General features: G+C 40.9%; 2 protein-coding genes across 7 annotated transcripts; both read left to right on the top strand.

The window, feature by feature from the left end:
* The first annotated feature begins 24,980 nt into the window (after nucleotides 1–24,980).
* Nucleotides 24,981–32,972, top strand: AKAP17A (A-kinase anchoring protein 17A). 2 transcript variants are annotated; one of them, XM_079317491.1, is made up of 6 exons: nucleotides 24,981–25,090; nucleotides 25,427–25,558; nucleotides 25,899–26,641; nucleotides 28,667–28,815; nucleotides 29,451–29,691; nucleotides 31,091–32,972. In XM_079317491.1, exons 3-6 carry the CDS (start codon nucleotides 25,967–25,969, stop codon nucleotides 31,964–31,966), a joined length of 1,941 nt encoding a protein of 646 aa, XP_079173617.1. In that variant the 5' UTR covers nucleotides 24,981–25,090; nucleotides 25,427–25,558; nucleotides 25,899–25,966; the 3' UTR covers nucleotides 31,967–32,972. The 2 variants fall into 2 exon arrangements, with proteins under 2 accessions (XP_079173617.1, XP_079173616.1); XM_079317490.1 differs by lacking the exons at nucleotides 24,981–25,090; nucleotides 25,427–25,558 and having other exon boundaries at nucleotides 25,740–26,641.
* A 1,165-nt stretch (nucleotides 32,973–34,137) lies between these two features.
* Nucleotides 34,138–47,436, top strand: ASMT (acetylserotonin O-methyltransferase). Of its 5 annotated transcripts, XM_079312097.1 has the most exons (9): nucleotides 34,352–34,458; nucleotides 39,688–39,864; nucleotides 41,184–41,358; nucleotides 42,526–42,655; nucleotides 43,336–43,404; nucleotides 43,934–44,052; nucleotides 44,784–44,924; nucleotides 46,035–46,157; nucleotides 46,791–47,436. In XM_079312097.1, exons 2-9 carry the CDS (start codon nucleotides 39,793–39,795, stop codon nucleotides 47,000–47,002), a joined length of 1,041 nt encoding a protein of 346 aa, XP_079168223.1. In that variant the 5' UTR covers nucleotides 34,352–34,458; nucleotides 39,688–39,792; the 3' UTR covers nucleotides 47,003–47,436. The 5 variants fall into 5 exon arrangements, with proteins under 5 accessions (XP_079168221.1, XP_079168225.1, XP_079168223.1 ...); XM_079312095.1 differs by lacking the exon at nucleotides 39,688–39,864 and having other exon boundaries at nucleotides 34,138–34,458; nucleotides 46,791–47,366; XM_079312096.1 differs by lacking the exon at nucleotides 34,352–34,458 and having other exon boundaries at nucleotides 39,142–39,864.
* The last annotated feature ends 23,992 nt before the right edge of the window (nucleotides 47,437–71,428 follow it).

Below are 71,428 nucleotides of genomic sequence, written 5' to 3'. Positions count from 1 at the left end.
AGAAAAAGTCTGTGAAGGAAGAGAGGGACAGTGATGACAGATGGCAGAGGAGAGTTAATACTCCATGATGTGCAAGGAGGTGGAGAAAAAAGGGGAAAAGCTCCTAGGTGGGATGAAGCAGGGGGCACAGCCTGCAAATGAGGAACAATCAGGCTCATCAGATGCATTGTGACATGCATCAGAGTGCAATGCAATGCAGCATTTTCCCTTCCGGTTCAGTGTTCTACAAAATACTGAAATACTCTCAGTGCAAAATAAATCTGTGATCTGATGATGACTGCTCCTGGGAGTGAGGTGATGCTTGGAATGAGAACAAGAGGTGTCTCAGTTTCCTGCAGCTGAAACTAAACCCCACTTTGTGAAACACCAGAGCTCTCTTTCCAGGTCTGTAGCTACCACCTCACAGCACTCCTGTGAATCTAGCTGTCCTAGACTCCCTAAAAACAGTTTTAGAAAAAAAATCCCAAATGAAAAAATGCCTCTGGACCGAAACTAAAAATTTAATCAGCACAAAATAAAGTACACATTTCTTGATCTAGTAGAAATGAATGAAATTTTAAACTCTAATCCTCACCATGGTGGTGTTTTTAAGGTTTTAATCACTCTGTCATTGCTGTTGTGATCACTGCCTCCATTGTGATAGTTCAAAAGGTCAGTCTGAATAAATCCACCTGCACAGCACAGCTAGAGCCTTAGCTTGAATTGACTCAGTTTTAAGCAAACCTTTAAGTGCCTTTGAAATAGTTCAGAAAATTACATATTTGCTGACAGACTGCTGGTCTGACTAACTCTTACAAGGCAGATTTCAGTTTGATAATCCTGATAACCAGTCAGCCTTTAAAAGCGACTTGCCCTTTCTCGTATTGTTATTTCAAGGTGTTATCCCTACATAAATGAGTCTCCCTTAATTTTCTAGACATTGTAAAGGAGGAAAAAGAAAAGAGGTACAGAGATCAGGATTTCTTACCTAGTGTGTAGTTATTGAAAGTATTTTTCCACCAGTTGTGTAAAGTCCAATTCTGTTTGTCATTTGTAATTTTTTTAAAAAATGCATCTCAATTTCACCCTTAAGGCCCAGACTCAGGACTGAGAACCTCAAGTGTTAGTTCTGTGGGAGAAGTGTTAGAAGGAGGCAGGATCCATGACCTTGGTCTATCAGGTTACTGCATTTCACAGAGGGAACTTTCTATCAGACAGAGACAAGCAGAGTGATCAGAAATTTACCCACGGTAACTTGGGTTGGGAGAAAATGTAATCAGAGGTTGCCATTTTCCAGGCTCCTGCCCCTAATAGGCAGACATGGCCACATGCCCCATTGCTCTGAAGCTCTCCCAAAGTGTGGGTCACCTCAAGAGACAAATCTCTGTGGTTCTGCAGAAAGAAGGGGTCCTTCTACACTCTTATGGTAGAATGAATTGAGTGTTACCCCAGAACTGAACTCTGTCTTGGGTCTCTGGCCCTTAGTTCTTAGGAGATGCCAGTAAAACCATGTCAGCCAAAGCAGACATAATCTTGGGTCTCAGTTTCTGAGGTCATGCCTTGACACACCTAGGGACTGACCAGCTGAAATCAGCATGGGCAAGGCTTTGGTCAAAGCTGTGTTACTAGGGACAGGATGAGTTAATCTAACCAATTCCTGCTCCACTGAGCAATCCACCCTTTGAGCCCTCCTCCCTCCAGCTTAGAGAGAAAGGATGTAGGAAGGGACCATGTCAAAGGCCTTGCAGAACTTCAGACAGACCATATCTCTTCCCTTGTGCATTGCTGTAGTCACTCCAGTGACAAAGGCCTCCTGGATATTCAGGCAGAGCTTTGGCAGAGCCTTTGGTGGAGCTGTGCAGACTGTCCTGAATCACCTCCCTGCCCTCCATGTGTCTCAGCACAGCTTCTGGGGGGATCTGCTCCATGATCTTCCCAGGCACAGAGGGAAGGCTCACGGCTCTGTAGCTCCCACAGTCCTTTCTATCTTTTTTTTAAAATAGGTATAATGTTTTCTCTTTTTCCAGTTACCAGGAAAATCACATGATTATCGTGAGTTTTGGAATATCATAGAGAGGGGCTTGGCAACTGGAATGGCCAATTCCCTCAGGACTTGGGATGCATCTCATCAGGTTCCATAGTTCTAAGTACAGCCAGGTTCCTCAAGTGGTTTGCTCCCCCAGTCCCTCGTTATCAAGACTGTTTGGTCCCTTACCCACCAGACTTGTTTCCTGACAGACCTCAGTAGCCAGCCCAAATACTTTAGTGGCTAGTGGGCAGGAAACCAAAGATTTCTGTCTGCCTATTCTCTGATTAACCAAGGTGATAGATATAATACAAGGTTTGGGTTGGAAGAGACCTTTAAAGATCACCTAGTCCAATCCCAAACAAAGCATATGCAAGTGGGAAAGCCTTTCCTCAGGCTGACTATCTTCCTAGAACCTGTAACCACTCTTGGAGAAAACCAGCAGGAAAATAGTCAGCCCCTGCAAAAGTCAAAACTTAGGGAAGCAAAGTATCCTAGGTGTTTGGAAAAAAAATATAATGCTTTGGGTTTGTTTTTACTTTTTGGTTTATCAACTGAAGTGTTTCAGGGTTTGGGTTTTTTAAGCTATTTGAAAAGTGTTTTTTTTTAAATTTGTTGCCCTGATGTATACGTGACAAATTGAAATATGGTCACAGGATGCTTCAGAGCAGCCGTTTGCTCTCAAGCAAAGGGTGCTGAAAAAGGAGGCTGTGGCTGTTGAATACAGGATGGTGAGGTCCCTGCAGGCTTTGGTTGAGTTTTTCCTCCTTTGTCCCCATCTTGCACCATACAGCTGCTGGGAAAATGTATTCACCCATATTTGGGTAAGCAGACACCATCAAGTCTTGACTGCCACCAAATATACCTTGAAGACAAATTTACTTTTACCCCCAAGACAAGGTGTGCAAGAAGCAAGCCTGCCTGCCTACTGAGCAAGAAGAGAAAATAACAGGTGAAAGAGTTACCAGCTGGTCAGCACCAGCAATTTCACCTACCAAGACAGGGGGTTGACATCAGGGTCTTTAAGAAGACTCATGATTAGGCCTACTAGGGAGATAGGAAAATGCCTTTTTTTTTTTTTAACTGTCAAAAGGTTGTTTTGCAGATGTTGTATAAGACATGCTATTTGTCTCTCACTTTTGACTCGTTACAAACAGTGCAGGAAGGAAGTACTCCACCCAATTTCTTAAATTATCATGAAGCATTGCTTAAAGGTGTCATCTATGTCTCAAGACAAGTCTGTTTCTACCCCTTCTTTTTAAGAAAAAGAAAAGAGGAAAATAAAAAAAAACCCAGATGATCTTACTACTCATTAATTATTCATTGTGTGGCTATTACACTCAGAAAAGCTCTTGATTTTTCTAGACACACATTTGCTAAGAAATCTTTTCCGCAAGTTACAAAAAATATTTTGTGGCATTTATTGAAAAAGGAAATGGGGTGTGTGAGAGGAGGAGGTTAGGTCATGTGTATTTCCAAAGGGCTCTGTATTGCAGTTTAAATCAGGAACCTGGATTCTATTCCTATGATAAATGCATCAGTCTTGTACTATTAGTCTTGTAATTACTCCTGAGACTATCACACACCAAAAATGTGATGGTCCAATTTTGTTCCCAGCTCTGCTAAGATGCAAGTAAGACCATGACAGCTCCTGGAATACTGATTCCAGTATTCCTGGCATCCTCAGAGGACTACAGCCCAGCTCCTGACATCCTCATTTTTGCTTGCAAAGCTGTGCATTCAGAATGCTCCATTCAGGGCAGGGCACGCACTTGGAGGTGACTCAGGATGGCTCCTGTATTGGAAGGGCACTGGGGAGGGAAAGAGGTGAGGAAGTGAGCAGCATGGGTTGGGAAGGCTTTACAGGAGTGCCCAGGCAGCTGGGAGGAGCTGTGTGGGACACTTGCTGTGCCAGCTGTCCCTTTAGCTGCAGGTTTCCAGAGGAGTGGCAGCCTGACGTGCAAACCTGCTGCTTGCACAGCCACAGGGCTCCAGCTGTGCCTCAGCCTGGGCTGCCCCAGGCACAGCTACAGCCCTCAGGGATGCTTCTGAGGCTCAGGCTCCCTGGCAGCAGATGTGCACCTGGAGCAAACCTTGGGCAGCAGTGAGGCTGTAAGGCCAGTGCCTGGAGGGAGGAGAGGTGCAGAGCACCAGGTTGATTTTCTGCTGTGCCGTGCTTTGCCAAACATTCAGACATTTGGGGGTACATAAGGTGGCAGGCTGTGCCCAGAAATGGCTGATAAAGCACAAACATCATTAGGAAATGTACATGCAATGTGCTAACACTCAATGAGCAACAGCACAAGCACTGAGTGCAAAGAGGAAACTAAATTTATGTAGACAGATTGAAGATAATCTGTGAATCTTTCTGCCATTCAGTTTTTAACTGCAGGCTCTGTCAACTCATCTGCACTTTCCCTTGACCCAGGCAACAATGAATTTTGCTCTCAGTCCAGATATTTCTCTGCTCCATGGCTGAATGTTTATTGTATTGTCTTGAGTAATTTCCTTTAGGAATGCAAATGGGAAAGAAGCTTTAGAGGAATTTTTTTAAGAAAATAGAAAGAAATGTAGTCCAACAGGGTGCAGGGAGCCTTACATTTCTAATTGAGAGATATTCATGTGCTGGAGTGTGATGGTACCAAGAAAGATCATACTGAGCTATTTTGTAATGGTAGTTGTCCTCCAAAGAAGTTGCAATTGTTCTGGCAGAGAGCAGCTTGATGTCTTTTTTGCAAATGCAGCTCTGAGATAGCAGTCTTTTCCGGCCCCCCAAAAAAATCATGAAATGTGCATCTACTCCAGATTAAATGCATTTTCAGTTCTGCAATTCTTTTCTCAGGTAGTTCTCAGCATATCTTCATTGCCAATGCATGTGTCAGGAATGTATCTGCAGATCTTCATTTGTAGCACAAACTCTTTGCAGCACAATAACAACCACAGGATCAAAGTGGAAACTATTTAATGCCATCAGAAGCTTATACAAACCCAAACTCTTCGTTTTGGCAATGTAGGCTAACTGGATTATTGTTATCACTGTTTCAGGCATATAGCACATCATAAAAATCCTACACAATACAAAGTTGAAAGCACCAGTGTGCTTTTTGGTTTTCCTGAACTGTGCAAAAGAGGAAGGGAAAAGTTTTCAGTAAGAAGTTTTTGAGTAATTGTGATGCCATTGCTGGTGAGCAGGGAGAAAGCACAGAGACCTGAGAGCCAAAGCAGCATCTCTAATGTAAGCAGTGTTTCTTAATGAAAATGTAGGTCAGAGAAACAAATACATCAGTTAGCTGTTGTCTGTCATTCCTGCACTGAAATGTGTCGTGTTCCTAAATTCAAGAGGAGAAGGTGAGGAGCAGATTTGAACACCTCAAATGGTTGCAATGTCAAGTTACCAATTGCTGGGCAGTGCCTGAGGCTTCTGTGTGCACCTGAACTGCAGTATCACCTCCTTCTGCAGAAGGCAAGAGCTGCAGGGTGACAGACAGCAGGGCTGAGGAGCTGGCTCTTGGCTGGGCACAGCAGGAAACAAGGGCACTTGGGCTGTAAAATGAAGGGCTGCTGATCAGTTTGTGGGGGAGTTTCACAAAGAGAGCCCAAAGCATCAGACAGCTGCAGGATTCCTGCCAGAAGCCTGGGCTGGCAGGGGAACGGGCAGAGGACTGACAGGGCAGTGTGCAGCTTTTGGTCTTGGGCATCTCCTCTGTTTTGGTACCTAATGCTGCCACAGTTGTAGGATGGATTTGGTGATCTCTGCTCAAATTGCTTTACAAGGCAAAAAAAGAAGGTCCTTTTTATGGAAGAATGCCAAATGAGTAAAGAATAAACCCATTATTTTTTTTATTTATATATTATATATTTTTTAGGAACAAGTGCTCTTACAGATCAGAAACCTTTTCACTTCTTCATTTGCATCTCAGAAAATAATATACATTTTCATCCATAAATATTTTTAATAGTCATTTTTGTGGTATTTAATATATCTCCTACTTTTAATAGCATTTTAGGTATTGGTGCATCATGTATCACAAGACTGTGTTCTTTTAGGCACTCTGAATAGCTGTTCCACCAATTGAATATTTCCTTTAAGGTCTGTTTTTACCCCCAGTCAAGGTATTTCTTTCCCTGGAGGGGAAGCACATGCCAACACTGTGCTGGGAACAGCTTTGTGGCACCTGCTTTGCTCTATGCTTGAGGTGTCATTCTCAAAAACAGAGATGGGCAATCAGCCTAAATGCAACCTCTGCTTTTACACCATCCAGCTGCTCATTTTCCTGTGATTCCCATCACCCCTGTGAAGGTGGGCAGGGGTCACTGCTTGCTGCTTCTCACCCCACAGTTTGCCACAACAGAAACAGGAGAGAGAGGTGAGCGGAATTTGGGGGCTGAAAAGCACCATCCCCATGTGACTGCAGGGACAGTCCCTCCATCCCTCCCTGCATTTCCTCCTTGTGCAGTATGTGGGTGCTCACTTTCTTCATCCATCCTCTGAAGAGGACCCATGGTGCTTCCTGGTGGCCTCTGCCATGATGCTGAGCTCCTGAAGCCACAAACACAGGTGTCCTTAGCTAACTATTGGGCACCACAATATAAGAAATATATAAAACCATTATAAAGTGCCCAAGGGAGGGCAATGAAAATGGTGAAATGTCTGGAGGGGAGATTGTGTTAGGAGTGGCTGAGGTCACTTGATTTGTTTAACATATTTTTGTTAAAAAATAGTTCTAATGGAGATATGGGAAGCAACAATAGCTATGCTAGTTAAGGTGGCCAACCTGCTGGCCCAATGTGAGCCACTTCTCCTACATGACCCACACACCTTCAGGGATGCTGGATCCAGTGGAAGAAAAACAAGCCTGTTTGGCTTACTGGGAGCAAAAATTCAGTCCAAAAGCATCTGTAGCAAAATTTTCTTTGACCAATTCTCACTGACCAATTCAGCACTGAACAAACTCCTAAGAAGCAACTAGAAGCCAAATGAGAAAAGTAAAAAAGAAAATATTCAAGAAATTCTTTGTTTCCTATGTAGTGGGCATTATGGCTTTGTGAAAAGGCAAAGATCTAAAACAATTTTTTCTCAGGTTTGATTTCTTTTTGCATATCTAATGAAGTATCTTTAACCTTAATTTAAGGCCTTGATGGAAATTTAAGGATTTTGAACTTGCAGTAGCAGCTAGATTTTCAAATATCTGAGCACATGTAAGCTTCCACAAGAGCAAAATACTTTGTGTTTCCCCAGTTCCCAAAGCATGAACTAATTTCTCCTGGATTTTCTATCCTGCCGATTTCTCCTGCTTCACTTCAGATGTGGGGACATTACTGAGCTTCCTTCTCAACTTCCACACACAGATAGGAGTGGCTGCCTCAGCTTTTACTAACAAATCTAGTGATCTGTTTGTAACCTCTGTGCTTCGAAACAAACCTCAAATGTGAGAGGCTGAATCTTTAACGGGCCCATGGTCGTGGGTGATAAGTCATACTTCCTGCAGATTTCAGCTCCATCTATTGTGTTTTGTAACAATGGAGAAAAATGAGATGTGGTTTTGAAATCAGCAATTTTATGATACATTTAGTTTGCATTTCCTACTGAGAAATCATTAGGGAATATAAACATTTATAAAGGAGAAGGAATATTAGCAAACAGGATAAAAAATAAGGCTAGTGCATCACTAATTGCAGCTCATTAAGCTACACTGAATACACATTTAAATTTAATTATTATGTAGGCTTATCACATGTGTGATAACTGTACAAGAGCATGGACCTTCATGAGCATGAAATCCTGAACCTTTGCTCCCACCTGCTGTAAGATCCTCCTTCTGTGCAGAACTTCCTGCTGCCCAACTTCTGAGATGAGCTGTGCTGTCCTTTCCCTACAGCAAGAGCTGGCACCACAAACATCCTCCTGTTCCTGCCAGAAGGGAAGAGGCACAGCAGGAGGGACAGCCAAGCCAGATGCTACTCCAGGGGTCTGCAATGTTCCTCTGTTGTTGGCCAGCTTCAGGAAAATCAAATGAGCTGACCTCCAAGTCTTTGCTTTTTATCCACAGTCTCCAGCTTTTCCCCCTTCAGCAGGCTCTGGACTGGATGCAAAGTGGAGCTCTGTCCCACAGATTGTATTTTCACACTGCTGCCCCATGAACCCAATGCCAAACTGAAGCATGCCTCTCTCAGAGCAGCTGAGACTGTGACTTGGAGAGCCTGGGATGTCTTCAAGGACTTGTCTGGGCCCTGCTTTGACTGTCAGATGCAACAGAAACCAGAAAACTTTGATCACCAGCAGGGACCTGCCTCCCTTATCTCCCTCACTTCCTCCTTGGCAAGAAATTAAATCTCTTTTCTGGATAGAAGTGTCTATCACTCCCCAGCTGTTAGGATTAATCCAGACTCTTGCCTTTTAGACTGTTTAATTCACATGACTGAATTCCATCCTTCATGACTTACTCCAGAAAGGAAAGCCTTAGCTCATAGGCTTTTTAATGAGTTAAACTCATTACAGCCATTGCTGAGCATATATTCAGGATGTAGGCTCCCAAAACAAGCCTTGGTATGCTCAGTCTATGAAACTAAACTACTTTAGGCTGAATCTTAGATGAAATCTGATAACAGATGAGGATAAAACTGATTTTCTCTCTCTCATCCCCATTTCTCATAAAGTGATGCAACTATGACATTTCTGTGGGTGTATACATTAGAAAAATTGAAACAAGAATTTGAGTTAGTATCAGTTAGTGCAACTGATGCTCTAGAAGTTAAAGTTTGTAATACTGGTAGCTATGTGTAGAGATCTTTCCAATTAAATGTGGCAGAATTAGAGAACAGGACCAGAAAGCAGTGCTTTTTTTATTCTGCCACACCTTTACCTGGAAATCCTACTGCCAGTCTCAGGCATCTAGAAATCCTAGATGTGATAAGTATTAAGAGTTATTTTTAAATAATTTATTTATTTAATATTTATTTCTTAAATAATTATTTTATGGGTTGTCATTCACTGAGATCCATACCTTGAAACCTTTTCCTGCAACTATAGGGGTGGAAAACTTTCCCTTAAGAGCAAAGAATTGGTGAAGATGAAAGTTCAAGCTATAATTATAAAGAACCAAATAATGCAATTGAAAAAAAGGATCTGAGGTAATATGGAGTTGAACCTAAACCCGTTTTGTTTATCCACAAAAGACTTCCCTCCAGTGAAATGAAAAATTCCAGCATCATCAAGAGTTTGGAATATGAGCTGGTGGAAGAATCCCAGGCAGCTGCACTGACACGTCATCCTGATGATGCAAGATGTAGGAGAATCCTTCTCTGAAGGATATTGTGGCAGCTGCAGCACAGAGATATGGACTACAAGCTAAATGTTTCCAGAACAACAGGAAAAACCAAAAGGAAAGTGAGCACCCATTAAATGTAAAATGACACTTTTAGAAGTAGCTTGGAATGTCAAATTGTGTAAACTAGGAGATAATAGTGTGGAAACCACTCTCCCCCTGCACAAACACTATGAAAAAGTTTGCTCTTTAAGTACATAACCATATTCCTCCTCTTCCTTTGACCTTGGTCAGAGGATGCCTATTGCTAGTCTACCTTGGCTCTACTTGCCTCTGTGGATGCACAGGACTACTACTGTCAATCCTACATGTTAAAAAAACAGGTTTTGTTGATACTGCTCATTACAGCAGGAGCTTCATTAATGCACTCCCAGCCCCAAAATTCCATTTCTTTTGTGTCTGCACACAAGACTAGGCACAGTTTTGGCTCATTATCCACAGATAATCAGAACAAATTTGCAAAGGGACGAGCCTGGAGCACACTTGACCTCACCTGTGCCCCATCCTTCCAAAACCTGGAGAAGAGCAGTACGATGGGACAAAATTTTGAAGACTTGGCTACATCTGTGCTCGACCATGGACCAGGGTGCAGGTGTATCTGGGCTCCTTTGAACGACCAGCTGAGGGCAAAATGCAAAAGCTCTCCGGAGAATTGCCATCACACGAGGGATTTGGAAGCTGCAGGGATGAGCAGGTCCCACCAGGTGGTGCCATGAGAGCACAGGAGCTGCCATCCCTGCTTTACACAGTGCCTCCAGCAGGACCTCGGCTCTCCAAACAACAATTTTGAGGGTCTTTCTATTTTTTTCTTTTTTTTAATTTCTTTTTTTTTTTTTTTTAAAGCTGAAATCTACCCCAAGAACTAATTCTTGCAAAATCCGTTTCTACTCTTCTCTCTGGAGTTGTATTCTATTTTTCAGGGAACAGTGTAAAGTAATCTTGAAGGAAAGAATGAGAAAGAAACTACTGAAAGAAACTACTACTACTACTACAAATTAACAGCTTTCTGACCGTGCCTCCATGTGCTTTCTTTCTCGTTTTTCCTGAATACATGAACATGTATTATCTCAGTCCTGAGATAAAAGTTTCAGTTGATGATTCAGAATCGAAAAGCTTGTGCTTATCAGCCATGAGCAGGAGCACTGGTGTTACAATAATGGAAAAGTTCTGGGTTTTGGTCAGTGAATATCAAGACTGACAGAATACAGCTTGGGATGGAAATACGTGTATCTGCAGTCCCAGAGTAGGAGATGAGCTCTGACATCCAGTAATACTCTCTTTCTTCCACTTGTACTCATAATTATTTTTACTAGCCCTTTTACTATGCCCTTCCCCTTTTCCTCTCCTTCCCCCTATCCCCCATCTTAACAATTTTTTTCAGAAATCAAAAAGGTTATCTTCAATCCTTGGCCTTCCATCCCCTTCCTGAGCTCCCCAATAGCACTGTTTACTCATCTATACCAAGCATTTGACTTCCTTTCCATTTGACTCATTCCTTCCAGGTGTCTGTGGATACAGCTGATCCTCAGGGCAAGGAGTCACAAGCTGTAGGAAAATCTGATAGTTTGAAGGCAGGAGATAAATAGTGAAGTTCAGGCAGAAGGTGAAAAGGGATCCTCAAAGGATCTCACTTTAGGGTGGGTGTTTGGAGATTTGATGCAAATGAGAGGAAGTGAGGAAAAAACTGACGAGTCCTGATAGCTTCACCCAGACAGTTCTGAAGTATAATTTAAAAAGCTTAAAAAAATTAAAAATGTTAAAGTCCAAGTAGCAATGAACCACAATGCAGTTCTCAAAGTTAAGTACCATCCAAAGAACAACTTCAAAGGGAGCCAGTTCAATTCACAAATGTTGCAAGGGATGAGCACTTATACAAAGAATTAGCATAGCATACATATAGCCCTTGTGAAGTAGGACCCTGAATACTCAGCTGAGCAGTGACAAGAGTTTTCAGATGCTGAAAGCAAAACCCTTGTACCTACCTCAGAGCTCCTGGGACACTACTGGGCCCAGGGCTGAGTGCAGCTGGCTTGGCTTCACGTCAGAGGAGATCCTTGGGTGAAGGTGCCTGAGGCTGAAGGGCAGAGGCAATGCCCTCATCTCAGCCCATCAGAGAGCTGCCTCAGGTTGAGCAGGGACATAGCAAGAGGTGCTGCTGACTCAGGTCTGGATTCCTGAGCCTGGGGCTGTGGCACCTGCTGAAAACCCCTGCTGTTCACTTTCAAGGAATTGATGCCAAAGCAGGGCAGGAAGAACATCCTTAATGCCATGGCTTTGTTGTATGACTGAATTGTCAGATTTCTTAGCCCCCAGTGGAGGGTCACAACAAAGCTCACTCTTCTAGTAACAGTAACAAAACACCCAAGACACCTCTGAAGAAAGGAACTTTTTTACTCTGACTCAGGCCAGGTCCCTTAGGCTTTTTCCTGTCAATGTCGTGGCTTCATGCAGATTTTATGCCGAGCTTTAAACCCATAAATACAACACAAGGCAAAAAACAGCATTTGTATTTCCTTTTGCTATGTGTTCTTCATAGGTAAGGACTATGAGCATTTTTCAGCTGTATCACAAACAGATTTTGAAAAATGGACTTTGCATCACCTAAACAAGAAGGCAGGAAAAAATGAAACTGTGCTTACACTTTCAACAAAGTTCTGTTTCCTCCCTGTAGGATATCACCAGGAATGGGATGATGATCATTTTCACTTTGTTGTGTCCAGCTGAGGCTAGAGCCCCATCCCTGTGGCAAACTGCCTGAAGTAAAAGCCTTTTAGGAGGGGTCAGATACACACCAGTTCCTGGAATCCATTAAGACTTCTATATTGATGTGGTTTTGGCAATGCAGCTGCTTCTCCACAAAAAAATTTGTCCAAACAATATCCCTACACTTGCCTGTATATGGTGAGGTAGGGATAAATACATAAAAAAATCAAAAAGCTTCTCTGATGAGAAACTAAAAAGCCTTGTATTCTTCATATTAGATCTTCTACCTGAATGTAACATGAGCTACATCACTGCCTGGAAAGAGATTTTAACATCTAAAACAAGTGATACGAAGCTCATTTTCATGGTCATGGCTTATATCCATAGCAATATTCTTTCACACTGAAGTATCAGTTAGCACATTGAAAATTTGTATTGGAATATAAATAAACCACACTATTATCAACTAACATTTCTGTTATGGTCTAACCATTGTCTGGAGAGAGAGATTTTAAAACTGTCTGCTTTTACCCCTTCCTGTTACCAGTAAGTCCATACCACAATAAAGAAGTCATTATCTTTGTGGCTGTACGAAGTAAATGCAAATAAGGGTTATCTCAGCATTCAGGGCTTCTACCTGTTCCAATTTTTTCTGCCTCATTACAGCTTGAGAGTCCTGTTTTTCTCTACTGTGAAAGTCCTTTTTTTTAAAAAAAAATTATTTATATAGATATTCTGTGCTGTAAAGTTCAGTTACAACCACAAGAGAACAATGTACTTCCTGAAAAGGACTTGTGCAGAAATCAATTATTTTTGTTCAAAAGAACAAAATGAGTGGAAACAAAATGTGTGGCAGAGCAGGCCTTCTTACACAAATGACGAGAAAGGGTTCTGAGGTTTCTGGGAAGATCAGGTGCTCTTAAAATTTGAGTTTGGTCTGAGTTCAGAACAAAACTATACACACAATGATAAACCTTTTTCCCTTCATTTCTCAAAAAACAAGGATTCCAAGAAATTATATTTCCTCTGAGGAAACGCCCCCTGCCTCCAGGAGCTTGATGTTTCTGAAAGTTTCAAACCCTCAAGGATTTTACTGAGTATGCCCCTTGCCTGCTGCACAAACACCTTGAATCCTCCACCCCCCAGCCCAGGCTCCCCAGGGCTGGCCATGATCACCATCCCTGTCTCATCCCTGCTCCCTGCTGGGTGCTGATGGATTCACCTGCCACAGGAGAGCATGGCCCTGCCAACCTCACTGCCAGTGGAGCAGCCCAGCCCACAGCATTCTTCATGGAAGCAGAAAGGATGCTTTTCTGCTCATGTTTTAGCTACTGTCATTTGTGAATATACCTGGTTTTACAGGTTCCAGTAATTTCCTAAATAAAAATTGGCGCACAAAACTGAGGGAAAAAAACCCCAGAATACAGCTATTCGGTGTGCATGAAGATGCAAGAACATGATCAAAAGAGCACAGCTGAACAGAAAATGAGTATTTTGGGTATTTCTCATTAAGATTTACCCTTTCACCAGAGAGGTATAGGTTTAGGTTATGATGTGAACTCATTAGCCCTGGCATCATATCAAACAGAAGTGGAAGCCAAAATCTGTAAGGTTCCGGGATCTGCTTTAGTCTCTTATGGGGAGTTTTTACAGAAGGCAGCAATTTCCTTACATAACATTTTATCCTTCTAAAAACAGTAATACAAAAACCAGTGAAAACCACTGGACTTTTTCACTGGCTCCCTAGGGTTTATCCTAAATTGTCAAGTAACTGTCCTGTGAGGAAAACAGAGAAGACAGAAACCAGACTTTTTCACTTTGACTCTTTCAAAAGAAAAACAGCTACCAAAAAACCACTTCTGTACTAGCGTTTCTCTTTGGAAAGAACTTTTTGCCTAGTTATAATTGATTTCTTTATCTGAAATCCTTGAGAAGCTCTATATATTGTCAACTTGAGTATTCATGATCTCTGCATGCAGGAAATATTAATTAAATAATGTCGTCACAATGTTTAAAGTCACATATATCTTTCCAGGAAATGAAAGCTTTCCACAGAAAAGTCAATTTTCTCCCCACACGAATCAGCTGACCATGGCGTGTCAACACCAGCACAGGTAATCTCCCTGTACTCCACTGTCCTTCCATCAGTCACATCTCACCCATCCTCCTTTGTTCTCATCATCCCAATTTGACTTTCCCTCTCAGCACCTGACTGAATGAATATGCATGCAGGAAGACAAGAACAGTCCCTCTCTCTCAGCAAATCTGAGAAGAACAAGCAGAATAAACTGAGCAGCTCTCTGAGTTTTGGGTTTTGTTGTCACACAGTCCTCGTCCCACTCACGTCTGCTATTGCAGGCACCTCGCCCACGTTTAACACTAGCAGGTCTTTCAAAAGAGACACTGAAGAAAACATTTCTTTATGAAGCCTAAGTGACTTCAGAAGGCAAAATCTGACTCGGGCTCTTAAAGTGCAAACGCAATTCTGAAAACTTCAGTCTTTTCTTGAGATGGATTTATGTATGTAAAGTACTTGGCATCATAAAACAAGCAGAATTATACAACTGAGCAAGAGCAAATTGCATAGTTAGATAAAAATAGCAGTAAATATAACAATGAAACCCTGTTTTCAGAAAAGAGCTCTTGCCTTAAACAGGGATTCTTTCACAACTTTATTTAACCATGGTCAAGCCTGAATTCCACACAGACATTTTCAAGATAATGTGGCCTGTTACAGTACAGCTTTACATAATTCCACAATCAATAAAGAAAAATAAAACCACATCACTTGCAATCCATGGGACTTTGGGTAAAATATTTTTGGGGAACACAGAGTTTTACCCTTCTGTAACTTTTTTCACTAACAGAGCAAAGGTAGACCAAAACCTAGATTTACCTTGCATAACTCAAAACAATATTAAGAAATAGCAGCCACAGTTTCACAAAACAAATAGGGTTGGATGGGGTTTTATTTCTTCATATTCTTTCCCTATGGTAGAATCAGTTCAATTTCTGACATTAAAGGTTTATCTAACATTTTCTTAGACAGAATGATGGGGAGTATAATTTTTCAGGCAATTTGTTCAAATGACACCTTTAAATAAGAAAAATGAAAAAAAAATCTTCCAGATGTGACTCTTTACCAGTCTGAAGCCTGGAACTCCTGTTTAACTCATCCTGAACAGAGATAGTGAGTTCCCTCCTACCTAAGGCCTCCAAACGTTCTTCGTCTCCAGTTTAGACAAATTCAATCTTTTTGAACTACAAATATTAAACAAATACTACCACAAATCAAGTACTCCTGCAAGTCAAACAAACTGTGAAAGAGTTATTTTGCTCTTAATGACTTTAGAAATTCTAAATAAATAAATTATTGTCTTACCTGACTTTAATATACATTGAATTTCTTCTGTCTCTTCTTACTGAATGCATTTCTGCTGTAGGATGCCAATACAAACATCTGTTATACTATTACACCTATTTCTTCTTTTCTTTTCTCTTATCACTAACAAAGCTATTTTAGAATATTTGCTAAAATATTCCAGTTCAAAAACCTGTTTCATTACTCATGGAGCACTATATGGCTGTTTCACTCACATGGCATCACAAATGCTGGAGTATCATCAGAGGCATTTTCCCAGAACTGACACATGGTTTGCAGCACTGAAATTCGAATTTATATGTACTTCCCCTTTAAAGAAAGGAAAACTGCACAGAATTTTTTAAAATATTAAGTACTATCCAAGAAGAAGATGGAGATGAGTATGAGGGAAGCAATAAGTTGTTTCTATATTAGCAGCCTGATCTGTTCCTGTTACTCATCCATAAGATTAATTTTCCATAGTGGAAAAAACAGGTAATCTGTCTTAATAGTGCTTCTTGAGGCTAGCTACATGAGGAGTTCTGATCTGTACCAAGGCTCATGCTCTGCAGCTGATCAGACAAATGTCCAATTCAGGATGGCTCCAATATGGCACAGATCTCCAAAGTTCTTTGATCATGCAACCCAAGTAAAAAAAAATTTAAGCACAACCTCTCAATATATGTATGTTTATTTATAAGTAAGTTATGTAGATGTACTACTGTAATAACATATTATGTATATTATAAAACCAACAAGAAATAAGAATGAAAAAAGATGAGATAAAGATGAAAGAAACCCTACTTTAAAACCTCATATTTTTATTTATTTGTTAATGGTACAAAAACATATTCTTCCTGTACTCCACTGAATTTTCTTTTGCACTCTTTGGGGTACAGACACATTGTTTTGGAGACAACTAACAAAGAGATCACATAAAGTAATGCCAGCAATGCCTACAGGATCCTTAGACCTCTACTGTTCCTGTAAAATCCATTTCTATGGTAAAGCTTCTTCCCAATGATAACGTTTGCATTTTTTTCTAATTTATTAAACCAGAGAACTTCTCTGCACTGGTAGTAGTGCCCCAGGCTAAACAGACCAGGTAAGAATCCTTCCTGACTGGTGCAAATGTCTGAGACTAGGAAAAGGTTATCCTCTTTGAGGTCTAGCTGGGATGTTGAAAGAAATTATTACCTCAGGTATTCATTTGTTCCCTAACAGATCAATTGTTTAACATGAACTCCTCTAAGGAAACATTATATATTAAGCAGTAGAAGATAAAAGCAAAATAGATTGGAGCAGTAATATACATAGAAGCTTTCATAAAATTAGCAAAAATGAAAAAAAAAATACATATGTCCAGCATGGCTTTGTTCACGCAAACAAGAAATACAAGAACCTGAAAGCATCAGAGGTGAAAATATTCAGGGTGAGAAGTAAGCTGGGGCTTTCCAAAAAGCAGAAGTTAGAACGCCTGATGATTAAAAACAGTACATACTCAGAGTCCTTAATACAGAGTCAAAAGCTCAATGTTAGTTTTAGGCGTATTCGTCTTGAAAAAAAATTAGAAGTACCTGGTAAAAATAGCAGTGCTAATAATAATTTCCCATAATTAATGCAGTTCTGAATTAGTAATACTTAGTAATGTTCTACTTGCAGATATGTCCCTCTCTCTTCCATTGGGCTAGATTCTATGCTACAGCACCCATTCCTAGCACTCCTCATACCTCTTCTTTACAAGAAATTTTCCTTGCTTTGGTGAAACATCAAAATTTGCAGCCAACTTCCTGCATAGAGAAGTGTTGAGAGGGAGATGGAGAAAGAACAAAGCAAGTTTTGTCTTTCTGCTGTTTCTCAGATCTACTTTAGTGCTCAATTTATGTGATTTTTGAATCTGGCAGCAGTGTAAAACCCAAAGTCACATGAGGAAGGATTGACTTCAATTGCTCAATATAGAATTCAGTGCACTTACAAGTGCTGGCTGCAGCAGACTGAAGTGTGGCATGTGCTCCAGCTCCCACAGTTAAAGAAGCTGGGCTGTGCATGAGAGCAGCAAATACTAACAGTTACTTTTTCTGCTTGTGGTATTTACACTCCAGACACCAGAGATTGGTGCAGATGATAACATCTTAACCTGAGGTAGTGACTTCTGCCTGACTCTGGCTGGAGAAGGCATGGGGCTAGACTCCCCATGACCACAGAAAAAATCAATTAGGTCAGCCAGGCTGGAGCTGGCTGACTGGCTTTAGTCTTTTGTGTGGGAAAGGGCTCATAGGAAGTGTTTCACTGACAGATCAGCAGATGTGGTTTTGGCATCCCTGAGCCCAGCAGGACACCTGGACTTTTATCTGAAATAAAATACCCAAAATAGTTTAAGCCAATGTGAAAAGAATTGAAAAACATTGTATACAAATGAAAATCCTCCCAAGTAACATCACATGGACTTAGACTCATCACCACGCAGGTTTTAGAATATCCCTCACTAGGTTCATGCCCCGAGGTAACTGCTGGCTGAACAACAGACATCACAACAATTGGGCAGTTGAGGTGCTAACCCAATTTTCCTTTATCTTTTAAACTCATCATTTAATAAACACTACCACATTTCTGGTGCCCAGAGCCTGGACTGAAAAGTAGAACTTGCTAGAAATCAAACACCTCAGGTTTATAAGAGCGAACAGTGGCTTCTGTGTTAAGAACATCCTATTCTGACTACATAGCAAAAATGTGCCCTGAAAATTTTGGTTTTTTTCCCCTCTGGGCTGAAATGGGAAATGAGTTCAGGCTTCCCACCTCATCTGAAGAACCCCATAAATCATGAAGGTCCTGTGATCCTCCCACTGAAAGGATCTTAACAAAAAATCAACTGTTTGATCCTCAGGTGGGAGAGATTCAGCACTCATCTCCTGTAGAGAGCTGAAATGAAGATCTCAAATCCTTAACTGACTTCAGTCTTGAGAAGTTTCTCTCCTCCCAATTGACTTTTAAAAACCTCACCTGGTGAGGTGTTTGACTCCCTTCATGCAGGTGTGCCTATGGGAAGCAATAGCTTCACACTTAAAATTTAACCACCACCATGCTTAATTATTTCAGCCAGAAAGTCTTTATAGACAAGTTTTTTCAGGGAAAGAAATTCTGTTTCAGTCTGTTGCACAAACAGTTCAACAATCAAATTGATTTTTTTGCATATTGTGTAGTCACTATCACCTGTCATGAACTTGGATTTCGCAGGCCTTGAGAGTTTATCCTTACTAAGATGCTCCCTTATTCTCAAACTAATGTGCCATATCCCTAAAGTCGCTATTTCAGTAAGACACACCAGAATGCCAGTGAAAGAAAGCTAAGTGGAAAAAGGAGAGTTGAGCTGAGAGTCAGGGTAACTGCAAACATCTGCCTAGAACAATACTTCCTTGCAATCCTCTGATGAGAAGAACTTGGTTAAAAAGAGTCATGGTCCCTGAAAAAGTGATTGTGATCACAGGAATGATATCCATATTTGTAAAGAAAATAGGGACAGCCCAGCTCTGTGGAGAAGGGTGATAAAGTTGTAGATAATCACTGTCATAGAATTTAAATCCTCTTACAATACCATAATCCACAATATGCAATTATTGTGGCCATTGTGTCATATATATGTACAATATTTAAACACATCATGGAAGCACAGCATGGTTTGGAAGTGACCTTAAAAACAGTTTAGTTCCAATCTGCTGCTACAGGCAGAAACACCTTCCACTAGGCCAGGATCTTCAAAGCCCAATTCCACCTGGCTGTAAACATTCCAAGGGATGGGGCATCCACAACTTCTCTGCTGCAAACATGCAGCCCAGGACACGTTTGGCTTTCTGAGCTGCAAACTCACATTGCCAGGTTGTCCAAGCTCTCATCCACCAAGTCCTCCTCAAGATTGCTCTCAATCAATTCTCTGCACAGCTTGTATTTTTGCTTGGGATTGCCCTAATCCAGGTGCAAGGACAGAAGGAAAGAAACATTAAAAAAAAAAAAAAAAAAAGCCATCCCTCAGCTCATTAGGCAAAAGCTTTCTAAAAGAAGTAATAAGTGCTCTGGAATAGTAACAGGCTTGTGAAACCAGAGAAATATCACTGAAATCTAATGGAGATACCCATGTATCATACCATCTCTGTTTGCCAGCAAAGGGTCAAGCAGGCAGTTGAAGCTAAAGATAAAAAGTTTTCAGGCTTTGCAGCTTTGCCCAGACAGATTTATTTCCCACACAGTCTTTCAAATAAAACCATCTGGCTTGTTATGATGCCCTTCCCTTTTTATAGGTCAAAGGATCTTGCAGTCATGACATTTTCCCTTTCTAAATCATACCTTATGGTTCATAATTAGATCCCCTTGTACTAACCTAAATAACTTTCCTTTGGTGCAAAGCTTGCTGCATGTGGTTACTGCATACCAAATCAGTAGTAAGACAACAATTAAACTGTGGTGTAAGTAGATAAAATACAATGTTAAGTTAGAATTAATCACTTATTTTATACTTAAAATTACCTGATAAAATCTTTTTATTCTCTCCCTGCTTGCAGAAAACTGTCACTTTATACAGGACTGATATATTGGAGATAACTACTGCCCAAAAATATGAAATATATGGCAACCTCCCTTTTCCCTCTGTCTTCTCTATTACTGCTAACAGAATAGAGAAGTGCAGGTTAAATAGAAATAATGAAAAAAATACTTATTCCATCCAGTCATTGCACTGTTACGAAAAATAGTTCGCCTACAGTGATGTTGTGGTTTTGCAGCCAGAATACTGGAAACTCCCAGGATTTATGTGAGTGTCTAGACATGGACAGAATAAGTAAATTCTACACAGATATGGGTGAGACTTTTCTGTGGTGCAACTCAAAATAAACTACACTACACCTGAGGCTGATGTCACTGTACCAGCCTTATGTCTCCTTAGTTTTACATTTTCTGCTGCTTCCAGATGACACAACAGTACCTGAATATCTGCTCATTTGTGGCAAGTTCAACCCCCTAATCTTTTTGAGAGCTTTCAGTCTCTGGCTGGAAGTTGTTAGCTATCCAATATTACCCAACATATAGCACTTACATGACTTTCAGAATTTTATTCTGACTACCCAGTCTTTTTTTTTCATATCTAAGTTGTGTCTTTACCTGATGATATACCTGGGGAGGGAAGGGAGGAGAAATTTGCAAATTAATCTTGGGGTGACTTGTCATTCTGCAGCACAGAATCACCAGACACCTGAGGACTTTCCATACAAAAACTTGAGTGTCTCTCTCAGTTGAAAAATGACCTTAGGAGAAAATCACTTTTTATATATACAGGTACAAATGTGTTTATAAACAGATTGATGTATAGTGATGGATACAAAATATACAACAATATAAAATATACATATACATATACATGTATATATACATACAAACACACACACACACACATATATATATATATATATATATATATATATATATATTCATGAGCCAGAAACAAACTTAGATGCAACTTTGTCACTGATTTAGGCTGCCTAATGTTCAACAGTCAGTCTACATCTCAGTGTAAACTTAATATCTGGGAATAGAAATTACAAGAAGACATTGTTTAAGATGTAATTAATGAGCCCTGGCAGCACATTCTGGAGCTTAATGACAGTACCTGCCTGCATGAAAAGAGCAGTGCTATGTGCAAATCAAGTGTGACCTGGCTTGGTCATTCTTCCTTAGTTTAGCTTTTCAGATTTCACAATCAGGGCCTGGGAAATGAAAGAAGGATGCCAGGAGCAGAGTGCAAACTCAGCAGAGCATTCTGCCACTGATCCCCTGACATCCCTGATGAGTGTGTTGGGAAGCAAGGCTAAGCTACAGACCCTGCTGCTGAAACATGGAATTCATGCCAGTCATTTATACTTATGCCAGATCTACCAAAATATCTCTGGTCTTCTTGAATAAGGTGAAAATTTTAGTGGGCAGGGCATGCTGAACCTACAGAGGAGATCTTAAAAGGTCTGCTTAAAAAGTCTTGTCTTCTTCAGAATTGTAATTCTTCAATTTTAATAATACAGTTTTACCTCTTTAAAAAACTCAAGCTCTTGGTGGTGTCAACAGTTGTACTTGAAATTAATCTTTTGGAACTTGTCAAGAGAAATATCCTGCTGAGGAAGGTTAGTGTTATTGACCTGTTGCTCTTTTTTTCTTCAGAAAGGCCAACAGCCCTTCCCTTTAACTCCATAAATTACTAAGAAAATTTTTGGATGTAAAAAATGTACATAAAAGCATGACATACTTTCATGATTAGTATCAATCTGTAACATGCAATACTATGGAGGAAATACTTAATTTTCAAGTATTAATTTGAATCCAATTAAAATATTTTCCCCTAAACAAACAATAGAAAAAAGTAGGAAAAATCTAAGTCTTTTACATTTTGATTTATTTTAAGTGATAGTTCTTGAAATCTGTCATTATGTGAAAACATTTCATGGATGCATGTATAAAAACTGAAATAACCAGCAATGCATCTGACAGCACAGTACTAAAACTTTTTAAAAACCACATCATGCTAACAAGTATAGTACAACGTGTCTTAGCAATTAAATCCAATTTTTATGTTTTATAGGCTACAGCACACTATAATTTGACCATACAGTTCATAAACCAACAGCACAACAGATGCCAATTCTGCCTCAGTGAAAGCAAAAAGCAGAAATGTTGCCATTTCTGTTTAGTGTGAGATAGATGGCAGTGGGTACAGGCACAGAGACAAATTAGTAGAAAATTATCTGCTTTGCATCCTACACAGTGCTTCAAGGCTAATTCTCTGCCATAAGGCTGTGCTAGAGAGAGGGAAACTGGATCTTTATCTTGTCATATTCTATTGCTTTAAGCAGAATGGATTAGTTAGACCTGTAGAGAACTAGGCCCAGGAAGGGATAATTAATTCTAGTTAATTGAAGTTGCCCTACTTCAGCATATGTATTACTTCTAATGTTATGTGTTGTTTCCAAGGCAGATGGACTGTCACACCCACAAACTTCACTAACACACACAACAATCCAAACAAGAAAGAGCAGAGCTAATGAAAGGAAGTGGAAATATTTGTGGAGCTGTTCCTTACCATGGGAAATAAACCAATGTATTTCAGTTTCATTTCTCTGTTCTTACCCACTTAGGGATTAATTTTGTTTTGTGGGGAGAAGCTATTTAGAGCCCAAAACCAACATTGTAATGTCTATTCAAGTTATGCAATCTTTTCATATGATTCTTCTGTGCTCTTGCTTCCACTTCCAATTTCCATTCATAAACTGTTCAACTGCACAGTGAAGCATTCAGCTTTCCCTCTGTGAGAGAGAGAGAGATATTCCCTGATCAGCAACAACAGAAAACCAAAATCATATTCAAAGGAACCACAGGGTGCAACATACTCTGTTTCTAAAAAGATATGTACCATTCCTGGAGTAGTAGCAAAGATTTAGAACACAGGAGATAAATCATCAGAGATACAGCTAAGTTTTAAACTATACAGAGGTTTTTTGTGGTTTTTTTTTCTTCTTGGTGTGTTTCAGAGAGAAGATGGAAGGAAAGGAAATTGAATTATACTGGGTTGGTGGTTTATTCTATTTTATGTAAACACCCATATAACATGCATTTCTGCACATGACCACTAAGGTCAAGAAAATGATGCATTTCAGGAAGAACAGAAGAAATACAGAGATAGGACTGTGTGTAGTTGGGAGGATTATATTCCCTTCCAAGAAAGGAAGAATGATCTGTATTCTGGAATGAATGCAAAGCCTAGTATTTGCTGTTTGTAGCCTATTTTAATTGTTTTTAGAATAGATCTCTTATATGTAAGTAACAACCACTCCCTCTAGTGAACTTTTGTGGGATTTGGCGTTTTAACTACTGAAGGTACAGATGAGAGTTTATAGGTAGAAGTGACATCTTCCCTAAGACTCTCTGTTGAAATCAGGTAGAAAAAAGGTAGAAGCTTTTAGAAATGACAGATGGTTTGTAAGGTCTACAGCACAACGTATTTGACAGAGTTGGAGAAAATCAATGTATTACAATAAAAAACAGATTTACATGCACAGTGGCACTCAGATACTGTCCCTTAGTGATGTTTACTTTGCTGGTTCATCCTTCTGCCTCGTTGGTGCCATATTTTTGCTTTACTGACCTTTACTTCAGACTCTGAAAGCCAAAGGGAGACATTTCATTTACTCATTTATAAGTATCTCTCTGCAAAATAAAAATGGGAATAACACATCTGCCCAACAGAAAAGCAGTTTACCCTTTCTATTCTGCAGTATTGGTGCTTGATTACGTATTTTAAAAGTTGTGTACATTATCAATACTTCCTCTTGCCCATCTAAATATAATGTTTGTAACAGTTCTTTCGAGTACATCAGAAAAATAGTCTGTGATAGCTTTTAAAGTTGTGGCTGATGTCCTGTAATTAGTAACCTCAATGCTGGTATTTTGTAACTTTTCAGAGCACTGTCCTAGTCTTTTAGTTTAAAATCCAGAATATTGATTTCTGGCACAGTCTGGACCAGTGGGGCCATCATTATGCACAGGATTCAAGATCATGGCCATACGCAGGGTCTCCCTGCACTGCTACTGAAACTCCCTGGAACACATCTGGCTTAGCTTTGCGTGCTCCCAAGGGCAGCTTTGCAGCCCAAGGTGTGACATACAATGCAGGGGCTCTCAGACTACAAAGCACAAACTGTTTCAAATGTCTTATGGCAGCTGCAGTTCCTTATTCTGTGTTTATGCTACTACTTAACCATGAGAGAAACAGAGTAGGGCCGAGGTGTGAAATAGCACCTCTGTCAACAGCTGCGGTCCCGCTGCAGCTGCGTGTGACCTCCTGCACTGAGGTCAGCCGTGCTTCAATTATTTACACCCAGCCTGCTGCTGAAGGTTTCTGCTGTCACAGTTTCTCACATGGTGGAATTCAATCCCTAGACCTGGTGCCTGATTTAAAACGGTGGAGCAGGGGCAGGTGACCACAGCCATCCCTGCTCGGCCTTCTAGGGGAAGGGTGGCCTCGTGTCCGGGCTGACAGGGAGCACAGGTTCCACGGAGTGTGTGTCCCATGGAGCTCAGGTCCTGTGAGGAGCGGCTGAGGGAGCTGGGTTGTTAAACATGGAGAAATGGAGGCTCAGGGTGACCTTGTCAGTCTAGAACCCCCTGGAAGGAGGCGGCAGCCAGGCAGGGGTCAGCCTCTTCTGCCAGGCAGCCAGCCACAGGACAAGAGGAAACGGCCTCAGGCTGTGCCAGGGGAGGGTTAGCTTGGATATTAGGAGGAATTTATTCACAGAAAGGTCTATTAGATATTGGCATGGGCTGCCCAGGGCGGCAGTCACCGTCCCTGGAGGCGCTGAAGGAAAGGCTGGATGCGGCATTAAGCGCCACGGTTTGTTGCCGGAGCTGTTCGATCATAGGCTGGACTCGATGACCCCGAGGCCCTTTTCCCACCGAACTGAGTCTGTGCAGCGAGCCGCAGCTGTCCCCAGACGGGCCGGGGTGTGCGCTGAGCACGGCACTCCGAGTGTCCCCGGCCGCGCGGCCCGCCCCGCCGCCAGGCGGCGCCATCCCGCCGCACCGCGGCGCTCCCTCAGGCCGGAGCCTCGCGCCACACGGAAGCGGAAGCGGCGGCTGCGCACGCGGGGCGGCGCGTCCCGGCGGCTGCGGGTGAGGCGGGCGCGGGGGGTCCGGTCCGGTCCGGTCCGGTCCGGTGCGGGCGGCGGCAGCGAGGGACGCGGGCCCGGCTCTGCCTACCGGGGACGCGCAGGAGCCGGCGGCGGGACGTGCAGGTCACCGTGGCATCGGCGAGGGGCGCTTTCCCCGCTGGCGTTTCCCGGGGTGTCCCCCCGCCGCCCGGGCTCCGCCCGCCGGGGACAGCTGCCGGCGGTGGCCGCTGGCTCCGGTGTGATTCGTGTTGCTACCCAGCCTTGTCCTGCTGCCGGCAGGGAGGGGCGGTGGGGCTTCGGGCTTTTAAATAAAAGGGGCGCTTTTCTCTCGTTGCAGACACCTTCCAGGTCTTCTTTCCGGAGAACGTGAGACCCGCCTCGGCGCCAGCCTGCTGGGGTTCACTGGTTGTTAAGTAGATTTGGGAGCGGTGTGACATCGCGCCGCCAGTCCCTTCCCTCCTGAGAAAGGGTAGCTGCTTTCTGAGCAATCACATACCAACTTCATGTATTCCTAAGACTGTCATCAACTCCTAGTTTTTTATTCAGAGGCCTTGCAGAGATTTAATTACTTATAGGCTCTAGTGGTTGTAAAGTAATTTAAGATGTTTATACTACTCGGTTGTAGTTACCTAATTTGCTCTTGTGTTAAGAGACATCGTTTTAACTTGGGAATGGTTAAATCGCCAAAGAATTAAATTATTTATGAATAAGGGCTATTTTATTTGACTACTGTTGGCCTGCAACTTAAACTTGCATCTTTTATTTTTTTATCCTATGCTTTTTCTTTGTTATGGCTGCTGCAACAATAGTTCATGATACATCAGAAGCTGTAGAGCTCTGTGCTCCCTGTGGGTTATACCTTAAACCCATTACAAAAATGACCATCAGTGTGGCACTTCCTCAGCTGAAGCAACCAGGAAAATCCATTTCGAACTGGGAAGTGATGGAAAGATTGAAGGGGATGGTGCAAACTCATCAGTTTTCCACTCTGCGGATTTCTAAAAGCACAATGGATTTCATTCGGTTTGAAGGAGAGGTGGAGAACAAAAGTTTGGTTAAATCTTTTCTGGCGTGCCTTGATGGCAAAACCATAAAGCTGAGCGGCTTCTCTGACATTTTAAAGGTGCGTGCTGCGGAATACAAGATTGACTTTCCTACCAGACACGACTGGGACTCGTTTTTCCGTGATGCAAAAGATATGAACGAAACCTTGCCTGGGGAACGGCCCGATACGATCCACTTGGAGGGATTGCCTTGTAAGTGGTTTGCAGCAAAGGAGACTGGCTCAGAAAAGCCAAGCGAAGAAGTCCTTATAAAAGTTTTCCAGAAGTTTGGAGAAATCCGTAACGTGGACATTCCCATGCTGGACCCTTACAGAGAAGAAATGACGGGCAGGAATTTCCACACGTTCAGCTTTGGAGGCCATTTGAACTTTGAAGCGTATGTCCAGTACCGAGAGTACGCGGGGTTCATCGAGGCCATGAACGCCCTGCGAGGGATGAAGCTCATGTACAAGGGCGACGATGGCAAGGCAGTGGCTTGCAATATAAAGGTGAGAGACTGCAACCTTTCGTGTGGCAACCCACATGAAAGGCCAAGTGCAGCTAAATGTTGTTTCCACAGTGCTTGAATCCTTTATCTTTGTATCATAGTGATAATAACAGGTGGTATGGACAGCAGTAATGTAGGTTTATGGGACAGACATAATACAGTTTTAAAGGAAAATGTTGGTAGAAGAATGTGTTGTTAGACTTCATGACTAAAGTGAGTGGGGATTTGCTTTCTTCATTAACAAAACAGTTCTAGAAATGAGAACTGCTGATGGAAGGATCAAGTTTATGAAAACGATTTTCTAAATTGCTTTAGAAAATAATGTGTGTTTATAAATCGTTATTTCACCTAAAATTCCAGTTCTGAACAAGTTCAGATAAATTTCACCAGAAGATTGACTGTAAAGTGCATTATTATTTCATGTATTCACTACAGAGAGACATTTTGGGGAAGAATTTCCCAGTCTCTGTATTTGGTCCCTGCGTTGATAACTAGGTCTGCCAGTCAAAAGATCAGAACTAAAAGGTTTAGTAGCATGTAGCCTCTCTGGTCTGGGAAGTACACAGTTAATCGTTAGTGTACCTGATCTACAGGAAGGCTCCACACAAATTTAAATAATATTTTCATTTCTAGCACAAGTTACTGTGAACTCCTTATGCTTATTTCATAACATTTACATACAGAGTTTTCCAGAAGTAATTTTCTGTAACCTCATTGTCTTTGAAATCACAGCCATGACAGGAGGGAACAAGGCAGTCTGTTCAGATGTAATGTTTCTGAAAGCACAGCCTCAAGGTAACTTACTCTGTTTGGAGATGGCCTGTGCATTTGCATATTGGTTGAGTGAAATATTTGCAGATGTATTTTGGTATGCTCAGTAGTCATTCATCAAAACAGGGAATGTATTTCAGAAAAAAATCTTGAGTATTCCTTTGTGCAATGCAGATACTTATTCAAATTGTAATTTAGTCAGTGTAGGTAAAATACTGTAATCTTTTATCTTGTTATCGAAGCTTGTCAGTTGTGGAATAGAAACTGTGCCTTGACCTGGTGAAATTCAAACTGTCATTTACGTGCAGGGGATCAGGGTTCCCAAATTTAGTTTGGCTGTGCAAGAAGAGTCATGCCTTCCTGGCAGCTGCCCTGTCAGGACATCAGCTCTCTGTCATACAAGGTCAGCACACCTTGTCTGTTTGTACCTATTTGTCCTCTCAGTCTGTTAGTGAAACATCATTTTGCATAAAGCCTGAGTAGATTAAACTGCAGAGGTTGTGCTCCTTGTTCTCTGCCCCATGGTTCATGACCATGGGTGTGTGAAAATGTGTTATAGATCCCTGCCTGCTTGCACTCAGAACTGGAGACTAGGACACCAGGGCTGTGGTGTCTGGTGGTGTCCTGTTCCAGCATGGACATGACCAAGGTGTGTTCATATATCCTGGAAGCTGAGCACCTCTGGAGTCTCATTTTTCAGATGTTTGTGTCTTCTTTCTGTTCCCATGACTTGGGATCTTCTGCTTAGTGTACCTCAATTTGGGAATCTCGGTTTTAGACATGATGGGGAGGCTTGAACCAGGTGCTGAATGCTGTAGAACTGTGCCTTCTGCTGAATTTAAGAATCACAGTTTTAGACAGAAAGGAAGGCCCCTATTTAAACCTGTTTCTACGTAGTGCTGTACAGTCCCAGCAGCATGCATTAATTAAGAATTCTGTATGTGCCCATTCTGACACATTGAAAACATTGGACAGACAGAGCCTCAGCCACACTGGGGTTTATTTTTGGTTATGAGACACAGAAGTATGGAGTTGTATCTGATTTTGCTACATGTGTGCACACATTTAGTACCCAATTACCTGATTACAATAAGTGGTGCTTTCTCTGGGCACATAGAGAAGTTCCCTTTGTTTTGAAAAAGGCTTTACACATCTGATTGTACTCACATCAAAGTCTTGAGTTGAAATTGTCAGGTTGTGATTTTTGATGTTTTTTCTGTTTCCTTAAAACTGTTTTCAATTGCATCATGTAAAGGTTTCTTTTGACTCAACGAAACACCTCAGTGATGCATCAATTAAGAAGCGTCAACTTGAAAGGCAAAAGCTTCAAGAGCTTGAAAAGCAAAGAGAAGAACAAAAGCGTAAAGAGAAAGAAGCTGAGGAAAAACAAAAAGAAGAGGAAAGGTATTTGTCACTTATTGTTCAGTTTTAACAATCAAGCATAACAAAACTGCTCCTTCATATCAGCATCAAAATGTAGAAAATAACTGAAGCCAAGTTTCCTATAGCTGAAGTGAACCACTTAAAGCTGAGTGTAGTTATATAGTTTACCATTTATGCTTATGTTCAGTTCAAAATATTAAACCTGCAAAATACTCAATTTCCCAAAAATCTTGCCATTAGACACCTAGTTTCAGAGACCCTTGGCCTTTAGCAGAAACTACCATTTTATCCTTGCCACAGAAAAAAAACCCACCACCACTGCATGCATTCATTGGCTTGGTATTTTTCTTCTTGCTATGGTAATTCTCTGCCCAGCTGCCTCATGCATTGTTATTGTCTCTTGTCAAAGTAATTAGAAAAAACAATTCTTTGCTGTAGCCAGTTTTTTTTTCTTTGAATTACAACTTGTTAAAAATAGACAGAGTATGACTGTTTGTTGTCACAAGTAAGGGCTGAAATATTCAATTTTCTATGTTTGTTCTTCACCAATATGACTTACTTAGAAAAAAATGTACTTGAAGTATAAAATGTACCTACAGTAGGAGTTTGAAATTTTGCTTTGCCTAGATAAGGCAAAAATGTTTATCTCTTTTTAGGAAGCAGAGAGAACTTGAAGAATATGAGAGAGAAAGGAAAAGAGAAGAGAAGTTACGCAAGAGAGAGCAGAAACAGAAGGATCGTGAAGTTCGACGGAACAAAAAGCAACTTGAAAAGCTTCAAGCTGAAGAACAGAGAAAACTTCAAGAGAAGATCAAGCTAGAAGAAAGGAAGCTCCTCTTAGCTCAGAGGAATCTTCAGTCTATTAGATTAATAGCAGAACTGCTAAGCAGAGCAAAGGTAACTTCAATATTTATTTCAGAAGCTAATGAAGAACCCAACAGAATAAAACCCTTTACTTGAGAGGAGGTGGGGAGCACCTGTTCATTAAACAGCAGGTTTACTACCTCTGCAGCTGCAATTCCTTAGATCAAAATTTCAGAAAAGTGCAATGAACCACTATTTCTCTCCTTGATAAGAGGTGAACTTGTAGGTAGATGGAAAGTGAACTTAAACATATAGTCCTGAATATCATTTTTAGCTGTAAATTAATTGTCAGGTTTTCTTAAGTCCAGTAAAAGAATGCATGAGCATGATGAAGTGAGCTAACTGCAGAGGATAAGATGCAAGACTCCCTTTCTAATTTCAGTTTGGATGCTGTTTCCCATTTGCCTTGCAGCAGTTCTGTTCACTGTTCTTTGCAGTTTCAGAGATTGAACTTTCATTAGTCAGTGTTTGAAGTGTGCAGAATGTTTCTTCTGTAGGAAAAGTACTGTCAGCAAAGGTTTCAAATGTTAGATCCTGTCTCTCTAACAGTATTGTTATTTTTTTCACTGAAACAATGAAGGTTAAGACTTGGATAAAACCAAATTAGGGTGGACTGTATGTGAAATATTTTCTGTAGAAACAAAAAGCTGTGTGGAAAAGCACAGGTTTTTTTCTTGATGCCAGTGCACTTCAGGAGTGTTTTTGAACTCACAGTGTTATGTACAGATAAGTTACATACTAGAAGAAGGCAGAAATGCCTTTTGCAGGCTTTTTAACTTTGTAGCTGTGGAATAGAAATGTTGTCTGATGAAACGGGGAGTGTTTTTCTTTCATTTAGAGAATTCTGAGGTCTATACTAAGCCACTTGACTAGGTCTGAATAGAAAAAATTTGAACCTTTCAAATTGCAAGTTTTTAAAGTGGTTGACAAAATGACAATCAATTTCTCTCTAATTGTCCATTTAATTACTTGCTGTTTTTTATGGACTCATTGTAAAGTCATCTATGAACCACAGATGGCAATCATCTAAAAGAAGTTCTTAATAAAATTTCAAACATTTTTAATTTGACGGAATTTAAAAATTTTAAATTTGTCTGCAGCCTTCAAGTTTTAACCCTAATAAATGTATTTCAATACTGCAGATTTCACATATTGTTACTTTTGTTATATTGAGTAGCCATGAAGACAAAACTTCTCTCAAGAATTGTGGACAAATAATGTTTCAACTTACAGTAGTTTTGTATTAGTGGGTTTTGTTGGTTGATTTGTTTTGATTATTTTTCCTTTTAAAAAGGAAACACCTTTAAATTTTGGGATGTTCTGTTGGTTAGATTTTATTTTCTTGCCGTGTTGCTGCCTTTGTGTTATGTTGTGACTTGGAAGCTTGAGCAGGTTTTTTTTTTGCTTATTCTTCCTTTTGACTCTCTTTCAGACAGTAAAGCTTTTGGAGCAAGAACAGAATGAAGAAAGGATTTGTCTTCAGCAGCTAGAGGAGAGACGAAGGCTCCAGGAGGCTGAGCTTAAACGTGTGGAAGAGGAAAAAGAGAGAGCACTGGGATTGCAGAGAAAAGAAAAGGAACTGAGGGAGAAGCTACTGAACAATCTTCTGAGCAAGAAAATGGATGCAGTTAATCAAAGCAAGGAAGAACCCGAAGCATCTCAGACTGACGTGCTGAAAAGCCCTGGTGCTGTTCCCCACACTGTGTCATCCAGCTGCATCACGTCTACCTCAGGACAGGCTGTTGCAGGCAAAGTGGCTCCTGGCTCTCAAACAGAAGTACTATCCCCTGAAAGTGTGAACACTCAGTGCAAGTACTTAAATGGTAGCATTAATGACAAAGTTCATGTCAAGGAAGGTCAGAATCTTCATGCTACAAACTCTGAGAGGTGTTCTGACAAAAGAGGTTCGGGGGTACTTCCCTGTGTTCCCACCAGTAACCAGGACCAGAAGAGCCTCTCTAGCTGTGACCAGAGCACTTGCAAGAAAGACAAGCACTGTGAGCAGGACAAACGTGGAGCAGAGACGAGGAGAAGGAAGAGCCGCTCGTGTAGCAGCATAAACAGTGAGGAGAGTAAGGGCAGGCGGGGGAGCAGCAGGCACAGAAGAGACGCGAGTTACCGGGATGAGAAGCACAGGAAGGACAGGAGGTCTTACAGGCGCTCCAGCAGGAGTTACAGCCCTCGCCGCAGCCGCAGCCCCCGGCGCTCCCGCCACGGGAGAACGCGCAGCAGGGAGCGGCGGCGGGACAGGAGGGAGAGGAGCCGCAGCCGCAGGAGCGGCAGCAGGAGACGGAGGCACCGGAGGTGATCACAGAGGAGTGCTTGGAGTGGCTGCTGGAGGCCTTGGCTCCTTTGAAAGGCTGTGCTGGGACAGAAGGCCACAAAACTGGAAACCAGACCTCTTCGGTGTGACTGCTATAGAAAACACAATTGTTTCAACCGGTTCTTGGCTTGTCTTAGTCCCCGAAATCAAGAAAAGAGATGCCTGATTTTTTTTACCTTCCTTTCTTTGTTGTCTCTTTCTAGGTTTCTACCACAATGTAGGTATAATCACGTGTGCTTGTGCTCAAGTTCCTAAAGTGCTAAAAGCCAACCTGTTTTCTTCAGTTTCAGTTTTCTAAACCTTAATTTTAGTGTATTTAGTTTTTATCACCTAATTTGGCTTGAGAAATACATGGGTACCAGTTATAGGAACTTAAGAGGTGACAAGCTATTACATACAGATTTGATTTAAAGTGTTTCCTGGTGCATTCAATGAAATAATGTTTAACAAAGTAGAGTTTTTATTGATTGAGGTGAATAGCAGGATTTTCATATTTTTTCTTAAAACTGACTACGAAGTTATGCAGGATACCTTTTAAACTGCTTTGATTCCTTCATATGTCTGTATGATGCCAAGCTTTGTGGCCCAAATTATTCTGGCATTTAATGCCTTTGTGTAATACTTTCCATGTAAGAGAGGCACATCTGGTGTAGGAATTAACAAGCAGTGGTAAAATGGTTGAAAGTTGTTCCAATATTTTGTTGATGTATTTGACTTTGTAATTATTTCAGGTGGCATAAGGCTACTTGAAACATTTTTCAGGTACTTAAAGAGCTGAACATTGTCTTGAAAAAGGGGCCTTCTTGCTAAATTATTTTTACTCGTGTTGTTGAAGAGTAAGGCTGCAGTGTCTCTTGTTAAATCCATTTAAGAATACTTTTGCTTTTAAAATGCAGCTCAGGAATATTAAAAGCTATAAGGTTACAGTGGAAGAGTTTATTTTGCATTTTTATGGTAAAATTAAAAAGAAAACTGTTTCCAGTGAACTGAAGTTGCTGTTTTCATGTGTCAGTGTATTAAAATCTGCAGAAGTGTTGTGTTAAGAACCTGCTTGTTGAAAGCATCACTTATTTGAATAATGAAATTCAGCTTCTCTTCTTGATGGTCCTGTTATGTTACAGCTATGTCAACTCTAAATTCAGCAGGACGTGCTCTTTAACTGCAAATGCCATTTTCCTCACATTGATGTGTGAAATCCAAGTGCATCCATTTCCTGGAGTGTCTGAGAAGCATATTAGTGCTGCAGCTCAGCTGGATCCTTGGCTGAGTTTGTCTGCCTTACTTTCAGAATCCATGGGTTTGTTTCTTACTGGACCATGCTGCTGAAATCTTGTAGTTACTACCTATGGGCAGAGAAGGTAAGACATTGACAGCACTGAAATGTGAGGAGCTGTTGTGCCCCTCGAAAGCAGAGAGGCACAGACATACCAGAGGGCTGGGCAATCACCAGCCATGTGAAGGACAAGTACTGGATTCTCCTGGATGGGGCAACTGTGGATGTTACAGACAGACTGGGGAAGGAGACATTGGAGAGCAGCCCTGCAGAAAGGCACCTGGGGCTTGTGGCCATGGATCACTGGTTTCAGTGTACACTGTCATCTGTGGGGGTGCACATCAGTTTCAGTGTTGCTGTGTGATCCAGGGAGGGGATTGTTTCTTCTGTGTCCTCATTCCCAGAATCTGGAGTTGTTCCTTTGCAAAGCCAAGAGCTCACCCAGCTTTTTGCCTGCCCCATGCAGCCATACCTGTTAGTTTAAACTTAATTTAAAATCAGGCTTTGTTGGTGGGGAAAGCTCAGGTTCACTCTTAACTGGTAGGTTTTTTTCCTTCACTAGTGGAAAAATTTCCCCAGTGAGCATGATTCTTGTGGTATAAATACAGGGTGTAAATCCTATTAAACCGTGGATTGGGCAACTTCATGCTGCAGCCCTGTGTTTATGCCTGCTGGAAAGCCTGGGCATCAGTGAGAGACCTCTGAGCCCTATTTCATGTACTGAGTCCCAAGAGATGCCCAGTGTTTATTCCAGTGTTCTGCTGTCATTCTTGGTTATTCTTAACTCACATGATGAGCCTGAAGGAGAGTTTTCTTGGTTGTGAGAATGCACCTCAGTTGTGTTATTCAGCTGCAGAAGGGATTTCGCATCTGTCACCACCATGTCTCCTTTATGTCCTTGCCAGAAGGATAGGATCAAGAGGGAACCCACTTTTCTCTTGAGGATGCCTGGGGTTTTGAAGTGTACTGATCATCTAATGATACAAGGGAGCATGCAACCTTTTCCTGTTGCTTTCAGCAAGGTCTGAGCTCAAGAGGGCAGGAAGTTTGTGGGCCAGAGCTCCTGAGCTCCCTTTTCTGGGCAGGAGCTGGTGCATGTGCTCTCTGCATGTGCTGCTGCCTCTGCATAGCTGTTGGCAGTGGCAACCAGGGGTGGTTTTTCTGCAGCCCTTGTGAAGCAAAGAAGAACAGGAGTCTCAAAGGGGTAAGAAATCTAAGTTCCTGTTGCTATGGACAGCATTACTGCACAGTCCTGTTCTTATCCTTGAGGAATATCGCTTGTGTCTGTCTGAGGGCTGATAAGCCTCTGCATGTACCAGCTTTTAACATGTAATTTTCTTTTTCTCTCCTGGCCTCAGCCTGCACTAGGTGGCTTGGGAAGAAGCTTAGTCAAACAACAGCTTTTAATTTACAGCAGCAAGGCCAAACCCCTTCAATATGGTTACTGTGATGTTTTCCATCTGATTACTGCCCACTGTGGTAAAGGAATTTTGATAATGTGTGAGTTAAGTTGCCAGCAGTAATTGGTATTAGTAAAAATTATTGCCAGAGCTGTCACCATATCCAAATCCTGTTTCTAATTGGCTTGAAATAAAGACATGCATAATTAGGTATGTGTATAAAAAATATTTGATATGTTATCTGGAAGCATCATCTTTAAAACTGACAGAGAAAAGGGGAATCACTCCCGACATTTATCATTGCCACAAGGCTATAAAAATAAACTAGTGAGAGTTGATTTGTGATCAGGATTACCTGGATTTTGCACCAATGTCAGCTTTAGGGCAGTTCTTGTATAGGATCATATAGCAGACTATTGTCTGTGGCTGCTCATGTTTGATAGCAGAGTTAGAGATCTTGTTACATTCTATATGACAGCAGTTAAACCAACTAGTTTGGCAAATACCTTAATTTATAATTAATGTGGGCAAAATCAGCCACTGATGTCTTGTATTACTATACAGATCAAATTTGTGTTTATTATGTATTACCTGTGTCTTATCCTGCTTTTGAAGTTTGGTTATTCTGGATACAACACCCATTTCAGTAAGCTTACATTGCATTCTGGCCTTTCCCAAGTCTAATGAATGTATAATTTGCAGAAGATATCTTTTGCTGCTTTGCAGTAAATTTGCAGTTGTCTCTAGTGTTTATATAAAGCAGCAATCTAGTTGCTGTTGATTCTTCAGAACTGGGTGCACAGAATGAGTCAAGTGTCCTATATTAATCTAATACTGGGCTCTAGAGGCTTGTTTGAAGTGATGTTTACTATCATCCTTTCTTCTTTAGTGGCAGCAAAAATAATTAATTTGGTCTGGTTCCCCTTCACATGCCTCCTGAATTGCCTGCTGCAAAAAAAACCCAAAATATTACTTGTAGGTTAATTCAGGCTACTGCTTTGCCATAGCTTATGTTACAAAATTTTTGAAGGGCTAAGGCTGATTGGAATTGCTCTCTAATTGATAATTAATCCACCTGCATGTGCACTGTGGCACCTGCCAGGTAAGCTCTACCTGTTCTGCATGGGATCTTCAGGTGTGCTGTCAATGATATTGGACTATTTGTAGGAAAATATGAAGGGATGTCACTGCTAGGCACTGCCAGCAAGTGTCTGAACAAGAATCAATCACCTTTAGATTAGATTTTCCCTGCAATTCTGCATATGATCCCAGACCTGTTTGTCAACACTCTGAGGAATTGCCTGTTTGTGAATGTTACTTTCTACCTTCTCTGTGAAAGGGAAGGCCTGGAAAAAAATCTTTTCTATTCATTGCACATGGCTTGCTGCTGTGATTTATAGCAGCTGGCAACTCAGCTCCATGCAGCTGTTCATGCACCCTGGTGGGATGGGGTAGAGAATTGTGAGGGTAAAAGTGAGAAAACTCATGGATTGAGATAAACATAATATGCAAGTAAAGCCAAAGCTGCATGCATAAGCAAGGCAAAATGAGGAATTTATTCACCACCTCCCCTGGGCAGGAAAGTGTTTCTGCCATCTCCAGCAAACCCAAGCCTCTAAAATGGCCTGTTTAAGGCAGTTGTATATCCACAATTTTCCTTTGTGATGCTTGACAGGGTAATTTCTGAAATCAGAGTATGCCTCAGCTGCTATCCATCTTGGATTTCTGTTTGCATCTCCTCTCTCTCTCTCTCTCTAAAGTTTCTGCATCTATCACTTCTAGCTGGTGTAGTGACTATCCTCAGAAAGACTATGACTCTTCTTGCTGTGACTTTCCTTTAATAAAAAATCTCAATGACTATTTAGTTAGAGATTATTTGCAGTCCACAAGTTAAACCAAGAACAACTCTGGATTGCCTTAGGTGCACTTTAAAATATGTTTTCAGAGTTTTTACTATAAGTGATCTAAAGAGAAGAGAGTTTGCTTGGAAAGTGAGCTGGAGATACAGATTTTCCTGCCCACTCCAAGTGATTGCCATTAGTATATGAGATAAAAACAGGAAAAAACTAAAATTGATTAGTGCCAAAAGTGATGGAAATAATAGTCATGTTATAATAGTCATGTTATTAACACTAGGAAAATGCATCTATTGTAAAACATGAGAATAATTAGAAGCTACAAAGAAGAAGGGGAGCCTTTTAAACTTGATATTCTATTTCAAAGAAGAAGTATAATACTGAGTATCTTGGTTTTTCAGATTGTTAAAAAAAAAGGCCACAAATTATTACCTTAGTGCCCTTCCAGGGCATGTGTTATAAGCTGGGCATGCTTATGGACTTAGTCATGATAGCAAGGCACAGTTATTTCCCTACTGGCACTGTTGAAACTCATTGTAGTCACATCCCTGGGATTGTAATTTTTACTTATAAGGAAGGTTTCATGTGAGAAGATAGTGTCATCTGCCATTTTTCACTGGCAGACACATTCATTTTACTAAAATCTCCTTTGTTCATAAATAATTTCTTACTTTCAAATGTTATGCAAAAATGACATCATTGTTTTTTCTGTGTAACATTTGACTGTAGTGAGTCATTTAGGCAAAGAAAAATGCTTCATTGAAATAGAACTGTGGTGGTAAAATAAGGGCTTTAGCCTGAATGTGGTCTAAGCCCTATGAGAGAAATCTTGATAGGGTTTTCAGAGAAAGCAAGCCATTGCAATTTCATCTTCATGAATGCATTTCTAGCTTAAAAGGAGCTTAAACTTTAAGCCTCTCTAACAATTTACTTGGAAACAGCCACAGACTGCATGTGGCTTTTTTCAATCTGGTGTGGGTTATTTGTAAGCCTCCTCCCCTACATCTGACTACTAGTGGTAATCCCATTAGATGATTGTAACTGGTGTCCTCAACAGACAGATTTAGTCATAATTGAAAAAGAACTTCAAGTATATCTAATCAACTGCATGGTCATTTTATTAGTGGAGACTCATGTAACTTTGCCTTAAGTGAAGTGCATTTATGGCCTGGGGTTAAATATCTGTAATGTTCCCAGGAGTGGGAAATCCTAAAGCTTGCATGAAATTGCACCAGTTTCTCAGTAGCAGGTAGAATGGGCCTTTAGAAGAGAAATATTTTTATTTTCATATGACTTTCTAATCTCTTTGGCTAACAACAGTTATCTTTGGCTGGTGATGGGTGATTATGTACAATTTAGTTCTCTGTTTTCATTGGAGGAGAGAGAATGGTATTGAGGGAAATAAGTTGACTTAATCACCCATTCAGAGACTTCGTGAGACTTTCTTAAAGTTTCTCCTTCTACAGAGCTGTCTTTGGAATGAAACCAAAGAACTGGAAAAGCTGTAGTGTGTTCACCATGAACAGATCTAGATTTGTCCAAATAATGATTTGTCCAAATGTCTGCTGACAGCTTATTGCAAATGCAGACACAAGTTCATGAATAGTAACTGAGCTCATGTGCCCTTCTTGAGCTGAAGATAGCAGGGGAAGGTTTATATAGCTGTGTATTTGAAAATTTCAGTGTCTTGTTAAATGCAAGCTGCACAGATTCACAGTCACTCTGTCAGAGGTGTGCTGGTGCTGGGGTGTCCAGCCTGCACATAGTAAATACACAGAATATTAGTGTCTAATCTGTACTGAACACTGTATCTCATGCACTAACAAGACAATAGCACTATGTTTATAGGCTATGTTTGCCAGGAGGAGCAGTTCCATAGGCTTCTGCAATTTGGTGTTTGCTGTAATTCTTGTAATGTTGACACCTAGTACTCTGGAAACACAGGGAACTGTGGTGTTAGAACCTGAGAACAGGTCCTGTTCCTGAGCTTGCATGCAGAGGGGGAAAAGGCTGTACACTGCTTAACTAACTTTAATAGCTAACTCTCAAACAAAGTTGCTATTTCACTACTGGCTAAGAGAACTAGAACATCTTCTGGATAAAAGGCAGGGATCTGAATGGAAAAGATAGATTCAGAGAAGTATTATACAATGGAATCTGAAGTGTGGAGAAAGCTGCCACTGAAAAAATGCTGGTGTGTAACATGTTGCCTTCAGTATATTGCCTAAATAAGGTTTAATTTAATATTGTTTTCTGAGGAGTCACTAAATGTGTGATGGAAAATCTGAGTATTTTCCTTGATGGAAAGAATCTTTCCTCACCTGAGTGGAGGTGAGGAAATACCCTGAAATGGGCAAGACATCAGACAGAGACAGAGTGGGGCAGTGAGATTTCAGGAAAGTAATCCAGGGGTTTAATTTTCTGATGAAAACCTATAAGGTATGTCCTGTGTGAAGTTGAAATCCATGCCTCATCTCAAATTTTGCAGTCATTTCATTGTTTCTTCCCAAGGGCCTTCTGCTACCAGTGGTTAATTTTGCAGAGAAGGGGAGGAGGACTCTAGTAGCCAGCTGGAAAATGTCATCTCTCAGCACCATGTCAAAACATGGCACAGCACAAATAGGACAGCCCTGCTGAGGGGCTGCTATCAAACAAGTGTTCCTTTCTAAGCTGGTGTCAGGGTGGGTGGGAGGACCTGCAAAATATAGAAAAGTAACAAATGTAGATTTAACTCCTCGTAGGCTTTTCCTGAGTGATCATCATCAGAGCAAACTAGTCACAGTGAGAAAACAGCAACAGATTCTTACAGCTTGTCTTTGGACTTGCTGCTTCTGCATTTGGGGATGGGATGTACCCTTCTGCCAGCTCAGGATCCCCTGGACTGTTCCCACAGAAAGGTTCAAATCCTAAGATCTGCTTTGTTTTGTGAATGCTGGTGCATTGCAGAGTTCAGGCTCTTGGTATTCTTCTGCACTGGTTCTTGTTTTGCTTGTTACAAGCTTTCAAGTGCTTCTGAGAGTACCAGTGTGTTGCTGACTGATGAACTGAAAATACAAGCTTTCATCCACTGCTTCTTTAGCCTTACACTTGATGATAGAAGATCCAAAGAAACAGCTGAAAGACCCATCAAAGCCAAATAACTCAGCTAACACATTTTGTAACTGGTGTGCTTCTCAGAAGCAATAAGATTATGTGGATCAGCTGGTGTGCTTTGTGTCTGGTGAAAATAAGCTCATTTAAATTAAGAGAGCCAGGATATCTCTGTCTCAGTCCAGAAGGAAGATGGGCTCCACGAAAGACCTTGACTATCCTCAAATCATTGTGCAATACAGCAATGGATTCTTAATCTCAAAGGTAAGAAATATAACTCTTAGAGTATGCAGACAGAAATATTTAGGGATTTCTCTTTAGGTCCTGAATGTAAATCTTTGGAAGAGGTGAAAGCACTGCTTTAATGACTGTTTTTCCAGACATATTTTTGAGGCACAAAGGCAAAACTAGTAATTCCACTCTTTTTATTGTTTACTGATGTTATTTACTTAAGCATATGGGCATAAAAATATTATATCCTGTGCAGTGGATTATTTTTTCCTTGTTTACTGCTTAACTTTCCTACTGTCCCTTGCTATACCTCTGGCCAACATGGTAACATAAAGAATGCTTTTTGGGTTGTGCAAATGCCACTGCACCTTTAGCTCCTGAAAGGCAGAGTTGACAATAAAGAGAGGAAAAATAGATAAAGAAAAATCACTTTGTGAGGAAAAAAAAATGCCCAATGCTTTCCAAATTAACACTGTTAGTACTATGTTTTTGAGAAACTATTTCAACTTTAGTTAAAGCCATATTCTTACTCAGGGTAAAAGGAGCTTCATTGTGCAGGAATCATTATAGATACAGGCAGTCAATTAAATTGATGTCTTTTTTACTGTTTCAAGAGTGTTTATGTGACCAGAGTAATAGGCTAATACTTGTATGGTTGACTGTGCATAGCTAAAGAAAGTTGGTTGGGTTTTTTTGATTTTATTTTTTTTAATGTATGGTTAGCTATGTCTGTCTGAAGATTGACAGATGTTGTTGAAGTTACACAGCTCTGTGGAAAGACTGGGAAATTCTGATGGGTTGAATGGAGCAGTTCTTCTCTATGAGAGGAAAATCCTTGCTTCTGGAAGATCACTGCAGACCTTCATATCAGTCCCTGACAAAATGATCCATAGGATGGGATATTCAGGAAGTCTCCAGGGTTCACTGAAGCATGTGTTAGATCCTTACCTAAAGAACAGAAACATAAACAGAGAACAAGCACCACCACCCAGTCTTCCCTTTGCCCTTTCCAGGGGATTGTGAGAATGTGTTCTTAAACTAAGGAAGAAGCAGGAACATTTACACACAAAATCTGGTCTCTAAATGTGGACTTTTGGAACCAGAAAGCATTGGCTGGCTTCACTGGAAAAGGAAAAAAAAAAAAAAGAGCAATGAGTGCATTGCATGCATAGTATGTTATATCAGTGCTCAGATAAACTACAACTTAATAATTGGACTTTTTTATATGAAACACAAGTTTATCTGAAATAAATACTATTAAATTTATATTTTCCTTAATTAAGCAGCTTATGAAATGCAGTAGGCTTTGTGCTTTCACCTAATCCCTTAGTCCCACCTTTCCCTACCCCCAGGTTATGTTCACTGCCTGTGAGTTGGGGGTGTTTGATCTTCTCCTGGAGTCAGGAAAGCCTCTGCCTTCAGATGTCATTGCTGCACATCTGGGTGCCAGCACCATAGGGATGAAAAGACTACTGGATGCCTGTGTGGGACTGAAGCTCTTGGCAGTAGAGATGACACAAGAAAGAGGTAATAAAGGCAGAGGAAAGGGAATAAGTTGAAAGACTTAAACCTCTGATGGTTTTGAAAGTGATGTAAGATATGTGGGCAAAGGTAATATCAAATATTAAGTCAGTTGATGTAGCTGGAAGAAGGAGAGAATCACTATTGGGATTCACTCTTCAGCTGAAAGAGAAGAGGGAAATCCAGTATGATCACAGGTATAAAGTAGAATACAGGTGCAGGACTCTATACCCCTAAATATCTTTGTGCAAGAACCTCATGTGACCTTGGAGAAGATATTTAGGATCTCTGTGGGTCTTGTCTCAAGAAATCTCTGGGATATGAGCAGAAATTTAAACTTAAAACAAAATGCCAAGGTGGATGGTAACAACATCATTTAAAACATATTTTGTTTTTCTTATGGTTTTTACACATCACATTATTAGGTTGCTGATCAGAATTGAGAGGTGATGTAAGTTTTTCCTTACATCAGAAACATGGAATCCACTTGGACAGAAAGGATCTCTGGCCACCAGACAGAGAATAGCTAGACTCTCACAAGTTGTGTCCCCTGCTCTGCCTTGTGGTGGCATGCTCTGTTTCAGGGATTACAGTTGCTGCCCAATGAGTTTAGGGAGAGCAGTATCTATCTTTTGTATTCCTTTTGTATGCCAGTCCCATGGGCGAGTGATGCTACTGCAGATGCATTGGAGGGAGTGGGGAGGTTTCTGGGGGTCCTTTAGACATTCTCTTCTCTGCATTCTGCTCCTGCCCTAGTGACCTGAGGGAGGCTAGGTGTGGCCTGCTGTTTTGCAGACTTTGGACTCTCCCCCCCACCTGCTGACCTTGTTGAGAAAAAACACTTGTCTGCAAAGCCTTCTCTGTTAATAGAGCACACTGAAAGCTTCCTTTGAGAGCAGAAGCCTATAGTAAATGATAACACAAGGCATTTTTTTGCTCTCCTTGAAAGAAATGTTTGGTGCTGGAGTTAAACGTAGGGAGATAGTGTTTACCTGGATAGAATAGGGCAACACAGATTTCAGTAGCCCTCAGCCACTGCTCATTGCAGTGGAAAGATTTGGCTATAGAAGTAATGTGGCTGTACAGATAAACACCAAGCTGTGTGATAGACTTGGCAAGGTATTATATCATATTAATAAGTATTTTAGTAAATATATTTATTTTACTCTTTAGCCCTCTACAGAAACACAGAAATTTCCAATGTCTACCTTACAAAATCAAGTCCAAAGTCTCAGTATCATATTATGATGTATTACTCCAACACAGTTTACTTGTGCTGGCAGTACCTGGCTGATGCTGTGAGGTAAGGAGGCGTGTGGTGCCCTGTCTGGTGATTTGAAGCATCTGTGTCGCTGCTCTGAGTGGTGTGTTTCTGGGAAAGAGCTCAATAAAGGTGCTGGCTGGTTCTCAGAAACTAAAAACAGCAGATAATTCAGCTGTGGCTAATATGTGTGCTTTTTTCCTCCCCTCATTTTCCATTTGTGTATGTTCTTGTTTTCCTTGTCCCTGTCATTACACAGATGATCTAGAAATCAGATTTCTTTATGTTTCACCTTCAGTAAAGCACTTTATCATTATTGTGACATTAACATTACTGGACATGGCATCAACAAAGTAAACAATAAGTAATAAGGATGCTTCTGTGGCAAAGGTTTACTGGGGAAGTTTAGTATGGGTCTGGAGTCTCACTTGTTCAGTCCATGACCCAACTAATGACCAAACGTGTAGATGATGGTGATGACTGCATCAGTCCTGTACCTTTACTTCAGGTGTGTTCCCATAAATCACAGAATCCTAGAATGGTTTGGGTTGGAAGAGGCTCTGAAGTTACAACCTCCCTGCCATGGATGCCACTCACTAGATGAGGTTGTTCTAAGTGCTATCCTGCCCTGACCTTGAAAAGAACCAGTCATTCTTGTGAGAGGTTGAGAAATATATCAAATATATAAAATATCTCACAGGCTTTTGCAATTGCTGTTTTAGAGAAGGAAGAAACCAATATGAAAGAGCTTTTGGTGTTTCATCTCAAGACCCTTTTGGAGCAATGTACAGGTAATCATTGTAATATTTATAAAGATTTTATTCTTCTTGTTGTGAATAAAACTAATGTTTTTAATTATGGCTTAGGGCAATTAAATATGATGATGTGAGAATTCCTCTCATCAACACCATGCAATGTTTTCATTTTTCAACAATATCAATTACTGGGACACTGTCTGATATTTTAAATATAGAAGTATATAATTTCCTAATCTGAAAAGATCACAGCTCTTGGACAGAGGCAATGGTAGTTGAAGGAAAAAAATCCCTAGGAAATTCTCTTCTGAGAATGAGCTGCGTGATACACTGCTGGATTTCACTGGTCTTAATTCCCTATTTAAATGCATGAATTCATAGCTGTACCCTCCTGATAGAGCAATATTCAAGGTAGGTTTAGATGCAAAGAGGACATATTCTGTGTCAATAAAACCAGAGATTTTTGTTTAAGCTAAACCATGTAGGAATTATAAGAATTTTATAGGAATCAGTGAGGATGTGGTAAGGAACCCTCTCTCACTGCTGTCTCTGTTGGCATTGCTAGATCAGATGAAGAAATGCTAAAATTCATGGCTGGCCAGAACTCAGTGTGGAGTATATGTGGCAGAGATGTTCTTGTTGCATTTGACCTTTCGCCTTTCACGCAGATCTATGACTTGGGAGGTGAGTGCCAGACCTTTAACAAGCCTCTGAACTGTCTTTTATAAGCTCTGTAGAGGAAAACAACTCCTACATTATATGATGGGCAAAACAATGGAAACAGAACATGGCAATATAAGGAGCAGTTTACTAAATTGGTTGGGTTAAAAACAGAAATGTGAGAGTGGTGAGACCATTAGGAAGCTGAATGCTTTTCTCTACAGTCTGATTTATGTAAGTAGTCACTCATCCCCTTGTGGATGTGGCAGCTTGAGCATTTTTTCATGCCTTGCTTGATGCATTCTTTCAGTGCTAGACCCTTTCCTTCCTCCCCTCCAGTCACTGATGTTGAGATACTGCCTACAGCCTCTTGTCCTGCAGCATCTCACTGTCAGGTGAGTGCTGCCAGGATTCATGGGCTGAGGCAGGCTCCCCCCCACAATCTGGTTTAGTGACTCTGTTTTTAATATTTCACCTTCCAGCACCCACAGCTGGTCTGGCTAGGAGGGAGTGTGAGAGCACTGAGTGCTGGGGCTGACCCCACATGCCTGGGTGCTGCTGGCCCTGGATCTTCCTGCAGAGCACTTGGAGACAGTGGCTGCTCCTGCCCCTCCTCTTCCCTCTCAGCAGTGGGTGCAGATGTACCTTGCCAGCTTCCATGGGGCTGCATGCACAATGCCTACATGCTTTCATGGGGGTGCCACTGATCAGGCTGGGTTTGTGTCAGTACTGACCTCCTTTTGCTGTCCCCAAAGGAGGTGGAGGAGCTTTGGCCCAGGAGTGTGTTTCTTTGTATCCAAATTCTACTGTCACCATTTATGACCTGCCCAAAGTTGTGCGAGTGGCCAGAGAACAATTTGTTTCCCCCGAGGAGCGTCAGATCGCTTTCCATGAAGGTAGGTGTGGACAGTGGTGTGCTGTTGTCACAGCTGTTCTGCAAAGCCCTGGCTCTGCTCAGTGTCATACTGGAGGCTCAGGTCTCCAGATGCCCCTTATGGAGACAGCATCTCAGGCTGCAGCCACCCCAACCCAGTCTGCAGCTGCCCCAGCTGTCCGTCAGCAGCTGCCACAGACACAACTCAGTGATTCAGCAACATTCATTCCTGAAGAGAACTATTTCATTCCTTAAGAACAAGGATACATTAGCAAAAAAAAGTATCCTACAGTTTTGAAATCTGCCATGCTTGGTTATTTTCCTAACACTCCCCTGTGCAAACCTCCTGGCAGATGTGTGGGATGCCAGACCTGCTCTGAGCAAGAGTTTTTCCTTCTCTGGTCACAACTGGTTGATCTTCAAGTCCTAAGATACTTTAGACCATGAAAGTGAGTGAGCTAACTCCTATTCCTCTTGCCCAGGCTACTGATCTCATTTTTAATGTTTACCAAAGTCTTCAAAGTTCTGGAAGTGCTTAATATTGCTCAAAGCTCAGAGAGAGAAAAGAAGTCTTGAGGAGAGAAGTGAGTGTATAAAATCAAAGATGCAACAAAATGGGACAAGAAATGAGAAAGTAAAATGCTGAGAAAAAATCTGAATGCAATACACCAGGTGCTAAATGAAAGGAATAACAAAGCTAGTGCTAGGAGGTGAGAGATGTGTGTTTTTACCTATGGATTTATGAAGTAACTCCATGATTATCAAAGATCTTTGAAAACTTTCTTAGAGAAGAGAATATTTCCTTCTTTCTCATGACAGAAGCCATGTGAATCTATCTCCTTAGTGCTTTGTCAATTTGAATTTCTTAGTTGGAGAAAACCTAAGCTCAAATGCTTTCCTGTGCAGCAGTCTGTTCCAGGATGAGTTATTGTCTTTAAATGTTTCAGATATTTTTGAGACTGATCAAGAGCCAAATTCCCTATGCAGAGGACTTCTACCTGGTAACTCCATTGTTGTCTGATATTTCTGAAGGGTATTGCCAGTCTGGAATTGAACAGAACTGAAAATATTTGCATAACTCAGCTCTTAGTGTTGTGGGGACATGTATAATGCATGTATTCTTGCTTTATAGGAGACTTCTTTAATGATTCAATACCTGAAGCTGAACTGTATATTTTATCCAAGATACTGCATGATTGGGATGATGACAAATGCATACAACTGCTTACAAAAGTCTATAAAGCTTGCAAACCTGGTAGGTGTGAACTTTTGAAGAGTAGAGAGACTCTTGCCTATCAGCAATTTAAAGCACACAAGTCTGGATGCTCAGTTTGGGTGGCAGAGTTTCAATGCAAGAGTTTCTTGGATTAGTCCTTTGCTTTCCTCAATCCAGCCACATGCAGCTGAGACAAACAGCACCTGGTTTAAGACCTCGTTGTCTGACTTCCAGTTTTTGTTTCCTCTGCAGGGACTTCTCCTTTAAGGCATAAAGTGTAAGGAATGAGAAATTTGGGTATTATTAAGATAGGTGTATACATCATAATAAAAAATCCTATTAAGTATCACAGTGTTTTTTCTCAGAGTTTCAAAAGCACTGCCCACAGAGCAAAATCAGTAAGGTCCTGTAAATTTTAGCTGGGGAAAATGGGAAATTTCCATCCTAGCCATGGCACCCCCTTCAGCTCTGGGATATCAGTACCTACATAGCCAAGCAAAGTCATGCTCTGATCCTTGGGCTCTTTCATTGTCTTCTGTGATGCTGAAATATGACTTAATGTAGAGACTGCTTCTCCCTAAAAGTAAGGTTAGGATCTGTCCTAGTAACAGCTCAAAAATAGCTTAACTTCTCATTGCTCAGGGTGTGTTTTCTTTCTCTTCTCTCCACCAGGTGGTGGGGTGCTGCTGGTTGAGTCTCTTCTGAATGAAGATAAAAGTGGGCCTGTAGAAACCCAGCTGTACTCCATGAACATGTTGGTGCAGACAGAAGGGAAGGAGCGAACAGCAGCCGAGTACAGCAAGCTCCTGGAGGCAGCTGGCTTTGGAGTGATCCAAGTAAAGAGGACTGGAAAACTCTATGATGCTGTTTTAGGAAGGAAATAGTAATATGTGTTTTGTATGTATGTAACAAGGCAGAAAAAGTGGAGAAATGTGCTATTCTCTTCTTAGGGGACACTGATCAACTTAGCTTTTAGTTAAGGCTGCCAACTTTTTTTGTAAGCTGATACATTGTCAGAAGACTCACTAATGACAGATCTTCAACATGCATGTATTTCAAATCTGCAGTCTAGCTTGGCTTGCCTTTGGATCTGGGAGGGAAAGAAAGAAATCAACACCTGTTCCACAAGAAATAATCCACAAAAGAAATGTTTAATGTGTCTGCTTCAGCTTGTCTCTCTCATTTTAACACTGTATCTGACAAAAGCAAAGCTGAATTTGTACTTGAGTTCCTGCAAAATAAAACTAATCCCTGGACTGAGCTTTCTTGTCTGCATTTTTATTGCTGAGATATTGATATACTAAAATCAGACCAAATTATGTCTCCTTATGGTCTTTTCAGAGTTCCAGGAGAAATCCTGTCTGAGCCTTGGAGAGTTTTGCAATAAAAAAATGATATTAATTTTTTATTTCCTCTAGACTTTGATTTCAATTATGAAAAAGTGTTGTATCTTAGTGACTGGATGAAGCCCAGAGATTCTTATTACAAAACAGATAGAAAGATGATGCAGCCAGGTCATTCTGTTAAGTTTTTGTGTAGTCTTTACTGCATGCCTCCTGCTATTTCTTTAAATCATTTGATCAAACATGGCCTGCCATTACCCATGCAGTTCTTGGAAGCAGAATAACACATTACTGAAGTGAGAAACATTTGGAGAAGGCACTCTGCAGTTGTTTCTGGAACAGTAATTGCATTTGCCCATCAAGCTGGGTACTAGAGGAGCTTGATATAGTTTCAGTACCCATCTACAGGAGTCTCCCACTCATATGCAGGAGAAGGAGAGGGAGAAAGTATCCTCAGGACACACAGGAGGCACAAGGCTTTAGTATTGTTGCAGTTACAGCGACATGGTGGGACTGCTTGCACAACTGGAATGTTGGGCTTCGGGGAGTTGTTTGTTTTTTTTTTTTTTTTCTCCTATATAACAAACACTGCAGAGAGAACCTGAAACAAGTGCTTTGCTACATGCAGGCAAATTAAAATCCTGTTTGTTCTATAGTTTCCATGTTCCATATTTCTGATGACACCTTGCTATATATAAGGTCTCTTGTCCGTGGTTTTTACTTGACCTTGGATATGTTAACTTTAAAAAAGTTTGCGCAGGAACAAAGGAAATAAGGAGGAGGTTTTCAAGTTACTCATGTTTTGATAATGAAAGCTGTTCCCAAGTTTGTGTCCTTTCATGATGGTGCAGTGACAGGTTTTTTTGTTTGAAGCAGATGATGCTGCCAATAGAGCTCTTTACCCCTTCCACAGAGTTTTCTCCTTACAGACAGAAGTTAGTTCCAATATGGCTTAGGAGTAATGAATGAAATCTGGTCATAGCTGGAGGGAATCAGCCCAGAGCAGAAGAATGCCCAGGGCAGGAAACAGCCTGTGAGCTGAGACTGGCTGTGCTTGGCTGGGCTGAGTGAAGTCAGCTGTTCCCCAGGCTGCTCTGTCTAGGAGGACAGAAACTTCCAGCAGGTCCTTGGCCTGATGGCCTGGGAGTTACATGAAGCAGCAGAGGGCAGGAAAAGCCAGGAAATTTGCCATCTTAATGTGCTAAATGGAAGCTGGTGGCTGCTGCTTTTCAGACCTTGCTGATAGTCATGGGTCATTAAAGAAGCACAGCCTTGAGCACTAGTAAAATGCTGCTTCAAATATAACAAAAGAAACAGTACTAGGCAAGAAAAAAACAGGGGAAGTGCAGAGTACCTGCTTAGAAAGACAACAACCCCATTGCAGCAGGATCAGGCATAGGCTGGGGGTAGATGGTGCCTAGAAACATCACATCTTGCCAAAGGAGACCTCGAATGGAGGGCAGAGGGTGGGAAATTGTCCCACGGGATCTGTGGCTGTAGGACCACTATGGGACAGTAGGACCCCCACTCCAGGCTTCCTGCTGGCTCCAAGGTTCAGCTCTCCCTTCTTCCACTGACCTGCTCTAGAGAATCCTTGAGGCACCACGTACCTGTCCACAGGTTATCCTGAACTTTGTGTGGCTTCCATAAATGAGTGTTTTTTCCCCCCAAAATTCTCCACAGTTTTCCCAGCTCTAATGATTCAGCTCTTCAAAAAAGCCTTACTGCAGAGTAGCTTAGTGTCAGGCAACATTTTGAATGAAGCAACATTTTGAATGAATACAAGATTTTGAACGAGGCTCTCTCATGGTTATGGAGAGTGCTCTACACTGAAGGCAGGGGGCCTTCTGGAACTCCATAAGGAAGATCTGCAACAAATGACTTGATAAAGCAACTGTTTTAATAAGAAAGAAGAGGGATATAGATAGCAAATCTTTATGTTGCTTCACATGCCAGGCACCTATGTTCATGCTCCATCTATGCAGCCGTATTGGATTTTCCCATTAGTACGTTTTGTTGCATTTGAGGATACAGGAGAGTGGGCAGGATAATGCAACATAGTTTCTCAAGTAATGGAGAAGCATTTAAAGAAACACTAGATTTATATATATATATGGGGTAGTTGTGCAAAACAGAATAGAAAAGACTTACTGGTCTAAGAAGTCAACACCTCTTTGAAAGCATGCTTTCTGCAAAACATCACAAGACACACAGCTCTCACACACCCTGCAGGTGCATAACCATTGTTATAATTTCTTGTCCTTGTGCAGGATGAAAAGCCCAAGGCTTCAAGGCTGCTTTTCCCTGGTTCCCAGCAGTATCCAACAGACACTCGCTGTACAGACACCGTCCATGGAAGGAGGTGGTTCATTTCAGATTGTTTGGGTTATTATTTTCCCACAAGAAAGAGGCTGTTCTGGCAGTGAGTGGGAACTGTCAGAGCCCCTCCTGCAGCTGAGGGATATTGGTGGCACAGCACAGACCTGAGCCCACCCTGTACAAACCAATACTGCTCAGCATCAATGCCTTCCACCCCTTGGTCCACATGCAGCTTACCTTCCCCAAATATTTAATGGGTTACAGGTAACCTTAGTAGCACATGAGTTTCTCAGGCCCTAAGCACGAGGCCTGGCAGAGCAGATGTGGCCTGTCCAAGACAGTGAGTCCATGAGTGCAATGCCTTCTGCAAGGCTGACAGTAGAGCATCCTTTTCAGAGCTGGGTGTTCTCACACCCTGCAGCTTCTCAAAGAGTGCACTATGCATGTCCAGGCTTGCTAAAAGCAATTTCATTGTTGCAGGGTGAAACAGATCTCTTAAAATAGGAAATAGGTCTTCATGTTACACATTAGTGCAATCAGGTTGTCAGGAGCTGACTTAAAGCACATAAAACTGACTTTTTTTTCCAACATCTCAGTATGAGATTTGAGAATGACTTAACACTCATGTTGTCAGAAGGTTACATATTATGTCTTTATTCTGTGCTGTATCTCATACCTTTAAAAGAGTCAATGCTTTTTTGAAATGGAATATGGTCTTCAACCCATAAACATTCTGTGTGATAAATGAAGCAGTGCCTGTGTTACGCCTTGCTGATTTCTTCTTTCTGCATTTATAGTACAAAAGGAAGACTGCAGTTCTAGACTGTGATAGGAATGCTAAGGATGCCATGGCTTGACAACTGTTCACCTATCAAAGCTTACTAAAAACATGCAAAAATCAAAAATGATAAATGCAAGCTGCACATATTCTGAGCTATGCTATCCAGAATGAGGAATTGTATATTTTTCTAGAGTTTGGAACTTGCTCTGACTTTTGCATGTTTAGGCATAGTATTTTGGTAACAGAGGAGACCCTGTAGTATTAGAAGCTGGGAAACAGATGCTGTTTCTGAGCTGTGTATAGTAGGGCATTTTGAATGTTAAGAATATTAAGAAATCCATCATTTAAGGGTACTTGAGTTTTGAGACAGATCATTAAGGGCTCTTCAGCCTCACAAAGACAAGAGACAAAAACTGTAATCAACCACATCTAGGTACAAAAACCAGCAAACAGGCAATGAGAAACACAGTGACAAATATTAGAACTCCCTGTCCCCTTAGTGGAAGACCACTGGAGGATGCCCACAAAGACATGAAGTTCAGCCAAATATTTTTAACTGAGAAGAAGGGTGGAAACAAAATTATCAAAAGACTTATCAGAGTGAAAACATCATGGGAAGTTAAAGTGGGCTTGTGGTAAATGCTCTGGGACTTGTGGGAAACTTGGAGTATATAGAGAAAGGCCAAAGGCAGGAAATGAAGGAATCAAGGTGGGATGGGGAGGAACCAGCCTAGTGAAATAGAGGAAAGGTGAGGGAAAATACGTAATGATCATGTTTTCCAAGCTGCTGTTGCACACACCTGACTGGCTGAGCTGCATGCCAAACCAATAGAGATTTTCTTCACATTACACTCTATCCCTGGCTATCTTCTGTTTCTTTTTGTGAAACCTTCCCACAACAAAAGCCAGTTCAGTGGATAATCTATGCTTTTGAACAAGCATAAAGTAAGATTCTGCTTTGGTTTATGAACTGTGGTTCATCACACTGAGTTCAGGTTCTTGGTATTCTTCTGTACTGATTCCTGTTTTGCTTTCAAGTGCTTCTGAGGTGCCAGCATGTGTTGACTGATGAATTGGCAATACAAGCCTTTAATCCACACTGCTTCTTTAGCCTTATACTTGATGATGGAAGAAACAGCTGAACCTGACAAAGGAACACATCAAAGCCAAATAACTCAGCTAAGATGTTTTGTAACCAGTGTGTTTCTCAGAAGCAATAAAATTATGGGGATTAGATGCTGTACTCCGTGTCTTGTAGAAAGAAGCTTATTTAAATTAAGACAGCCAGGAATTCTGTGTCTCAGTCCAGAAAGATGAATTCAACAGAAGACCTTGACTATCCTCAAACCACTGTGCAATACATCAGTGGATTGTTAGTCCCCATGGTAAGAAATATAACTCAGTCTTCCATAGATGTCTAAGACTGAAAGGCTCAGGGACCTTCTTCTCAGAGAATAAAATTAATAATAAAGCATCATAATGTAAACTGATTTTGAACTTGTATAAGCATGATAGTTGTTTTTTGGAGTTCTTTTTGCTTTAGGCTTCTGAGGCAGATCTGGCTGTCAGGATGGGCCTAACATTGATTGAGACCCCACTGACCTCTGGAGGCTTGGTTGAACAGACCTTGTCTCTGCATGAAGGTTTAAAAACACAGTGGTTTGTATGTGAGGGCTTGTTGTCTGACTGCCTTAAATGTGGAAGGTTTCTTCTGTAGTGGGATTTCTTTCCACTTTTAATTTTTGACATCTGAGAAACAAGGAGCTGACTTCAATTGCCTTCTCCCCCACTTACACCATCCAAAGAACAAGATTTTTCAACTTTTTTCTTCCCTTTCCTTATTTGTCATACAGATGGCTAAGTTTGATGACATTTGTATATCATATCCCTTCAGATGGAAAGGACTGTGAACACAGTGTCTTATAATGACTCTCTCTGAGACAGCATATCATTAAGGCAGACAGGGAGCAGTTTCAATTTCCTTAATGTTTGCTGATGCTGTTTTCCTGTGTGTATGTGCATTTGCATAAAATTCCTCTATTCAATTTCAGTTTGAATTTTCCTCATTAACAATCTATAGTGATTTCAAAATTCACATCCTTGTCATATTTTTGAGTAGTAATCTCAGCCATGTTCTAACAGAAGATAAAAGAGTCTTCCCTCTGATGGATGTTACCAAGTCATTTGCCAACTCTGCTAAACTAGGTAACTTATGATGCTAATTTAGGGGGAAGCATTGAATCCCCTGAGGGTAGAGAGGACCTACAGAGTTATCTGATAGATTAGACCACTGCACAATCACCAATCATATGAAATTTTAGAAGGATAAATTCCAGATTCTGCACTTGGTACGGTCTAATCCTGGATGCACTTATAGACTGGGGTGCTAACACTAACCCCTGCTGGGCTGCTGAAAGAAGTGGTTGACCCACTATACTCAGGGTGGGTGCAGTCCCATTTTGACCACTATGTGTAGCTTTAGGCTCCACAATACAAGAAGGATAAAAAAACCCTAATGCTTGCCAATTAAACTAATGTTGAAGAGAAATGCTGAAATTCATGACTGGCCAGAATGTATAGACTAAATGTGGCAGAGATGTTCTTGCTGCAGTATACCCATCCCCTTTCAGGCAGGTCTGTGACCTGAGATGTGACTGACAATAGATCTTCCTTAACAAGCCTGTGAATTGTCTTTTACAAACTGTGAAAAGAAAAAATAACTCCTATAATATATGGTTGGTGTGACATTGGAAAACAGGACATATGTCAGAATCTTGTAAGCAGTAAATTGAGCTTTTTACTGTCTTGCTTGGGTTAAAAAGAGGAATGTGAGAGTGATGAGAGCTTTAGGAAGATCAATATTTTTTTTGCCATCTCATTTGTGTGAGTAGTGGTTTTTCCCCTTGCGTACATGGCAGCTGTGGCTTTTCCTCATGCCTTCTTGATACATTTTCCTGGTGCCAGACTTTCCCTTCTGCCCTTCAATCAGTGCCATTAGGTTGAGAGACTGCTGTCCCAGTGCTGCTGAGCACTGCCAGATTCATGAGTCATATGGCTCCCTTGTGGGCTCCATCACTGCTTTCCCAGTGCCTGGCTCAGTGACACTGTTTTCAATTTCCCATCTTTCTAAATGTGCAAAGAGGAAGCCAAACAAGGCTAGTCTGCAGTGACTCCTTTCACGTTGCAGATACCAAAGTTGTGATTCCCAGTGTTTTGATGCCAGGGGGCAGTAAGAATGCTGCCATTATGCTGGAGGTACACAGCTCACTTTCATTAGCCTTTGTCTCTTTGCTCTCATGAGCTCTGTGTCTGCTTGTCTGGCTTGTGGGCTCTGTATGTGCCTCTGATGAGGTTCAGCCATCTCCAAGGGGAGAGACCCTGCAGTGTCTTTGTGCTTCAGGTTCAGCTGCATCTTTTTTGGCTTATTTTTGTACAAGATAATGAAATCTAACAGAGAGGTTATCTCATGTCTACCAATGTGTGTGCCTTTTTGAGCTCTTTAGAAGACATTTTTCTCAGAAGGATTAGTATTTAAATCTTTATTGATATTTTATTTTAAAAATAACTGTTCTCAGAAGGAATATCAGATATGTGCCATGACACTGTGCTGTTAGACAAGTGCATACATCATAGACAAAATCCCATTAAGCATTACATTGAACTCTAGGAGCTTTGAAAGCACTGCCTGCAGAGTTATCTTCTGGGCAAAATCAGTAAGGTCCTGTCAATTTCAGCTGGGGAAAATGGGAAATTTCCATCCCAGCCCTAGCACCCCTTTCTGCCCTGGGACATGAGCACCTACATAGCCAAGCAAAGTCATGCCCTGATGCTTGGGCTCTTTTATTGTTTTCTGTGATGCTGAAATATGACAATGTAGAGACTGCTTCTCATTGCTCAGTTTTCTTTCTCTTCTCTCCACCAGGTGGTGGGGTGCTGCTGGTTGAGTCTCTTCTGAATGAAGATAAAAGTGGGCCTGTAGAACCCCAGCTGCATTTGATGAATATGTTGGTGCAGACAGAAGGGAAGGAGTGAACAGCAGCCGAGTACAGCAAGCTCCTGGAGGCAGCTGGCTTTGGAGTGATCCAAGTAAAGAGGACTGGAAAACTCTGTGATGCTGTTTTAGGAAGGAAATAATTCTCTCTTCTTTTTTATGCCATCCTGCATGCATAAGTGGGAAAATGAAATATGCCATCCACTTAGTTTTTATTTAGGGCAATCATCATTTTGGTAAGCTGATACATTTTCAGAAGAAATACCAACTGTTGAACACATAGGGATTGTTTGTCTGAGAGTGAGAAAAATAAATTAAGATGTATTCCATAAGAAATTGCCTATGAAAAGAAGTCTTCCAAAGAGAGATTATATTTCCTTATCTGTTCAGTCTCTGCTTCACGTTTTACCCCCTTTTTTATGCAACTTTAACACAATACTTGACAAAGACAATTTTCAATTTTTACTCTGTTTGCTTCCTGTAAAAGAAAAGTGTTCATTGTCGTGAGTTCTCACTTTCTTCACATTCCCTGTGGATTGATGCAGCATAGGGAAAATTGTAACTCCTTGTGATGCATCTCTTTTGAACCTGTAATTTTGTCCTAAAGCATAGAAATGAATGATAATTGATAGAGGGAAAAAGAAAAAAAAGAACATAGGAATTTTTTTTTTTTTTTTAAAAAAGAACCTTGCAAATTAATTGAGTCTCCTTCCTTTGCTACTTTTTGTGGCACATGTTGGTGCAGGGTGTAGAACAGCATTTACACAATGCTGGACAGGGTTAGCAATATGATTTGCTATTAGAGGAATAAACATACTCATTGTATATTCTCCTTAGGATTTAAGCACTAGATTTCTGTATATGCATTGCCTACATATACCAGATTTCAGGAGGAACCTTGTTGTTGAAAGCAGTTTTTTTCTAACCAGAAACTGAGTAGAGAGGAACAGTGCCCTTTTGCTGTGGTTCTTCTCATCTGTGGAAAATGTTCTTCATGGAAAAAGCAGCATGGATGAGGATTGGACTTGGAGGAGCATAAGTCCAGACTGAGTTTTGTGGTGTTAATTCTTGGGGGTGGAAACCTTGATCAATTCAAGGGCAAGGAAGTGTCCAGTCATAAGTTCATAAAGAAGCCAAGACACCAGAAATGTTCCAGTTAAGCTGATATGAAAAATGAGGCTGTATTTCCTTCAGTATATAGTTTAACTTGTGAAAGTTGGGAACTTCACAACAACATCACAGCAATATGTGAAATGTCACACTTGGTAGTTCTGGATGCAGTGTAATGTGCATATTTAGAACAGGATATTGAGCAAAGGAAGCTTGATTGTGGTGGGTTACACTGACCAGCAAGCACACAGCAGACCCACTGCATGCCCACTCCCTGCCCCCAGCAGTGTGAGAGAGACAACTGAATGAGGAAAGGCAAGAAAGGCATTCTGGGTCACTATAAAGACAGCTTAACAAATGAAAAAAAAAGAGGTAAGAGGGGAAGAAAAAACAAAAAAAAACCCCACAAACCAAAAAAACTCCAAAGGTAGCAAAGGCAAACACTTACCTCTTCCCACCAACAGACTGATGCCCAGCAGCTCCCTCAGCAATCTTTCCTCTGTTGCCTTGGAAAGACTACCCAGAGTTTTTACCATGAAGTTTCATGATATGAGATATTCCTCTGGTCATTTAGGGTCAGCTGTGTACCTGCTATGTCTACCAGCCCCTTACCCACTCCAAGGTTACTCAGTGTGGGGTCAGAGCTAGAAACAAAGAACACACTGATGCTCTGCAAGTACTGTTCAGCAGTAGCTAAAATACACCTGTGTTATCAACACTGGTTTGGTAACAGTTCTGAAAAAAAACACTATATGGGTTGCTGTGAGAAAACTTGACTCCATCCCAGCCAGACTCAGCAAAGAGGAGATGTGCATGTTTTAACTAAAAAATCATCTATCTTGAACAATGGTTGTTTGGCATATGAAACCCCTGACTTGTGCCAGAAAGGAAAAAGAGAAAAAAAATAATTATTTTGAATATTGCAGAAGAAAGACAAGGTAGAATTCTGTTCTTGCAGGAGAACTGAATGTCTTGTCGTACATCTAACGTTTCTCTGATGATTAAGGCCTCATACTGTTCACTGCCTGAGTACCTAACAAGATCATAATTGCAAGTATAACTTCCCTTGAAATTGTCTTATTTTGCTTCTGATGTGTAAAATCTAAGCATGCTAAGTAGGATATATTGTCATCAAATCAGTTGGTGTTTGAAGTAATGAGTGTTAGATGTGTTAAGCAAAGAATGATCTATGACTAGTTTATATATACATATATATATGTTATGTATGCATGAAAATGTGATAACACTTTGAAATAAAAAGAATTGCCGATTTTTTTTCTGTTTGCTACTTGACCCTTTGTGCCTGTTTTATACTTCCTTGTCTGGGAGGTGGTTTTTGCTCTGCTGCAGCCCCACCCCTCTTGCCACTAGATGAGGCTGTTGCTGCGCTTGTCTGCTGAGAGATCTCGGCTGCCAGAAGGGAACCGCGCCGAGCTCTGCTGTCATTTGTGATCACAAAGTTCCACGTGAATGGAACAGTTTAGGCACTGAGGGTCAAAGTGGTTAAAGAGCCTCTGCACCTGTCAGTAAATTCAGACCTGCTTTTGTCCTGCAGCTCATGCGTGGGAAAAGGAGCGAAACCTTCTTTGTGTGCAGTGATGGCAATGACAACGCGAGCCCATCCTTCCTTGCTGTCAAGCTGAGCCCAGGGCCCCTCTTCACAGAAGGTCTTACAGAGCCGGGCTGTGAATCCCTGTTACAGCACCCCAGGAAAGCCAACACTTGCACAAGGCCCTTAAGTTTAATTTCTTCTCCTTACTGTATGAATAGAAACATCCTTGCAAGAGCAGAGCCAGGTTACACCGTGGGGGTGGTGCTGCCTGCTGGGGGACAGAATGTGACATGGGGACTCCAGGGCATGTCCCTAGGGATGCCAGGGTGCCTCTCTGGCACAGGGGACATGGATAGCCTGTGATGAACACACAGCACACCATTCACTCACATTTTTTGATTCATGTTGTGCACAAGACCGTGTGGTGCAAGACTGTCTCCTACAGTAGCTGAGATCGTGTTCCTGCATTTAACAAGTGCAAAATTTTCTTACTTTTAGACAATTTCTGGCTTCTTGTGGAGGCAAAAAGCATCAATGCAGGCAGATTGTGAAGGAACTATGTTTTCCTCTGACTCAAATTCATCCCAATGACAGCGTTTTGACCTTGGCTAGCAGCTTAGCTCCCACAGTGGGATAGGGGAGAGAATATGAACACAAACAATGAGCAAACTCAGGAGACGACATAAAGAGAGATAAAAAACTTAGAGTAAGAAGAAATAAAAAACAAACTAGCAATGTGAAGGCAGTCACTCACTGCCTTCCAGAGGTAGATTAATTCCCAGCCAGTTTCCAAGCAATGACTATCTTCCCCATGCAGTATCACAGGGGTCAGTCTGGGGTAGTTGTCCAGCCTACTCACTGGGGGAGCAAAGTGGGAAACAGGGGCAGCCTTGGGCAAGCACTGCTCAGAAATAGCTAAAACATGGGTGTACTACTGACTGCTTAGATCACAGAATCACAATACAGGCTGCTATGAAGAAAATTAACCCCATTAACAAATAAATCCAGTACCTCAATTTAAAATACAATTCTGTAGGGATTGATTTGATCATGATTTGGTATTGATGCCAACTAAAGTAAACATCTGAATGATCAGTGCCTTGCATCTGACACTGTAATGTCTTCTTCCCTTTCTTTTATGTCTTGTCCTTCATTGCAGGTGGTAGAGGAGAGCACTTAGTGGGAAACACATTTTTATTCTGTGTATGTGATGACCATGTCAAAGTTCAGGCTTCTAGATTGATCTGTGTCTAAGAATACCTTTCTTAATTTCTAAATACCTTTTAATTACCTTATTCAAAGGAAAAGTCCTGAAAATGCAGTCTAGGTGCATGGTAAGGATTAACAAATCAATGCTGAATTAAAAATATCTTGAATTCTTCTAAAGAAAGGCTTCTTGTAAATCTAATTAATGACTTTCCCCTGTCTCTACTTTCTCAGGATGAGCTATTTATATTTGCATAAATGAACTTTTAAGCTTGTCCTGTTGTCTTAAAACCAAATTCTCTGAGCACCTGGATGTACATCAGGGATCTTCTGGTGTGACATACCTGGAATTTGAAACTTGGAGTGTTAGATCATACAAGGCTCCTGAAAGAGACACATAAGATCTGCTGAAGGGGCAATATAAGCACCAGGAAGAAGCCAATGTCAGGTATATGACAAGTACCTGCCATGGGGAAACTGAAATAAGGAGCTGAGCCTGGGCATGCTGCAGTTTGCTTTTCCAGCTCCTTCATGAAATCTGTACACCTGGTCAAAGATGGCATAGCAGAGATAATAAAAAAGTGTGGGTTTGAAAGAGGACAATCTTGGTTCATTTAGGGTTTGGGGTAGAGGTAGTGTTTGGATTGAGAGAAGAAGAGCCTGCAGCTCCAGGTGGAGGGAGTCTGGAAATGAGCTGTCAACAGGAATGACTTGCTACAAAGAGAATTTGACTGCTGAAAGCCTTTGGTGATGATTGCCTTGATGACTTTGTTGAAGACTCAGCCCAAACTTAAATTCTTGTCTTTCACCTGCTGTGCAGACTGTAGGTTTGGATTTCTTCTGGATCTGTTGACAAAGTCTTATATTTCTCTTTTCATTCCACTGGGGCAGGTGGTGGAAATGTATTACTGCTCTTTCCTAATCTGCCTTGTGGATCTGAAAGATCGTTTTATGGTGTAAGCAGATATTTCAAATGTGACACCTTTCTCCTGAATGGCTTATCTTATTTATGAACTTTTTGACACAAGTTTAAGGTCACCTTTATTTATCTTTTTTTGTCATTCTGCATTAAGTTTTAAAATTTGCCTTTTGCTTTTGACCACAAGCTGCTATTTACAGTGTTGTCAACCTTAACTGCTCAAAGATTAAGAAGGTCTGCAAATCATGAGATTTATTTTTAAAATGTATTGACATTTTAAACTTCCACATTTATGAGACTGTAGGACATATTTTTGATGTTTATGAGCATGTCCGTACAGACACATGAGCTAGAAACCTCTCTGTCTCTCTCTCTTTTATTGAAAGATGGTATTTTACTTGCTTGTGATTCTCTGGCTGTCAGGAAAAACCTCCAACCAGGTGAAAAAATAAAATTAAATTTTAGGGATAGTGAAAGCAGTGAAGCAGTGGTGTATTCAGCATTGTTTGAGGTGAACTCATCTCATCTGAGCCTCTGAAAGTGATCCTTTATGTTCAAGACACTCCAGGCTACCATTTCTCCAAAGTATTTTTGCATGTCCTATTTTTCTAGAAGGACTAGAAAGCAAAGTGAGGGTGACTGGCTGAGACAAAGATATCAGATAATCTTATCTGTAGCGCCCTCAATTCAAGAACAGATGCTTTTCTGAAATGAATGTTCACTTCAGTGAGTTGTTGAGCTCAGTAATAGACAACAAAGCATGTTAAAGAAGTCTTTGCAAAAGCTATTAACTTTGTGGGGCTAATCTCACTGGGCTCTCATTATATTCAGAGGAGATTGAATGAATCAGGTACAGAAGGTGTCTGAACTCACAGCCATAGAGAGGAGCATCCTTCCCCCTTGGTTATAGGAGGAGCACAGGGAGAAAACCTCAGAAAAGGAAAGTTGGTCATTTGTCACGTTCTGTGGTAGGCACAAAATTAAATCATATGGCTGGAATGGTCTTTATTATCTTGACAACTAACAGGACACAGTTCATGAGCCCCTTATGCTCAAGTAAGATCTCATCCTGTAGCTATCTGCAAGAGAGTGCAGGAGTTGGGGCAAGTGGATTTGGGGACTTTCCTCTTCAGCTGCAGTCCCTGTGCAGTGTTTCCTACCTGCAAGTTATGTGGCATGAAGGTGACTTTGCCAGGAGCTGCAGCCTGTGAGTAATGTGTTCTGAATGCTTGCTCACTTTCCAGACAAAGTGAGTGTTACATCCTGCAGCGGCCAGGCACAAACACAAATAGTGAAATGAGGCTGACCAAACAGCCAGCAAGGATGTGGATGTGTGGGGCTGACTCAGATCTTTGTCTCTTCCCCTACACCACCTTAAAAATAAAACAGTTCAGAGAAATGATTTTGCTTATTTGATGACACCAGTTACATTAGTTTCATGCTAAAAAGTAGCCTGAAGGAAGTGGTGGTATCTGTGAATTAATTAGCCTTTTAAGTGAATGAATTAAGTGGCTAAATGTGAGCCCTCCACAGTTTTTACCAAGGAAATATTAGTTTACACTTGATTGAGGATTACTATAAAAATCAGCTTATGTTATATGCTGGGGGAAAAAATATCCCATGCACGTGTGCCTGCAAGGTGTCCCAAAAAACTTCCTTCCCATGGTGAACACACAGCATCAAGCCCATCTCAGTGCCTTCCCTGTTTATAATTCTGTTCTCTTATACTCTTTTCAACCTTGCCATTACCTGCTGTGGCCCTTGCTGTGTGAAGCCAGCTATAAAAAGTCAGATATTTGGGTTGTGGAGCTGTCACTTCATGTGCTTGTAAAACACCCTTCATGCCCGTGGATTGCTGCAGCTCAAGAGAAAGTTTGATCTCAGGGTGTGGTCTCAGTCCTGAAGACATTTACACCATAAATAAGAAATTGAAGCAAGGGGCCTTTGGTTCCCAGGGTGAACCTGGAAGTGTGCAAGGAAGTAAAAGTGGAAAAAGAGGTAAAACCAGGGACTGCCATTTGCTCATGTTGCTGCTTTGTTGAGTCAGCAAATAGGTTAGTCATAGTCAATATGCTAAGCTGCATATATAAACTGATATTTAAGCTTGATGAGTCAAAAATTCCTGCCTCAGAGTCAGTGGTAATTCTTCTCTTGCTTTCAGTAAGTGCAAGAATGGGGCATTTTGGTTTGTTGCACCTAATTCCCTAAACACAGTACTTCCATGACTTAATTCATTTCAGTAGGAAAAGAACTATGGCATGGGCTTAGCAAAATAGTGGCTTTGCCAGGAAACTTTTACAGGGTGAGCTGAGTCCTTTCTGTTCTTCTGAGTGCTGAAGTTATTTTGCTGCTAAGGTATCACCATCTTTATAGGGAAGGTAAGTATCAGCTTGGATGGATGAGCTTAATCTAAAACCCTGCCACCTCTCCTTCAAAAGGATTCTTTCAATTTTTAATTTTTTTTTCTGTGCATGAATTCTGTATTGAGGATCTGAAAGAGCCTGAAGTGGAGCTGTGCTGTCCAGATTAGTGACAGGTGATCCCCGGGTGCTCTGCATTTGAAACAGAGGCACTGAGGTGTCAGCAGTCTCACCAGACTCCTCCCATTTTTCTGGATAAATAACAAACACTGAAGAAGAGCTGTTCCTGACATGCTCAGCAGAAACAAGTTGCTTCTTTTGCTTATGAGGACACTGCTGTGTGAGGAGGAGCCACCCTTGCAAGGTGTCTGCTAACACTGGTGATAAATCTTGAGACAAAACTGCTTTTTCAGGGATCTTTCTGTGTAACAAGTGGTTTGCTGCATGCAGGGAAATTAAAACCCTGTTTATGCTATCATTTTTATGCTAAAAGAGGGATTTCTGATTATACCTTTTTGTATTTGAAGTTTTCCCATTGTACTTTTTGCCTGTCTTTTAATGCACATGTTCCAGCAATAGATGCACTGGCATCCTTCCAGCAACCTCTAACCGTCCTTTAAGCAAATTGCAATCAGCATAACTAGTTTTAGCAGAACTTTGATTGAGGAACGTGGTGTGGGAGTCTCTTACATATGGTTAAATAGTACAATCTACAAGATTCTCACTAAAAGCAATTTTGCAAATAAGCAAGTAACTTTGGACTCAAGTTTTCCACATGGTGAATTTGCACTTGAACTTCAAGCTATATAACCAAAGTGCAGTTCCAAGCTTTGAACAAATATGTAGGCTGAATGTGGGAATATGTCTTGAATCAGTGAGGGTGTTTTATTTCCATAGGCAATGATGAAGGCTTTTTTAAAAATTATGATGAAGGTGTTTTCAAAGGAAAATATCCACATTAGTTTAGCAGAGGATTTGCTACCTCTCTAATTTAGGTGAACCTGAGATAACATGTTGTTGTTGTTTCGTGATGATTTGGGCTCAATCATTCAGTGTCATTTTGGTTTTCTTGGCATCTGACTGGGTTCTTCCTAGAGTAGTGGAATGGGGGAAGCAAATTGGCTCATCCCATACCTAAGATCCCCTTGCACCTTTTCTGCCCTTATATTTTATTGCATCTTGGGATCTTTGCTGCAGGGGAGGATCAACTCTTCTTATGTGTCTAGAAGGAACATCACTTGTTTTTGTGGCATGCAATGGAACTGCTCAGGGGAGCAGGGGACAGGTATCAGTTATCCATTGAATTTCATGGCTCTGAAAGCATGAATCCCTTTTTTTCACACTGGTGAAGAATGTGACTGGAAAATGCATCTATGAACTATACAAGTACAGAAGCTAAAAGGACATATGCAAATTTTATCCTTTCATTTATTAAATTTTATAGGAACTACCCCAAAATTCCTAAGAGTGAAACTCAAATGAAATTCAATATTTTGCCACTTTTTCTGAGGCAAAAGTTAATCCATCAAACTTAAAGCAGCTGTGATACAAAATAAAATTTTTAAAAATCATAGCGTGGAGGTCTCTGCTTTTCACCAGAAGCATCAGTTGCAAGTCCATTGTTTTATTTCTTTCTGTTTCTCAGGTCTTTCTTCGACATTCATTTCATAATGCCAAAATTGTGTCTCATGCACTGTTGACTCTTAAATTTCAGACTATGATTTTCTTCATTTTATTTTTCATTGGTCTGCTTCAATTAGTAGCAAAGCTCCCAAATGTTCTTTCTACTCAATGTATAATTCTGTACCTACCAAACAATTATTTAATATGGTTTTTCATTATCCTTAAAGCAAAATGGAAATTTTAAACTTCCATGAAAATGTTCTAACATTGCTGTAGGAAAAATCATTGTCCTAATAAAATTCAAAAGCCAAGAACTGGGCTCCCTTCTTTCCTTTTTTTTTTTAATGGTTTTTATAGTCTCAGAGGCTAACATGTTGGTCTAGAGAGCTGGAGACATATTTTATGCCTGTTAAAGCATCACTTCCAGTTTTCTTTTCAAACCCAGGATGTAGCATAGCATCAATTCTTGTGGTTAATAATTTCAAAGGTACTTATGTCAGAACAATGGAACAGGCATATCAACACCTGAGAACCTGGTTAGAAGAAGAAGAAGTGGCTCAATTCGTTGTGTTAGTCTGAAGAAAAATAATAAACCAGGAAAAAAATACAACACTCTTGTGCATTCAAAGATAAATTTCAAGAAAAAAAAATTATTGTTAAAAATTACTCAATGAAACACCATTTAAAAATGCATTTATCTTCATGAAAAAACAACTGCTAAAACTGGCCTAAGTATTTAAATTTGACTTGTTTGCTGAGTTGCTGTTAAGAAAATCCTAGTTTTCTTTGAAAACTAGCTGTTAGTGTAGTTGCCATTGGGTGTAGCTATTGTGTTACTCTCTCCCTAGACAATCATATGAAAAATAATGAACTGGATTTTTTTGCAAGACAGCCCATATAGAAAAATTATTTCTCCATAATAACTCCTGGTTTAGAGGTGTCTTAGAGGAATGACAGAAATTATATTAATTATTAGCATTCCCTACTGCAGGAAAAGAGAGTTTGCCATAAACCCATTGTTGTAACTGATGCATATTTTAATCATTGAAAAAATACACAATAGTACATTTTGTGCTTGAGTTTGAAGTTGAAATACTTGAGGAGATGTGTCTTTCCCTAGTTTGAATAAATTTGGTTTTGAAATAACAATGATCTGGAGGAGTGGAAAAAATCCACTTAAAGCTAATGAAACCTCGAGAGCATGCAGGGATGTCTCCTAAGCAGATTCTGTGTGCCTAGCAGAACTTGTTGTTCTACTCCCACGTGATTAGTCGTTCTCATGGGAATAAAGGCAACAAAATAAATGGTTTTCCCTCCCTCTCCCTCCTTCCCCAGCATATAGGACACAGATTTAAGCACTCAGGTGCTCTTTAAAATGTTAGCAGAAAAGATAAGAGAAGTAATAGGATTACAGGGCTAAGCCCAAACTCCAAGGTGACCATTGAATCTTCTCAGCTCTATTGAAGAGTTTACCATGCTTAAACTGGTGCTTATGTACAAATTTACAAGCCTGAAAACATGTTGTTTATAAGCATTACTTTTAAGATAGGAGCATGATGCAGCAATGTAATCACTTGAAGGGTGGTAGGAGTAAGAGCTTCTGAGATTTTTATGTTCAAATGGCAGGGAGGACATTCCCCTGTATCATGGGCTAGTCTGTTCCCTGCTCTTCTGCAGTGCAAGAAGACTTGTGACTTCCCAGGGGAAGGACAGAGGGGTCACATTATCTCTCTAGTTGCTTATGGAAGCAGATCTTGCAGGATGGAGATCATAGAAGTGTAAGTGAGGGGTGGGAGACCCTTTGTGAGGGCTTTCACCTGAAGAAACAGCTGCCTCCAGGCAGGAATATAGTCCCTGTGATCACACTGAGGGGAGTCAAATGCACTTCTGGTTTTAGCAATAATAGCTTCATTTTCAAACAATCTTTTTTATAATTATCTAAATTTGACTTCTGAGCTCTTGGAGCTTCAGCTGACACAATAGCTTTGGTTTTGAAATACCATAAAACATAGATGATAAAAATAACAAACTAATGCTGTATCTTGGGGGTTCCTTAAGGAGAGGGAGATCTAGCCCTGACTTGCACAAGCACAACCAGGTGCTTTCATGAACCTTCACACAAGTCTGTCCATCAGAACCTTCAGCACTTGTAACTGCAGAGTATCAGGGAATAACCTGGGATGCTGGGAAAGGTCAGACTGAAAGCTAGGATGATAAAGAAGGTGCAGAACTGACAAATGAAGAGTCACTATTCTTGGTCTTAACTAGAAACTTTTCCACAGCAAATTTAACTGGACAGTTATTCACATTAAGTTATTGTTTTCTTATTCACAGAGTCTTTTAGACAGTCAGCTAGACTATCCAAAAGACTCAGACACACATTAGTAGTGCAAAAGAACATAATAAATTTTATATTTGACCCAGGGAATTACAGGAAATGTGGGTATAGATTCCCACAGAGTCCAAAGAGTTCCAAAAAGTGAAACAAGTATACTGTATTTTTGAAAATATTAACTCTGTCCACAGATTTAACAAAGTATCTTACAAGATCCCATGCTGGACATATAACACTGGTTATTTTGTATCAGAATATTGAAAATCAATATACAGTATAAAATATACATTTTTTTATGGTGTCCATAAAATAGCAAAGTGCAGCTACAAGGCTACTGGTGAGTTATGCTCTGGCCATTTAAGTCACTGTGAAGAAAAAGAGCCTCTTTGCCTTTTTTCTGCTCTTATTTGGGTTCTCACAATGGATCTGCTACCGATTTTAGCCTTTGATTTTATAAAGGTGTTAATCTGGTAAGACCCCATCACACTTTTTTCCTCAGCCTCAGTGGCACCTGGGAGGGCTCTGCAGTTCTCTGCATTTGGTGGCATCATCAAGTTAGCATGGATAAAGGGAACAGCTCTTTTTTATGCTCTTATGGCATTTTTAGGACTAGACCTTTGTGATTTTGCATTGTACCTTCAGACAAATCCTGTTTCCAGGGCTCTGGCTGTGATGACTTTTTCAGTTGCTCTGCATCAGAAGGATACTACAGAAATGTGGTACTAAAAGTTATGTTGGACCAAAAGATGAAAGAAAAGGAAAGCAAAAAAAAAAAAAAAAAAAGTATGGTGGTTGTAAGATCAGAAGACAACCTAAGAACCACATTAAACATAATGAAAATGAAAGTTAAAAATAATTGCTTGCAGTACTTAAAACACTACTCCACTATGAGAAAAGGGGTGGGAGAATTATCGAAGACAATTTTTAAAAAATCCTCTGTAGCCATTCAGGAATGGTTTCCAAGCAACCAGAACATGCAGATAGCCCCAGGAGTAAGAGGTATTATGAATGTTTGGAGACACAAAGAGGAAGAGAAAGATGGAACAGAGCTGGGATCAGGCTGGGTGGATGCTGGAGTGGAGGGCTCCCCTACATGGTGCCAGCACTGCAGCTGGTGAGGCACAGGGTGAGCTGCCTCACAGTGAGAAAATGCACCAAAAGAAGGAAAATGAAGGGTGCAAGAACCTAGATGAAAAGCATAAGCTTTGTATCACTCTTTCAGACCTCCCATTAAAAATGGGCAAAAGTGCATCTCTTGCTGCATATAATTATCTTTATTTTGCAGAAGACTAACATTTACACCTCCCATGTACTTTATTCTAGCTGTTTAAGAAATGTTCTTGTTACCTTTTGTCCAGAGCAGTAATTGTTCACTTTTTATTCTGGCAAATCTTTCATTAATGGCTGTATTTAATCACTAAGGAAGAAGATGAGTATCTAAAAAAATTACTGGATGACTAGATAAGTGGCAAAAAGTGCATAATTGAGTGAATATGATGGAAAACACTGAAAGGCTGGTCAAAATGGTCGTATATTGTCAGCTTGGGTAAAAGTTCATAACCTGGCTGGACATGTCCTGGCAGCCAGCTCTAAGTGGCCCTGTTTGACCAGGGGGATCAGACCAGATGATCTCCAGAGCTCCCTTCTCACCTCAACTGTTCTGCAATTCTGTGAAATATAGCAACAAGTTTTAAGGCAAGATCTGCTTTACCCTGTTTTTCCTAAGTAAATGGTTTTCCTAAGCTCTCTTTTAAGACTCACTAAGTGCAGCCCATGAGTCATGGGATTGAAGTTTCCTGAAGGTGCATCCAGTTGAGTCCAGCAGCAACACAATTAACCACCTGCATTCCAGGGATTCAGATCCCATCCTGAATGTGTCCATCAGAACTTTTGCTCTTGTGTTAAATCTGCACTTTGCCAAGCATGTGCATATCTAAGTACATTTTCAGCTCTTTTTACTGTGGAATATTCCAGTGGCAAATATTCCACTCTTACTGTTGTATGAATTCTCACATTAAAAAAACAATAAGTAATGTACATCTCTTTACTGCTGCACTTAACATCAGCATCACCAAGTTAGGGACTCCCTATTTTCTCACACTTGTAGGAATAAAATATCTTCTTGGCTTTTTTTCCCTAAGTAATTTCTTCTTAATATATGTAACTGCAGTCACTAGCTACCAGGGGAAAGGTTGATGTGGCATGTTGCACACAGGCCACATGATTGTTTATTCTCATTTTTTGGGGAGGTGAGGCAAAAATTGTTATGTATCTGTCTCTCTTAAGGGGAAATTGGGAAACACTGTACATTTTTGTTTGGTACTTTTTATTGGAGTGTATTTTAGATCTGGATTGTCACCAGGAATCCTCTGCATTTCAGATCTTACAGAGAAGGGTAGGAGTAAGTGGAAAATGTATTCTGTTGTCATCTATTTAAAAATGTCTGCTAATTATTTAGGCCATGTAACAGAAGCTGAGATGAACACACTAGGTCTGAATGGAAAAGAACACTCTCAGAGTAGATGGAAACCCTTCTGCAACATTCATTGTCTTGTGACTTGCATGATGCCCTGTCATGTGTCTCAGGAAAGGTGCCCAACATAAAGAAAAAATAATAATTGTTTTAGTTAATATTTTTCAACAAAATATCATTTTCAAAGCTTGTTATTAGTTAAAAGCCATAAAGAAAATGGAATACTTTAGGTTAATAACAACCCTTTAAGGTTACCTAGTCCAATCATTAACCTGTCACTGCCAACTCCACCACTAAACCATGTTCCTTAGTGTAACATCTATATGTCTTTTAAATACCTCCAGGGCTGGTAACTCAGCCTTCCTGGGACAGCCTGTTTCAGTGCATGGCAAGCTTTCAGATGAAGCAATTTTTCCTAATATCTATCTAATATAAACCTCCCTTAGTGCAATTTGAGGACAGTTGTCCTGCCACTGGTTGCCTGAGTGAAGAGAGCAGCTCTACCTGGCGACAGCCTCCTTTTAGGATGGCTGTAGGGAGTGATGAGTCACTGCTCAGCCTCCTTTTCTCCAGGCTAACCAGCCCCAGCTCCCTCAGCCACTCCTCACGGGACTTGTGCTCCAGACCCTTCCTCAGCCCTGCTGCCCTCCTCTGGACTTGCTCCAGCCCCTCAGTGTCTTTCTTGTAGTGAGGCACTCAGAGCTGAACACAGGATTCAGGTGTGGCCTCATCCCTGCTGAGTACAGGGGAAGAGTCCCTGCCCTGGTCCTGCTGCCACATTATTTCTGGCATAAGGCCATTGGCCTTCTTGGTCACCTGAGCACATGCTGCTTCATGTTCAATTGCTGTCAACCAACACCCTCATGTCTTTTTTCACTGGGCAACTCTCCAGACACTTTTCCCCCAGCCTGTAGTGCAGCAGGGGGTTAATGTGACCCAAGGCAGAGCCCAGAACTTGAATTCTTGAACCTCATGCCATTGCCCACAGCCCATCAACCCAGTCTGTTCACATCCCTCTGCAGAGCCTTCCTACCTTCCATTAGATCAATGGTCCAGCCCAACTCAATGTCATCTGCAAACTGACAGAGGCTGCACTTGATCCCCTCCTCCAGATCACTGGTAAAGATATTGAACAGAGCTGGCCCCAATACTTGACTCTGGGGAGCACCACTTCTAACCAGCCACCAGCTGTTTGGAACTCCACTCAGCACCCCTCTCTAGGCTTAGCCATCCAGCCAAATTTTTACTCAGTGAAGAGTAAAGTCAGCTACAGCCTACAGCAATTTACCTTTATTTACTCACAAGTTTTCCTGGTGATGACCAAGAACAGCTAATGGACCATTTCAACAGCTAATGGAAAACATAAATCTCATCCTTCTTTGATGAATCTGTAATGTGTATCTAGACAATGATTTAATTACCAAAATGCATTTTGAGCCTCTGATTCATTTCTAACTTTTTTTTAAAGTCCAAGGATTCCTAATAGATACTCTTGAGTTAATGGGTGATGGCCAGCTATGATTTACAAAAAGCTGTTAATGTAGTACTCGATTTTGATCTCAATTTCCTTATAGTTACTTACCTGTGAGTAAGAAACTTCATACAGCCACTTCAGATTATACAGCTTCATTTCTGCCTGTCCAGAAGTTTTTCTCCATTCTGGGGATGATATATATGATAGGCAGCCCACTAAAATGCAGCAAGAGCACAGAAGTGGCTGAGATATACAAGGTACTTTAACAGCAGGCTCCAAATTGAAGGGAATAATTTGGAAGAATAGCTAGAAACACTTCTGAATGCTTTGAACTGAGTTAGGAAAAGATCTGGCTTTGTAAAAATCAAATTAATATAGACCTAATTTTCTAATGTGTCATCTCAAGTTTTTATTGGTATAATCTCTTAGGCTTGCATGGAGTTAAATTAATATGCAGCATAAACAAGAGAGATGAGAGCTGGGCTCCTATGAGTTTTGGAAACATGCTGCAGTGCAGTGTCTGATCTGCAGTATTGAATTCAAAATGCAAAAGAGAAAGCAGTCATATTAAACTGTCTAACCCTCACTCCCTTTTGCAAATATGAGTAATGTCTTCATCAGACAATTTAGAGAAGAAACATCTAAACTCACAATAAATTGCTGAAGAAGTTCTTGTTTCTGATGGAAGAAAACATAGTTAATTTTGAGTTGATAATGATTAGAAGAGATTGAAAATATGGTGAATGTATTTTTATTATTATGCAAAAAGAATATCAGAAGTCTGGGAAGAATGACAGAAAAACTGGGGAGAAAAAGCCCCACAAAATGAAAAAGCAGTCAGATTGAGGGAAAACGCCCAGCACTCAAAAAAGCTAGCACAATTTTTCCCCCTTTAAAAACAGAAATCTTGGGTAGGCAACAAAGGAAAATTAGGAAATGACCCAGTGGATGCAGGTCTGGGGAGTGCCACAGATCTTTGCAAAGATGCTGAACTTACAGAGTACAGATGGACTCTGCATAGACAGTAGCCTGCTCTGATAAATCTGATTACAGGAGAAAGCTTGCATATGGGTATTCACAGAATGCAGAATCAACACAATGGCAATGAGCACTATGAAGTTATCTTGACAGGACCTTGCAGGACTGTGAGCCTCATGCCTAGTGACAGGCTGCTGTAGGGACACTGCATAGCAGGAGCCCTCTGCTTCTTTTAATTCTTTTTAAAGTGAATTGTTTCATAAGTTATTTGGGAAGAAGGGGTTTGTGGGCAGAAATAATTCAGCATTAGAAGGAAGATCCCAGTGAGAAACTATTTTTGCATGGGCAGATGGATTTGAAACTGCAGTTGGCTCAGTGCTGTTCCTAATCTATATTAAGAAACTGTTGTTCTGTGTGATATCCTGGCCATATGCTAAAGCCAGAGGATAGTCTATGGTAAAAGAGTGAAGAATAGTTTATCCTTCTGAATTTGTTCATACACTCTATGGCTCATGCTTCTTCATCTGACAAGGAAAGCTCAGAGAATGGTAGCATATATTCCTCTTGATTCCTGTCTTTACTTTTCCATCTTTCCTGCAAAATATGGTTTTCAAAACAGACAAGGATGAATTGAACTTTCAGGCTCAGAGGTTTTAAATAACTCCATGTCCCAGACCTGTACTCTATTTTATGCCATGATAGTGGGAGGAGGCACAAAGCACTTTAGTTTTATAGAAAATGCACAGACGACTAAGGAGAAAAGAAAAACCAGAGGATTTTTTCTTCTTGCCATTATATCAGACCTTTTTTCACCTACTCTGCTGGAGAGCTGTCACTCTTTTGTCA

Source organism: Erithacus rubecula, assembly GCF_903797595.1.
Source record: "Erithacus rubecula genome assembly, chromosome: 1".
Taxonomy (NCBI): Eukaryota; Metazoa; Chordata; class Aves; order Passeriformes; family Muscicapidae; genus Erithacus; species Erithacus rubecula.
The sequence above is the reverse complement of the archived record's forward strand: the minus strand, read 5'-3'. Positions and strand labels throughout refer to the sequence as shown.

Coding starts and splice junctions, on each gene's coding strand:
- AKAP17A (XM_079317490.1), top strand. CDS start 25,880: ATGGCTGCTGCAACAATAGTTCATGATACATCAGAAGCTGTAGAGCTC. Junction 26,642..28,666: donor CAGTGGCTTGCAATATAAAG/GTGAGAGACTGC, acceptor CATCATGTAAAG/GTTTCTTTTGACTCAACGAA. Junction 28,816..29,450: donor AAACAAAAAGAAGAGGAAAG/GTATTTGTCACT, acceptor ATCTCTTTTTAG/GAAGCAGAGAGAACTTGAAG.
- ASMT (XM_079312095.1), top strand. CDS start 34,363: ATGTGCTGCTGCCTCTGCATAGCTGTTGGCAGTGGCAACCAGGGGTGG. Junction 34,459..41,183: donor AGAACAGGAGTCTCAAAGGG/GTAAGAAATCTA, acceptor CCCTACCCCCAG/GTTATGTTCACTGCCTGTGA. Junction 44,925..46,034: donor TCAGATCGCTTTCCATGAAG/GTAGGTGTGGAC, acceptor CTTGCTTTATAG/GAGACTTCTTTAATGATTCA.